This window comes from Mesocricetus auratus, unplaced genomic scaffold (assembly GCF_017639785.1).
Source record: "Mesocricetus auratus isolate SY011 unplaced genomic scaffold, BCM_Maur_2.0 Super-Scaffold_100006, whole genome shotgun sequence".
NCBI lineage: Eukaryota > Metazoa > Chordata > Mammalia > Rodentia > Cricetidae > Mesocricetus > Mesocricetus auratus.
Genome location: NW_024429190.1, coordinates 32,189,407 through 32,260,949, shown reverse-complemented (window position 1 = coordinate 32,260,949; position 71,543 = coordinate 32,189,407). Strand labels below are relative to the sequence as shown.

General features: G+C 47.0%; 1 protein-coding gene and 1 pseudogene across 1 annotated transcript; one reads left to right on the top strand and one right to left on the bottom strand.

The window, feature by feature from the left end:
- Nucleotides 1-13,502: 13,502 nt before the first annotated feature.
- On the bottom strand, nucleotides 13,503-13,983 carry LOC101844538 (annotated as a pseudogene).
- Nucleotides 13,984-23,980: 9,997 nt separating this feature from the next.
- Lgi2 (leucine rich repeat LGI family member 2) lies at nucleotides 23,981-54,282 on the top strand. Its single transcript, XM_005068777.3, has 8 exons — nucleotides 23,981-24,359; nucleotides 26,205-26,276; nucleotides 28,096-28,167; nucleotides 30,030-30,101; nucleotides 34,245-34,316; nucleotides 34,963-35,132; nucleotides 40,947-41,111; nucleotides 48,887-54,282. The coding sequence occupies exons 1-8, from the start codon at nucleotides 24,172-24,174 to the stop codon at nucleotides 49,702-49,704; spliced, it is 1,629 nt and encodes a 542-aa protein (XP_005068834.1). The 5' UTR covers nucleotides 23,981-24,171; the 3' UTR covers nucleotides 49,705-54,282.
- Nucleotides 54,283-71,543: the final 17,261 nt, after the last annotated feature.

Sequence of the window (71,543 nt, the reverse complement as noted above, 5' to 3'; positions counted from 1 at the left end):
CAGCATCAAGGCTTCCAGAGCTCTCACTCCAGCCTTTGCCTCATCTCCACATCTTTGTCTTCGCTGTGCCCTGTGTCCTCTTCTTCATGTGATTGCTGACCCACCCTGGATTTTCAGGATGCCTTCATCTCTACATTCTCAACTTATCATCAAACCTTCAAAGACCTTGACTGTCGGTTTGATGGGATTAGGATCACCATCGAGACAAACCCCTGGGCACGCCTGTGAAGGATTATCTTGATTCTGTTCACTGGTTCGGAAGACCCACTCTAATTGTGTGTGACCCCAGTCATGGAACGAGGTCCTCAAGTGAGTAAATAGAGAAATCAAGCTGAGTGCTGCAGTCATTTCTTTCTCCTTCCAGACTGTGGATGAGATGTGTCCGGCTGCCTCGCACTCCTATGACTGTGACTTCCCACTGTGATGAGTTGCAAGCCCAAACTGTGACCCAAAGCAAGCCATTCTTTTCTTAAGTTGCTTTTGCTAGGCACATTGTCCTGGCCATGCGTAAAGTAGTCAACACAGTCACACTGTGGGTGGATGTGAACTTATTTACCTCGAATTTCCCTTACCAAGACTTGGAAGTGAGCCCAGCAGCTTCTCAGCCACCATCTTTAAAAGTCTGTCACTCCAAGTCCCTTCCAGGTAGGATGCTGATCACCAGGGAGCATCGTGGAGAAAAGTACGAGAACTCCTTCAAAGACTTGGGAAGTCAGTCCAGAGCTCGGAGGCAGCAGCCGGGTGGGAGAGACTGAAGACGATGAGAGCCATCTCCACCCTGAATCAGTGAGTGGAGATGTCCTAGTCCACAATGGAAAGACATTCAAAACCTCTTACTCCTGAAATAGAACAACCGGCAAAGGAGCTGTACCACTCTCTGGTTCTAGAACATGAAAAAGCAATCCTGGAGCCTGTCCTGACAGGTGCTGATGACCCAGTGTAACACCCCTTTTCCTGACTCGGGTAGTGAACTTTCCTGCCGATGTGCCTTGCTGACTGGCTTGGCTGGTGTTATTTTTTTCTGCACAGTATCTGTTATTATATTTTCTAGGTTCCTTGCATGTTTGCAAATAGCCTTCTTAATTTTGTTTCTGTTTGGCCCAAGGTCTTCCTTCCACAGACCACAGCTCCTGGGATTTCACCAGTAGGGATGGTGATACTGACCAGAGGGGAGCTCCTCTCCTCTCCCCATTCTACTGGTTTCTGACTGTCCTTCCTGCTGCCCCTCTCTCCATCTCCACCCTGGCATCCGTATTCATCTGTTACCTCATCACAGCAACAATTCAAGCTCATAGTTGCTTCCCTTCCCTCAATCAACCCTTCTTTCCTTTCTTATTATTGTTTATTTTAATTCTTTTTTTTTTAGGTAAGATCTCTGCACGTCACTCAGACTTGAGCTCACTATGTAGTCCCATCTTCCTGCCTCAGCCTCCCAAGTGTTGGGCTCACACGTGTTTGCCATCAAGCCTGGATTTTGACAATCTGTATTTTCTACATGGAGGGAAGCCATCTTAGTCAACTTTCTATTGCTATGAAGACACCATGACCAAGGCAACTTATAGAAGAAAGGGTTTATGGTGAGCTTGCGTTTTGCAGGGTGAGTCCATCACCATAATGGTGAGGAACATGGCGGCAGGCAGGTAGGCAAGGTGCTGGAGCAGCAGCCCAGAGCTTTGCATCTGATCCACAAGAACCTGGTGGTGGAGAGAGCTACCTGGGAATTGCATGGGCTTTTGAGACCTCAAAGCCCACCCCCAGTGACACACCTCCTCCAATAAGGCCACACCTCCTAATCCTCCTCAAACAGTTCCACCAACTGGAGACCAAGTATTCAGGCATGAACCTATGTGAGTCATTGTCATTCAAAACACCACAGCAAAGTGCTCTTTTTAGAGCCTGTTCCCAATGATGTTACCTTCTTGCTGGTGAGCTTCTCTGTCTCCCTGTTTCCTTAGGATAACAGCAAAAGTATGCATAGCACCGTGTAAGATACTGTCCAAAAAGTCCTAGCCACAGGGAAAGACAGGCTCATTCACACATCCCCATGGGGCACTCTGTTTTGTTTCATTTTTCTCAGACAGTATCTCATGTAGCACAGGTCAGTCTTGAATTCACTATGTAGCTGAGGTTGGCTCTTCAGGCTTAGGCTGTGCTCTGAAAGCACTCGGGTTGGTTTCTCTCCTCCACTTCAAGAGTTTGTACAGATGTTCTATGTCGGATCTTGTTTATCTCCTACGTAAAAAAAAAATGATAGAGAATTTGACTCATCTTCGAAGCACATTATTTCCATTTTTTTAAAGCTCAGGGCAATTACTTGTTCTATTTCTGCTCTGAATGATCTCTCCAGTTTATTCTTGGTGAGCATTAGTCAGTGTAACGATATTTCAGTCCAAACTTTTGTTTGCTCTGAACCCGTAGCTGGGGTCTAATCTCAGAGAAGCCATCTGAAGCCTTCATTTTCGTCACCATTTGATCTTTTGTCAAGTAGAGTCAGGCATAGGCACCAGTGTGTGTGTGAGCCATCATGCAACTCTGTGAGGGACTTTGCACCGATGGCTAACCTCTGGCTTGGCAGTCTAATGTTTACTAAGAATAAACTAGGAAACATACATTTAGATTACAAAGAGGAAAAGCTGTTGCTGAGGTGTGCAAGAAGGGTAAAATGGAACCATGACACCTTCAACAGAGAGGCCATAGTCCCTTTTCTACTGATTGACATTGGCCTTTCTCCCATATGAGTCAGGGTCTGAACTGACGTAGCCTTCTTAAGAGTGTTTCCGGACTATCATGACCAGTGTGTGTGAAAACGAGCAACTGCAGCATTCTCTTCCCAGACTCTTACAGCCTGAGACTGCTTGATTCTAGAGGCTAGGCTTCCTAACAAGACTGGCTGACCCCTCACCTGTAATAACCATGCTGAAGTTCTGGGTGATTGCTGTAGTAGGTGCTGCTCCAACCGAGTGTGCACAGCCCACAGGACCTCAGCTTTGTTCCCTTGAAGTCCCTAGTTAGGGTTCCAGGACCCAAGAAGCATACATGAGGCAGGTGAAGGGAATAAGCCTTGTTGACACCTTGGTTTTAGACATCTAGCCTCCAGATCTGAGAATGTGTTTCTGCAATCGTAAGTGCCCACATTGTGGTCATTTGGGACATGTCGAGAAAGCTGGCAGACTGGTTGGGAACCTTTTTGTCTGGCTTGAAAACCTGCTGCCCAGACAAATCCCAGAGAGAGAGGAGAATTTCAGAAATTAATTCGAGTGGTGAGAGTATCATGAAATAAGTGTCTATTTTATCTGAAACTTATTTAATTTCTTACCAACTTAATCACTCAGAATCCAGCCAGGAAAACAAACCACTTCACGTTTGTTTAGAGAGGGAATTTAATGAAGCAATTGGTCATGCCATGATCGGGGGCTGAGAAGTCAAAGGCCACAGAGAGCTAGTCTAGAAGTTAGCAGTAGCAGGAAAACATGACAGTCCCCAGGAGAGGTGACCTTACCAGAGTCCAGGGGTCAGGGCTCCCTCCAGGAGGCTGGGCATCGGTGGGTGTGACTTGGTGGTGTGCTGGAGTTCGGGGAACAGTGGGCCACAACCTGAGGTGAGAGGAGAATAGAAATGCCAGTTCTCTCTTTGTCATCCTTGTCCTCTTACTGGCTAACCACACATCACAGTTCCTTGACAGGGCAGTTCAAGAGACCGCTACTTTGGACAGAGCTAAACGAAACAATAGAACGACAACAAAGCAAGTACGGGATGAGCCGAGGACATAGCCACCAGGACCTGGAGCCTTCACTAAGATATCCTTCAGGAAAAGCTGTTGTAGAGGCAGGAGGCATTCTGGCCATTGCCCTGACACCTTTCCCCACTAACCTCTTTCTATTTCCCATTCTGAGGCAAACAGGCCAATATGCCCATACCCTAAACCCTAGGATGGGTTACCTTATATAAGTGGCCTGTGGCACTTTCTATATGAGAGCAAATGAAGGCTTCTGGGATGGAGACATGAATCTGAATCACTTGGTGGACTGAGGGGGTCACTGGTGTCTTGGAAACAGGAACACAGATTGTGGAGTAATGGTACAATATCAACAGGGGAGGTAGTGACAGTGATGGGCTTTGAAGACAGAGAAAGGACCCCTAGCCATGGGATGCAGAAGCCTATGAGATACGCAAAGGAGGAGACACAGATTCTCCTATGGTGTCTACAGAAGCCTCGGGGAAAGGAGAAGAGGAGGACTGATCATTGCCTGGGGCAGCAAGATAACATGGCAAAGTTGAGCCAACACTCTGGGTTGGTGAGTTGTCATAGCAGCAAGAAAACACAGGAATGCCTCTCCTACTTCAAACACGAGGGCCCAACATTAGCATGACTTTTTCCAGATAATCTGGCCTGTTTTTCCCTTCTCATCCATTCCTATTCCATGCAGTGGACGAGGGTCATGTCTCAGTATCGGGTGCTTGCCTAGCACACGTGAGTCCTGGGTGTTTTATTCTCTAGCATGGAACTGGGGAAGCAGCTGTACTTAATGATGTTACACCAATCTTGTGTGGAAGCTTGCTTTTTACTCACAGAGCCATGCTCTGACTAATGCCCTTTCTAACCTGTAGGCACTCGCTTTGCTTTCGTATTGCTTTGGCATCACTGGGGTGGCGTTTGTTAGTGATGAGAAATGTCTTACCGGATTACTCGAGTGTCCTCATGAAAGACAGCCAACTTGATTCCCCTAAATGAACTGAGAAGGGAAAGGGCATTTCCCATCATAATAACTCATGTTTGCGCAAGCGTTTCTTCAGCCCAATTAATGGCAGAGTCCCATGGTTCCAACATCCCATTCCTGTCTTCTTCCTCCATTCTGGAGAAAAGGAAATCAAAAGAAGAAAGGAAATCAGAGGGAGCCAAAATCCTTAACTCCCAGGGCTAATGGTCTAACTACAGTGACAGTCATGATACAATAAAGAACTTCTGTTGGGAGAGTGGCTTTGTGTGGCCTTTATTTGGTTCACATGGCCTTTTCATTTGGTTCTTAAATCCTATTAAAGAAGTCTGGCTAGCCAGATTTGAAGCTGAAGCAGCCAAATCTTTGCAGGTCAAATTCATTCAGGTTGGTATGGTTTGAGCCAAACTCTTGAATCAAGTATTTGAAGTGTTACTTTTGTCGTTGTTTCAACAAACAACAGTTTGGCCCACTGTCATCTGGAGAACACCTCAACTTGATGATAATTTACTCAAAGCGTGCTGTGGTTTACTATTTATCTCATTCATTATGAGCTAATGAGAACTGTTGCCTGGGCCCCACAGTCCCAGGCCAGGCACCCACTTGCAATGTGTTGTGGACAAAGAGAAAAAGCAGTTTCTGGGTGGGAAGAGGCTGAATGGCCCAGGCAGCTTCCTTCCTTCCTCCTTCCCCCACTTCCTTCTTTTTGTCCTTCACTGGACAGATGTCACTAAAGCTTACCATGAGTGAGTGCTGGCCTCCCGTGGGAGTCACAGGAAGGGAAAAGGCTTCCCTGTCTTGGAGGCATTGTCTCCTCAGTAGATCCTGAAACCCAGATTGTGCAGATATCATGGAGGGCATCTGTCTGATGTCAGGTGAGAGCCATATAGGTCTGGGTTCACATCCTGGTCCATTACTTCCTAGCTAGATTTCATTGGCTACATATGCTCAGATGGGGGCATTAGAACATACCCTAGAGAGTTGATCTGAAGTCCAATAGGATGGCATAACCTGGTTAGTTCAGGGTCAGTCCTTGATAAGAACTCAGTGACTATGTAAACCCTGAGCTACAGTTGCTACCATGCTTGCATCTGTCTTCTAGCAGTCCTTAGCTTAATGTTTGTGTGTTGTGGCTACTTATCCCTATGTTAGGTACCTCCAGGATTAGTGTCTACTAAATGATGAGGCTAAGTGTGGTTTGAAACTCTTGAAAGTACAGATGGCAGCCTACACTGTGACTACCCTGAGTCTGTGTGACATTTTCCCTAGGATCCTTCTAGAACCTGACCTTCCTGCTTCCCCTTGCTTGCCTTGGTCTGTCTTCTGCACAGCATGCCCTTTGGCAGTTGCTTGTCCTGGCTTGTCATCTTTTTGCCTTCCTTCAGTTACTCCCACTGGACTGCAAACTGTTCTCTGTGCCCTGCAAGCTCCCTGTGACTGCTCTGACGTCACCCTGCCGATTTCCACAGTACAGTCAGGGCTGGCTACCCCGGCCTTCTATCTGTCCTTGTACACACCAAGTCTTGTCTGCCCCAAGGCCTTTCTGCCTTCTGTCCCCTCTGTTCAGAATGACTTTTCCAACCTTCCCTGCATGTACACAGATTCTTAAATTCCACCCATCACCTCATATGCCCTTTGGGACACTTCTTACCATGTGTATACCAGTCAGTCTCCAAAACTGGAAGAGGGGGTGTCTCCATGAACACCAACTTCCTCACCCCTTCTACAGCCCCAGGATCTGGTACAGAGCCTGGGGTAAGCTAGGTGTTCAGCCAATGCCTGTTGAATGAGTGAATCCCCACCAGTGGTTTCTCCAGCCTGGAGTTTGAAGAGGCTTACTGCACATTTCCATATGGTTATCACCTCCTAATTTAAAATTATACATGCTTGAATTCCAACCATCGAGTAACAGCACCAGAAAATCGCTGATATTGTCCCCCTCCCTTGGGGGCAATGGGCTGTGCAGGGTCACCCAGCTGTAAGGTACAGAGCAGGAATTAGACACTCCAAAGCTTCAGGCTGGTTCAGAACAGGGTTTCTCAGGACCCTAGAAGGTGCTTACGTTCACCCTGTGAACTGAGAAGAAAGCTAAACTGGAAGCTAGTATCCTTCTACATCAGAAAGTCATTAAAATACTAGGGTTCAAACTAGGTGTGAAGTCATCACCTGAGAGCCTGTATCCACTGTATTATCTTTGCTTCCTGTGAGATATGAGCCATCGGGGAATTAGAATGACAGAACAAAGCTCATGGGGAGATAGAAAGAAACACAAGGAGTCACTGCAAAGAGCAGAGCTGCCACCAGCATTCCTAAAGCAGGCTAGTGCGCTGTGTGACCTGGGTAAGCTGTTGAATCTCTCTGAGACAGCTTCCTTATCACTGAGAAGGGAGTGGAAGCCAGTGAGCTCGTCTATGAGAATAGGCCTCCCAGGTTCTGCTAGGGAAGGTGTCAGTGTCTCTAGGGCTGCTGCTCCACGCTCTAAGATGTCAGTTTCTCACTCCTAAAAGTCTGCTTTACACTACTAGTTGCCACAACAGAATCCCTGAGACCAGGTATGTAATAAAGAGCAGCAGTTGATCTAGCGTGCGCTTCTTGAAGTTCAAGGGCCAATGGTAGCAGCCTGTGTGGGTAAAGTACACGTGTGCTCTCGTGTAGAATAGTGGAGGAGGAGAGTTTATTAGGCACTTGGTTCAATTACTGGACAACTTTAAGGCATGTTTTGTAAACTTTGGGCATCTGCATCTTTTTCAGCTAGAAATGTGTTAAATAGCAAACACAAATAAAATGTAGCTGAGGAAAATTTGGTACTGTGAGTGTAAACTGTCATTAACTGCAAAACACCACTAAAGATGACAACTCGGTATAAAATTCAACTCTGTGTTTCAAAGACTAATATGAAAAACGAAATAGTTCAATATTTTTATATTAATCAGGAGATGAGATGAAAACATCTCGTAAATATCTGCATTAACTTGTTTCCCCTCAAAATTCACATGTCAAAAGTCTAATGCACAGTGTCTGGCTATGACTGGGAGGGAAACAGAGCCACCATTGGTGTAACTCATTAATATGATAGTGGATCATAGGATAGAGGATTTCTAATTCCCTGGGTTGGGTGCAAGGAATGCCTGACCTTGAAGAGACCTGTCACGAAAAACATGTTTACAATCTCTTATGTATGCATGATGGAGTTTCACATGCTTAAAATTACGGGATTACAGCCTGCACATGCACAGATTGTTCCAAGTCTTATAACAACTGTGGTAGTTAATCTCAATTGTCAACTTGGTAGATGAGATCTGGAATCTATGGGGTAAATGATTCCTTGCAACCCCCCCCCCACTGATGCTGTAGTAAAGAACCAGAATCACAGAATTGTACACAAGAACCCAAAGAAAACCATCAATTTATGGGAAATATGTACAACTGCAAGTTCAGAGTCAGTCTGACTTAATGATTCAGACTTAGGCAGCTCAGGACCACTTAGAGATAAACCTGTAACATCTGTACAGTGTCTCCTTTCTTTCCCATTCCCTCACTTCCTCCTTCTTCCCACCCCTTCCTTCCTCCTTCTTTCTTAGACCAGATTTCCAAATGACCCCAGGGGTCTAGAAAGCCTATGGTTCTCCCTGGCTTTTTACTGTGTGGCCCTTCCTCTTTGGTCCACCGTCCCAGTGCTGTTTAGGAAAACTTCCTTGGTCACATTGGGGATTGCTGGGATGAGTATGAGTCCTGACCTTGCTCTTTCACTTATTCATGCAGTAAATATTGGAGGAAGTGACACACCATGGGCTGTGCCGGGCGATGGGGCAGTGACGGGGCTCCACCTTGAACCTCTGCAGGAACAACCTCAGTGCCATTCACACATCCTTTCACTCTCCAGCATGGGCTATCCTGGGCCTACAGGTCTGAGCAGAGAGTGAGACAGCAAGGACTCTGCTTCCAAGAAGGTCATGTTCTTATGAGGAAAAAAAACATCATGCAAACGAATGTGCAAACAAATATGCCAAGTACGGGAACCACTTAGGAACAAAAAGCTGTGTGCATGGATGGACGTGAGGGCAGGAACATTTCAGAAGGCAGCAGGGACAGGATAGGCCCGTTTAAAACCAGGAGAATCTTCTGACAGATGATATGAATAAGGTGTGACGTGGCCACGTGTGCAGCACCGGGAACCATGTGGGGCCACAGTCCTCGGCAACTGAGTGGGAACAAGCTTTGTCAGCATGGTGGGCTCTTACCAGAGTCTCCACCCACCCACCCCTGAATCTTCGGTGCCCTCTCTATCTGGAGACTATAGTGACATTCTGGGGACAAATGACAGGAAGGAAGCTCACCACATACACGCTCTCATTCCTCCCGTGTCCTGAGAGTCCTTCACCTGTCAGGGGAGGGGTGAGTCATTTCCTAAAACTGCTGGATCACAAACTAATTATCTCTGGGGCCACAGGGTTCCTGTCACCTGGCTCTGGAAAGCATGTCAATAGGCAGGACAGAATGTGCTGTCTTGGAGAAGCCGGAAGCCATGCCAAACATGTACCCACTCCAGCATGGCCCACTTGACTTGGGTACGGAAATGTTTGTGCCCAGATCAGAACACACCTGTGCTCAGTGCTTCACTGGAAAGGAAGGGTAGGGCTGAGGCTTGTGGTCGGGAGAACCAGGTCTGGTCTTGTGCTTATTCTCCCAACAAGCACCTTGCCCTAGTGCCAGCCAGCTCATGGTTTCACGTTTCCAACCTTCTCGGGCTCAGCTCTCAGAGGCCCTAGAAACTGCCCTATGTCACAATCCTCCCGCAGGCAGGCCCTCCAGCTCTTCTTTCTGCTATCCCTAATCATCCAGAATCCCAGGTATGGTTAACAGCTATGGGATCACTTGGGTTGGGGATCCATCATGGGTACCCAAGACTCTGAGGCTTTCGGTTGATTTACCAAAAGGCCAGCAGCTGCTTCAGTCTTCTTGGCTAAGACTCACCTGGTCATGGCCTCCATGACTGGGCTTTGCCTCCTTGACTCAGCATAGTCTCCTTCACTGGGCATGGTATCCTCTGCAGTGTCTTTAAATGGTGGCCTTAACCAGGTCTCAGTTTATCTATGTTACATGGTGATGACAGTAGATCAAGTTTGAGTCTCTGGCCTGTGGCCAGCCAGGACTGGGTTCCTACATTTTCTGCAACTGCTTGGATGTGGGTCTCCATTACCCTTCCACCTGGAAAACACTCTATCACTGAGCTACACCCCAGGCCGTCTTTATTAACCCATGCTGTCAAATTCTATGGAACAGCCAGCAGAAATTGACAACAAATAGTCTTTAAGAGTGATCATCACTGAGTCCTATAGAGTGTGCCGTTCCCGTGAAGTCATGGCTAATGGCTCTGTAAGTTAGAAAGGCCTAGAGATGCAGCCATGTTCATTGAAGTCCCATCTGTATGTCCCCTGACCCAACCCGGATGCCTCTTGCCCTTTCCAGCAGAAGCACGGAATAGTACTTGAGATGGCCCCTCACGAAGGGACCAGCTGTGGGCTTAGCTGACAGTCTCCAGCTGCTTGCTTCGTGGGATCCTCCTTAGCTTGCAAGCTAAGGTCCTTCTTCATCCAGGGAACCCAGGCTGTGACTGAGCAAGGTGGTGCTATGAGGCCCAGCCGTTTCCACCTGACCCACGTGGGACTCTCCCCTGCGACAACTCTGTCTCCAGCTCTCTGAAGGACTAGCAGAGACTTTGTCTTCATGTCTGTCCTGCCCGAGATGGCTCCCCTGTCCAGATAGCTCCTGCCTTTCCTTCTGTATCTTCTACTCCCCAGTGGGCCTTTCCCTCTCACTCCAGATCAGGCTGTGCCTCCAAGTCATGTCCAACAGCACCCACTGAATGCCAGAGGACCCAGAGCGCAAGGGCAGGCAGAACTCCTGTGCCGCTGCACACTGTAGCAGGGGAAGACACGACATATCTGGCAGGATGGCTCAGTGGCTGAAGATGCTTGCTGCCAAGTCACATGACCTGAATTTGATCCCTGGAACCCACTTGGTGGAAGGAGAGAACTGATTCCTGCAAGAAGTTGACCTCTGTCTCTCTCTGTCTCTCTCTCTCTCACCTCTCTCTCTCAATATACACAATATACACAATGTTTTATACACCCCCAAACATATATAGAAAAAAAGAAAGAAAAAGCAAGAGTACCCCACTGATCCATCATCATCATCATCATCAATTTTTGGCCATCAGATGCTTTTCCAGTGGCTTGTCGATAACCCAGAAAGGACACTGAGACTTTCTGGGGAAGCCAGCTGTAATTACATTGTTCAAAATATTATAGTAAAATCAATCGGAGTATGCTACTCTCCTGGCACATTTTTGAATTTCCCAAATGAGCCTAAAACCAAGACATTATTGATGAATCCTATTATTTCTTTCAGAGGATAAAAAATAAAAATAAATAGCGCTGCCTGGGATGGCACCCCTTGGGAGCTGCCGAGGCCTGCACCAGAGCAGGAGAGCTGTACAGGGCAGCTGGGGCTCTTTCCAGCTGACCTCTTTCTGGTGTGGAGCCTCAAGAATGATCTCCAAGGGTGACCATGGTTCTCCTTTCTGCTCTTTTCAACCTTCAGCAGCCCTCTCTTGCTTCCTGGGATTTTTGTTTTGCTTTGATCCCGATCTTAGTTATGTGGAGAGAGTTTATCAAGAGCATTCATTCGTTCTGCCATTTCCTCAACAGTTAGCTGGGACCTCCTGGGAAAACTGGTCATGGTCATCTTGTAGTTCCCAAGTGTCTGAGTCGTCAGGACTTACTCTCTGAGGGGCTTAAAGAATGCTCATATTTCATCTTGCTCTTGGACAAATATTAACATCAAAGGCGAAGAGGAAGGAACAGCCAGGGATTCTGCCCTCTCTGAAGTATGGACAGCATTAGAACATCTCTCCCTCGCCTAGACATCCCCCAGCAGTACTATTGACAGAGGAGAACTCCATCTAGTGCAGTGTTTGACACAGGGACACTAGTTGTCTGCTCCCTGTCTAGGTTGCTTCCTCTGTCCCAAGGTCATCATGAGCTGCTGTTGAGATAAGAGAGGTAAAAGGTGTTGTAAACTGTGAACACCCTGTGTGACTGTCAGATACTGTCATTGTGCCCTTAAGGGTCATATTTCTTCTTCAAAGTGCGTGCATAGATAAGGTAAACATCTCAACAGTGCTGCATGCTTTGAACAGACACTCTCAAAACTTTCTGTGTAACAGAAGGCAAGCCTCAATGTGACGTGAGCTAAGATGACCTGCTGAGGACAAACGTGGGATTTATAACTGTCTGCTCCTTGAAGTGACTGCCAGGTATGGGTTCAATAGAAACAACCCTTTGCCCTTCCATAAATGATGGAGCATCAGCCATCCTGCCAAATTATGTCTTTAGTAGCCTCGTAAATTCTGAGCTCCAAGGTCATTGAAAGACAGAGAACGAAAAGGATGAGGCCCGTTTAATGGGTGGAATGTACCTCTGTGCAGTGGTAGGTCTGGTGTTGCCCAGCATAAGGACAATGGTGGGATGAGGGGAGATCAGCACCCCTACCATCTTGCCCTCTGCCTGAACTCCTTGAGTGCCTTTGCCAGAGACTGGGGTAGCTGTTAACTGAAGAGTTCAAGGTGCCCACTAGATTCAGGATACACAAGGCAGTCTGGAGGCAGCAGACATCACCTCATCTATGGGTGGGGTTTCAGAGTCCAGCATAGGGCCAGGCCCATAGGAACCACTCAGAAAAGAGCTGATGAAAATTTTTAGTCTTTAGCTGGACGCACAGATTCGCTCTCTTGTAGAAATAAAGTGCTGAGGAAGAACTAAGATACCTCTGACACAAGGGAATCTTATTTCCTTGGGGATATTTAAGCTTCTAGAGGAAAATTATCTGTATCTAGATTTGTATCATCCAATACCTATACTTATTTATCCATTGTCTTAGGGTTACAGTTGCTGTGATGAAACACCATGACCAAAAACAAGCTGGGGAGTAAAGAGTTTATGCTTCCACATCTCTGTTCATAATTGAAGGAAGTCGGGACAGGAACTCAAGCAGGGCAGGAAGCTGGAGGCAGGAGCAGATGCAGAGGCCTTGGAGGAATGCTTTTTACTGCCTTGCTCTTCACGGCTTGCTCAGCCTGCTTTCGTATAGAATCAAGACCACCAACCTGGAAATAACACCACCCGCAATGGACTAGGTTATCCTACATCAATCCTGAATTAAGAAGATGCCCTACACACTTACCTGCAGCCTAATTTTATAGAGATAATCTCTTAATTGAGGTTCCCTACACTGAGAAGACTCTAGCTAGGTCAAGGGGACATAAAACTATCCAGCATACCCATCATGGTATCTGTATCTGTGATCAACTATGGCCTTTAATAAACAAGTAGAGACCAACTCACTAACTGCTTAGTTACCTTGAAGTACATGTAAGGAGTTTACTTATTCTCTTAGCAACAAGGTGCCATGCACTGTCCTCTCATACCTACAGAACAGAAAGTCAAGATATTGAAGAGAAACAGTGGAACTGGGGTTCAAATTATGAACTCTAAAGCCATATTCCATGCTCTATGGTATGTGAGATTATGGCACTACATTCTGAAGTGCTCTGAAAAGGAAGATTGGGGGCAGGTACCAGAAATGAGTTTTGCCTATCTTTTCTGACGAATTCTTCCTATAAGACGTAAGTGAAGTCAACAGGAATCACCCATAGCTGGGCCTACAGAGAGCAATGGAAAACTGGGTCCATTTTCTTTTTTTTTTAAATATAGCTTTGATTCAATCTTTTTTTTTTTGGAGCAAAGACTTTTTAATTAATATATTTTACAAATACACTGGAGAGTCATGCAATGCTGCCTGCATTGGATGCAATCCTGGGCCAAAAGTCTGCACATTCCTTTGCAACTGGACCTGTGATAGCAGAACCTTTCATTTCACCTTTATTGTTTACTATGACCCCTGCATTGTCTTCAAAATGAAGAAACACCCCATCTTTTCTTCGATACGACTTTCGTTGTCGAATTACCACTGCTGGATGGACCTTTTTCCTTAGTTCTGGTTTGCCTTTCTTAACCGCGGCCATCACCATGTCGCCCACGCCAGCAGCAGGAAGTCTGTTCAGCCGTCCCTTGATGCCCTTCACAGAGATGATATACACATTTTTGGTGCCTGTATTGTCAGCACAGTTGATCACAGCTCCTACCGGAAGACCCAGGGAAATCCGGAATTTCGCTCTGGAGGACCCACCACGTCCTCACTTCGACATCTTGGCCTCCCGAAAAGGGTCAGAAAGACTCAATCTTTTTTTTAATTTTTAAATTTAAATTAGAAACAAGGTTGCTTCACAGGTAATCCCAGGTCCCTCTCCCTCTCCCTCCGTCCTCCCATGCTCTCCCACCAACCCCCCCCACACCCCCTTCCCTAATCCCCACTCCTTTCCCCAGGGAAGATAAGGCCCTCCATGGGGGATCTCCATAGTCTGTCATTTCATCCAGGGCAGGGCCCAAGAGTCCAAGCTGAGAGTGCATCTCTCAATGTGGGATGGGCACCCAAAGTCTACTTGTATGCCAGGGATAAATACTACCCAAGACCCCATAGATTGCCTAGGCCTCCTCACTAACACCCACATTCAGGGGGGTCTTGATCAGTCCCATGCTGGATTCTCAGCCGTCAGTCTGGGGTTCAAGAGCTCCCCTTGTTCAGGTCAGCTGTTTCTGTGGGTTAAACAAGCCCAGTCTTGACCCCTATGCTCATCAGTCTTCCCACTCTGTCTCTGTGTTCCTTGAGTTCAGCTCAGTGTTTAGCTGTGTCTGCCTCTGCTTCCATCAGTCATTGGCTGAAGGTTCTGTTTCCCTATTCCCTCTGTCAGTGGAATTGTAGGCTGACACTCCCCTGATCCATGTCTAAAATCCATATATGAGTGAGTACATTCCATGTTTGTCTTTTTGTGATTGGGTTACCTCACTCAGGATGGTTTCTTCTAGTGCCATCCATTTGCCTGCAAATTTCAAGATTCCATTGTTTTTTTTATTCCCACTGAACAGTACTCCATCGCGCAGATGTCCACATTTTCTCTATCCACCCTTCAGTTGAGGGGCATCTAGGTTGCTTCCAGGTTCTGACTATTACAAATAATGCTGCTATGACTGGCTCCATTTTCTGATCAGGAGTGTCTTTCTGCCATCCTTACCATGGCTCTTGACTGAAGTCTGAGAGCTCTGTTTTTTTCCCTGCCAATCAATTTTTGTCTTTTGAACACTAACCACATATTACCTATTAAGTTCTGCTCATAGCATTCCAGAGTTTCTCTAGTCTCCTTTTCCAACTACCCCCACATTTGTGAAGACCACTAGCCACATAGTCAGACTTACCACAGCAATTACCCTACTCCTGGTACCATTTGTGTGTGTGGTGTGTGTCTGTGTGTGAGTGTTAGCTACTTTTCTTGCACCTGTGACAGAATCCCTGCTGGAAGCAGATCAAAGGAGGACAAGTTTATTATATTCCACGGTTTCAGAGGGATTTCAAGTTGCCAGTGTAGGAAAGGGGTGACAATGAAGCAGATTGGTCTGTGGTGGGGTCTGTGGCAGCTGCATCTGTGCTGGGGATCGGAGGAGCTGCATCTAGGCAGGCTGTAGGGTATGCGGCTGGGCTCCTCACATTTTGACAGACCAGGAAAGCAGAGAGGAAGGATGAAAGCAGAACAGTTTACAGCCTTTAAAGGCCCATCCCTCGTGATCCGCTTCTGCCGCCTCCTAAAGGTGCCACAGCTTTCTAAAAAGCTCCACTAACTGGAGACTCAATTGTCACAATGGGAGCCTTAGGGGACGTTTCAGATTTGAACGATGACATGAGGTAGCCCAATAAACAGGCAGTCTTTGGGTTCATGTGGGAGCCCTTAAGATGAATCCCTCAGAATACGTTTTGTTGGTGGGCTGGACCAGCTGATCAAAAGCACATGATCACAGAATAACTCAGATGCTATGCAATAGAAACATCATTACGTTTCACATCTGATTTAGCATAGGTTAAAAATAAGTAGGGACCAAAGGCTACTCCAAAAATATGAGTCTTGAGAAGATAAAAGACCAGAATGCAAAGCATGGGATTCCATTTTGATTTAGGATAAGAGAACAGCTTAGAGGATATTTGAAGGCCCATTGTTATAAATTCACGTTAAATCTCCACTTCACAACTCATTCTAATAAAATAAAATTTCTTCTGATAATGTTCACTAAGAAGAGTAGCAATATCCCATAAAGCTGTCATGGGAATCTGAGACTGAAGGCTTTTCATGCCAAATACTCTGCTCGTTTTACGGGGCGTGGTCATATACCCACTGTCTATGACCTCCCAGGTGGACTCCTATCCCATTTAACCCAGCTAGACTTAGCACAGTCTCCTAGAAGTAGAGACATAATAAAGGACATCTGGCTTGTAAATAGAAAGTAAGTCAAACACAAAGTGACTTGTGTGGTAAAGTGACTAACTGGTGGAGTAGTTTTCAAAAGTGCAGAATTCCAGAATATGTAGAAGAAAACAGGTAAGTGTAAAAATATAGCAATCCCTGACAGAATAGAGAGGTAATGTAGGGTCAAAGCACGGGAAACTAAGGCAGAGAAGAAAAAACCAGCAAAGGCTCCCTGAGGAAACCAACAGAACAGATAAAACTCCAGCAATGCTGTTCAAGAGAAGGGAGAGGGCTAAGTGTACACATTTCTTTTTTCTAAGTTAAATTTAAAAATATTAGCATATATTGATTGTAGAGGTGATGGGCATCCTTATGATATTTTAGGATATGCACACCATACACTTTGCTGATATTCACCACCCACTATTCTATTTAACCCCTCCATCCTACTAGTCTTCATTTTCTTAAACACACACACACTATATGTCTGCAAGTATATAAATATTCCACATATAAGAAAGACGTGGTATTTGTCTTTCTGAGTCAGACTTATTGAATTTAATATGATGATCTGTTTCCTTTGATTTTCCTGAAAGTAAAGATTTTGTTTTATGTGTATGAGTGTTTTTCCTGCATACCATATACATGCAGTACCTGTCAAGGCCAGAAGAAGACAACAAATCCCCTGGAACTGGAGCCACAGCTGGTTGTGAACTGCCTTGTGGGTCCTGGAAACTGAGCCTGGGTCCTTTGCAAGAGTAACCAGTGCTCTTAGCCACGGAGCCATCTTTCCAGCCCCAAATTTGTTCTTCTTTATACTGAATACAGCTCCAATATATATGAACCCCATTTTCTTTACCCATTCATCTATTGATGAACATGTAGCTTGGTCCTATATATAATTTAGCAATTGTGAATAGTTCTACAATAAACACAAATGCGAAGGCTTGGTAAAAAAGAACTAACATATGATCAAAATTTCTTTGATAAAGGGGGACATCACAAAGGACGTCACAGAACTGGGCACAGAGGGCTGGTGGGATGGCTTAGTAAAACAGTGATTGCTGTGAAAGCATAAGGAGTTGGATTTAAGGCCAGAGAAACACTGTGAAAATCTGGGCACGATGTACTTATTATCCCAGTCCTGGGGACATGGAGGCAGCAGGGTTCCTGGTGGCTTCCCGGCAAGCTAGTCCAGCTAAACTGGTGAGCTGCAGTTCAATGAAAGATGATACTGTCTCCAAATATAAGGTGGAGAATTATTTATTTATTTATTTATTTATTGTTTTTGTTTTTTTTTTCGAGACAGGGTTTCTCTGTGACTCTGGAGGCTGTCCTGGAACTCGCTCTGTCGACCAGGCTGGCCTCGAACTCACAGAGATCCGCCTGCCTCTGCCTCCCGAGTGCTGGGATTAAAGGCATGTGCCACCAACGCCCGGCTGGAGAATTATTTATGAAGACATTCAAGGTTGGCCTCTGACTCCACCTCACCCTCACACACATACATGTATATACACTCACACCTACACACACTGTGTACATGCATGTACCAAATAGCCAACTCCAAACAACAATGACAAAATGGGAAAGCCACACAGAAGAGGAAGCGGCACTGGCTTTTGTTTTTGGCCACTTCTGGGTTTCCTCTCACTGGCCCTGCATATTGTCCTCTGCTGTTGGTGACGGCCAAAGTGAAGAGTTGGAGCCATTTGGTTGCTGTAGAACAAAACCCACATTCATGCTACTCAAAAAAGGGGGCATGTCTATCGCCTCATGTTACTGAGCAGTTGAATGGGTTGCTTGATTTGCGATCCCTAAAATGCCTCAGCAGCTCTCTTGCAGGTGGGTTTTGCTCTGGAATTGTGAAGCCTCAGGCTCCCGGTAACAAAACTCCTTCACCTGTAGAAAAGAGAGTGCTCCCTAATGCTTCACGAATGTGCTCAATCAACGGTTTTGTGAGACCCTTGTTTGGCTTTTTCTGTTGCTGTGCCGAAACACCCTGGCAAAGCAACTCAAAGGAGAAATGGTTTGTTTCAGCTCACAGTTCCAGGCCTAGTCCTTCATGGTGGGGAGTCAAAGGGCAGGAACTTGAGCTCCTAAACAAGATCTCCATTGTAAGAAGAGTGCTTGGCTCACTAGCTTCGCTGTTTCTTTGAAGCTGTTGTTGTTGTTTTTGAGGCAGAGTCTTACTATGCAGTCTGGATGTCCTTGACCTCACAGAGATCTGCCTGCCTCCCTTCACCTCTGAGTGCTGGGATCTGCTGCCCACAGAATGGTCCTGCTCAGGGTGAGTGTGTCTTTCCACTACAGTTAGTGTATCAAAACAATTCCTTTTAGAAGTTCTCAGAAACTAACCTTATCCAAACAAACGTTTATGGATGTGCCTGGACACCAGACTCCTCGGTGTGGAGTTGACATTTAATACTAACCACCACAGTCCAATTACTTGGTCTGTATGGCTGAGAGAATGGACTGTTCTGGAACAACCTAGCTAAGATGACATCTGCATTGGAAGATGAAGATGCTTCTCAGTTGAGCCTCCTTGTCAAGGAGGTGTGATTCTTTATGACACAAAATGTGTTGTTTTGAGAGCCAGTGACTGCTGGTACAGGCTGATAAAAATCCATAATAAAGTGATGTTTCTCAGCTCGGGACGCCCCAAGACCAAGTTCTCAGCACAAAGGAGATTAATTTGCTCCAGAGGCACAGAGAGCTGGGGGTGGGGGGATAAGGGACAAAGACAGGAGATACAGAAAAAGAGAGAAGGGGAAGGGAACAAGGGAGAGAGGAGAAAGGGGCCAAGGGAGAGGGGGAGGGGTGGGGACGGGCATGGGACGCTGGCTGTGGCACATGAGACAGATGTGGCACATAAGAAAACGACAGTTTATAAAGGTACAAGGGGAATCCCATGTGAGGATGGGGTGTTTAATTTTGATTGAGCATGTTAATTAGGTGAGCCAAAGGGGGCTCTTGATTGCTGGACTTCAGTACTTAGATGGCTGCAACTTGGTTGTCAGTCTCAGGAGGAGGAAGTGGCCAAATAAAGGACTGGACCTTGGTGGCTAGCTTTCAGAACGTAATCCAGTGGCTTTTAGCAAGACAGAGGGAATGCAGGATAAGGACAAAGCCTGCCAGAGCGTGTGTGCCTTTCTCAGGCTGGCCAGGGTCCCTTCACATAGTATTTCATTTCATGGGTGGTGAGGAGGAGGTGACAAAGGTCATCAAAAGCTCTTGTCCATGTCCTAGGGTCCTTTGAATAGGGATAAGACAGACGAGCACAGGTAGCCCTCTGAGACTTGATTGAAATCAAGAGGCAGCTCAGAGTGACTTCCAGCCTGGGAGGTCTACTGAGTTTCTAGACAAAAGCGGTGGAGGGAAGCTAGAAATAGCTTCTGTGTTTGATCAGCAGCCAAACACAGGAGTGGCAGATTGGGGTGATGTGGTCAAACTGGGATTGGCAAAGTCTGTGTGTGCGGCAGGGAAGGTCAGTCCTGGGGAATCATCGCGGTGCAGTCATTCAAACCAAGTGTCTCTGAGGTTTGAATAGGCAATCGCTCTCTCCAACTTCTTTTTCAGAAGGTCCGGGAGCCAGGAGCATTAGGTGCTGGGGCAGCTTCCTAAGGCTTGTAGTTTTGTAGGGAAGTTCAGGTGGGGCTATGGGCAGAGTTTGGGCAAGTTGGAGAGGGAAAGTGACAATATGAGGAGGTCTCTGAGATTTTCACAAGACTTATTATAGTCGGTTTAGGATTTGAAGATTTACTCGTGATCTAAAAATACACCCCCAAGTGCAGTATTCTTAGATCCACAGTTCTCTGTAATATGCATTGTTCCTGGCTGAATTACATCTGAGAGAAGTCTTCTCTCTGATGTACATTTGAAATGAGTCTCATTTATGCAATGAACCAACAGTACAGTGAGAACTTAGACAGAACCGAGCCTTCGCTGGGGGTGTGAAGACCACATCTCCTCCCAACTATTATGATCCAGTATCTAAAGACCCAGTCAGCATGTGAGTTGCTTGGATGCCTCTCGGACATTTAAACAAACTTCAGTGTTCCTGAAACCAAACCATTGTCCCCACTCTCCCACCAAAGCCCTCTTCTTTTTCAGATGTTGTCATCTTAGGAAGTAGCACCATCATCCACCACCCGCAGGCTCTGGCCAGATCCTGAGAGGCAACCCTGACGTTTCATTTGACTTCCCACCCAAGCTGAACCCTACAGTGCTTGCTGCTGACCCTTCCTTTAGGATGACTCTCCATCCTCCCTGTCACAGGTTGAGCCTAGTTGCCACCATCACTTTCCAGGGCTGACTTGTTAGTCAGAATCAACTATTTGGAAGTATATGACATCATGTCAACCCTCTGATTCAAGTCCTTCGTGGCTCCCTCTGGCGTTTAGAATGACAGTCGACCTTCTTGCTTTGGCCTGTGGAGTCCTGCATGATATATCTGCTCCTACTTTCCAGACCTCACTCCAGCGCTACTCTCTGTGCTTCAGACATGCGGAGTGTGGTTTGCACAAGCACTCAGCTATTCTCAGCCCTGGGCCTCTGCTCGCTGTGCTGGCTGCCCGCACCGCCCCTTCCTTGGCCTCTGCTTTCCCCCTTGTCCCCTTCACCCATGAGCTTGATCTCCCCAATCTCTTCCTCTATCTGTAATTGCATATTCATTTGTACGTTCTTTTATTTAATATCTGCCTCCAACAGAGGTAGGAAGTGTGTCTCTCTTGGCATGGTTTTATCATTGACTGCCACCAGCTTCTAAAGAGTTCCCCGTGCATGCTGACTGGTGGTTGAAAGGACTGTGGTTGAATGGAGGGGCATGAACGGGCACAGTTCTGAGCTTGAAGCATGTTTGGTAATGAAAGGTACCTAAGAGGTGGACCCAGGAGTCACACCGTTTCATACGCTGCAGGACTGGGCATTCGTATCACCCAGGCCTCTCTAGGACAAATGTCCATCTGAATGGGGACATTTACATTTTCGCAAACTCTTACTAGTTCCTGGAAACAGATTGTCTCTCTCTGATAGTCTATTACGTTCTTTTTCTTCCAAACTGCTGAAGATCTTGGAACCAAACCAAAGTAATCTGCATTTCCATTTTTATGACTTAATTTATAAACTGTGCCTTATAATTTACAAGCACTCACTTAGTGTCTCTACCAGAGCCTAAACAAATAGCGGCTCTGCCAGCCCTACTCCCCTAGTCTTCCCCTGCACTCTCCTGCTGCAGCTGACTCTAGCATGGTGTGGTGGTTTCAATGAGAGTGGCCCCCATGGGCTTGTATATTTGAATGCTTGGTCCCCCAGTTAGCGGAAATGTTTGGGAAGAATTAGGAGGCATGGCCATGTTGGAGGAGAAGTGGCTTTGAGATTTCAGGACTCAAGCCATTGCCCAGTTAGCACTCTCTCTCTGCAAATGAGGATGTAAGCTCTTGCTACTGCTCCAGCACCATGCCTGCCTGCCTGCCTGCCTGCCTCCACACTCCCTGCCATGATCATGATGCTCTCACCTTCTGAAATTGTTAGGTACCCAATAAACTCTTTCTTCTATAAGCTGCCTAAGGTGTCTCTGCACCGTAATAGAATAGGAATTCTATTACTATTACTCCAAGATACTTGGAGGCATCAATGACAGTGATAATGATGATTAGCTTTGTGCTACAGGTGAGGAAAAGAAATCATCCTCTGATGGAGTGGTGTGACAGAGAAGGCTGTCTGTAAGAGAAGTGGCCAGGCCTAGACACGTGCCTCTGCATTTGCTCATGCCTGGGGCCCTTGTAGGAACAGGGACAGTGCTATTGGGGGCTGGATCACTTTTTGTGCAATCCCTCCTCAGACCCCAGCATCTAATTCTGGCATATAACCTTTCTGGCCGGGTCCTTGGTGAGCTTGGGTAAGTGGAAAATGCCTCTGAGCTCAACTTTCCCACCCAGAAAATGGAAAGATCCATTCCCCAAGGTGTGTGTGTGTGTGTGTGTGTGTGTGTGTGTGTGTGTGTGTGTATGCAATTGATGAGTACTTCACAGCACTGCTAGCTGTTGGATACATGGAGACGTCAGTGACATCTTGGACTATTACCATTGAGAGTTAACGTAATAGATCTGATATCACTTAGGAGACTCGCTTTCAGGCACACCTTTGAGGGATTATTTGGATTAGATTAGCCTCTCAGTATGCCTCTGCAGGATAATCTTTGATTAGGTGAACTGAAGCAGGCAGATCTGCCAAGATATAAAGTGGTGCCATTTCCTAGGCTTGGGTCCTGGGCTTCGTGAGAAAAGAGGAAGCTAGTATGAATGAGCATCCATCGTTTTCCACTTCTTAGCGTCAGATGCAACTTCCTACCACCAGAACTCTCTTGACATGATGGACTACCCTTGGATGTGAGCCCAAATAAATGCTTTCTCCCTTAAGCTGTTTTTGCCAGGGTATTTTACTATAGCAACAAGAAAAGTAACTAAGACAGTGTCTAACTCCTCTGACCAAGTCCCCGACTAGCAGCCCACTTTCCATTCCTGAACCCTTTGGCCAGTCTATATAACCTTATAACCCTAGGAAAGTCCTCCCATTGGCTATCTGCCCCGCTTGACTGAAGTTCCCTGCTCACAGGAACTGTCTCCCTCTTCTTTCCCATAGAGGACAAGTAGATAGTTCCCTTGTGAATGGGGCTAAAATGACTCCGGAGTAAGTGACAGTATTGATGAGTCCCCTCTTCTGCATTTCCTGTGCTTGTTTCAGGTGCCCTAACACCAGAGTGGTTTGCCTGGGTGCCTAGCCTGATGGACAGGTTCCCAGCTCTGAGCAGTTGCGTGGTGGGGGTGGGTCTACAACGTTTTGTTCTGCTTTGGCATTATTCTCCATTTCCCCAGTTTCAGAGTAGAAAAGGGGTTCCCTGGGACCAGTTCAAACTCCTATCTCAGGCTCCGGTCTTTCTTTTTGGCGCTGTTACACCAGACCGGACCGTTACCGAGGCCTTCTGGGCTTCATTTATCTCCTGGGTAAATTCTGGAGGGTGGAAGCAATCTGCTGAGGGTTAGAAGATGAAAGACGCAGGGCTTGATGCATCAAATTCGATCTTTCTTTACAATCTGTGTCCCTATCCCTTACTCAGGGAGTGGAGCATAGGCCACTGTGCTGAGCCAGGGGAAACTTTTTGCAGGATCTTTTTTCTTTCGCAAGGCCCAGCGTGGCAGGAGATGCCTGCTGTAACTCTTTTGCGATTCTGCTTTCCCCAGGCAATGGAAAGTAGAGGAGACTTCAGTGAGCTCAGGTGCAGTGGAGACTCAGACCCTACAGTTGCATGGTCGGTCTGCCAAGGAGGCCAGTCGAGTCCTTTGCCACATTCACTTAGGTCCTATTAAGTATGCTCAAAGGTCTGGCCTCTTCGGAGCACTCAGGGCAGAGACCCCTCTCCCAGGTCAAGCTAGTTCTCCACACCCCTACTTTTCGGGGGTGTGTGTGAGTATGGGGCCTCCAGTTCTTACTGCTCCTACTTTTTTTCTTTTGTTCTTTTATTATTATTTTTTTTTTTCGGGGAAGGAAGCTCACATTTTGACCCCGCAGAAAAGAGTCCAGTATCCCTGGAATTCTTTGCAGCCCGCAAAAGGATTGCGGGTCCGTGCTCCTGCTAGGCTCAGACGGGATCCCAGGGGGTCTGAGCTTCGGCCGGCCCCTCCCCCAAGGTCATCCAACTTTTCCCTCCCCTTCCCCCGCGGGGCGGGCCCCCGCGTGCATTATTCATTGGTCCCGGCCCGCGGCGAGCGCGGGTGCTGATGTCAGGCCAGCGCGGGTGAGGCGGGTGCGGCGGCCGCCCAGCAGCCCGGGCGCGGGTGGAGGGGCGCCGAGTGGGGGTGGCGGCCAGCATGCTGCTCGGCTGCGGTTCGGCCTCCCACACCCGCGGCGCCCGCGTCCTCGCCAGCAGCGCCGGCGGCCGATCGGGAAGCGGCACCCGCGTCTGCAGCGGTGCGGGGTCCGAGCGCGCGGCGCGGGGCGGTGGCGGCAGCGGGGGTCCGGGCCCGGGTGGGGACTGGGGGACTCGGCATGGCGCTGTGGAGAGGCGGTGGGGCGCTGGGGCTGCTGCTGCTGAGCTCCGCGTGCCTCATCCCGCCGAGCGCGCAGGTGAGGCGGTTGGCGCGCTGCCCCGCCACTTGCAGCTGTACCAAGGAGTCCATCATCTGCGTGGGCTCCTCCTGGGTGCCCAGGATCGTGCCTGGCGACATCAGCTCCCTGTGAGTGGGACCCCTCCACCCCCGCCCCGCCCTGCCCTGTGCCGGCCGCCACCAGGGAGTTGCGGCTGGTGCTGGGGCAGCACCACCTGACCCTGCTCCCTAAGCCCTTTCTTTGCGTTTGGGTTGGGGGCGCACCACGGGACGTGGGTGGAGTCTGTGCCGCGGGAAGGATAGGGGGACTCAGAGTGCGGGAATCCAGATAGGTCCGCGTGACAGTTTCTCACTGTGGCCCGCGGCCACCTGCCTCAGATCTACCTGGGGGAGCTGATGCTACTGCAGACCCAGGGCCCACAGTGGGGTAGGGTCTCTGCGCCCGAGTCCACAGCCTGTATTTCGCGCCCCGGGACGATCGTTGGGGTGCCTTAAAGTTTTGAGTGTTCTGTTGTGTTGTTGGGTGGGTGGGTGTGTGATTGGAGGACGGCTGAATGTGCCCGGATTGAGCGGACTAACTAGGAACGGGTGAGGCCTCATGGCAGTCAGCCTCCAATGTGTTGTGAGGCTGGCCCCCTCCGGACTTCTCCACACTGCAAGCTGGGAAGAAGCTAGCCTGGGCTAAGGCACGCAGCCTCTGGAAGTGGAGGGGCGGCTCCACGTAGTTTCAAAGAAGGGGGACCCAGAGGGTTTCCAAGTGCTTTGCAGTAATGAGGTGTCCAGCCCCTAGGGTAGGACGCCACTTCTTGCCTCCAGTTCAAGAGGGCCTCTCCACAGTGGGTTGTATTACCAGCACCGGCAAAACTAATAGCAAGGTCCTTTGTCCACTTGCGAAGTGCTTTCAACCAGGTCTACGCAGTCACTCTGACAAAATGTTGCTATGGAAGGGACCTTCGAGCATCATCTTTATTGCTGGGGCAGTTCCTTCCAGGATAGTCCATTGTTCCGGGGTAAGGTGCTGGGGCACCCCCCCCCCCGCCTCTCCCCCAGATTTAGAGGGAATCCTGAGGAGGGTAAGGGAGTCCTGGGGATAACGTTGCTTGTGCTTTTTCCTTTGATTCATCATTCCTGTGCCTCTTCTCCAAGGCAAAATAGCATCATGGTCCAGGGATAGAGAGGATCTAGGGTCCTGTTTACATTTGTAAAAAAGTTGGAAGAGTATAGCTGTGGGGAACAGCAGGCCTGTTTGCCTCATATTATTGCTACATTAGATCACATGGAGGATTCTAGAATTTCTCTTGTTAAGCCCTTCAGATACGATCAAAGCTAAAGTGTTCTGCATGTTAAACTCCAATAACGTATGGAAGTCCTGCTGTGGCCAGAAAGGGTAGGAAACCCCGAGGCAGAAAGAACCAAGCTTCTTTGCCGAGTTGACCGTTTATCTGGCAGATGGCATTGCCTCTTCCTTCGTGGGCAAGTTCAGATGTCTCTCTGATTTCCCCCCAAGGCTTTCATGGTGCATTTAATCAGAAGTGCTCTGAGTAGCTTTCAGAGAGCAGCTTCCGAGGGGAATGTATAATCCTACCCCAGAGTTTTGTGGGCCAGCGTTAACTTTGTGTCTGCACAAACAGAAAGGTGCAGTAATTATCCATCTTCGGCAGGGGCCTCCTGCCGTGAAGTGAAGGAAGCTGGGGGATTATTTTAAGCCGACAGAACTAACATTGTGCAAGGAGCCAGACTGATGGTCCAGCATTCTGTTAGCCAGATGAGTCTCCCTATTGATCAAGTGCATTGGAACCAGCCCTCTTCTCATCTTTCTCCCTGGGAAGACGAAGGCCAAACACATGAAGCCCCGCCCCCCCAGAGAGGAAGAGTGTGAAGCTCAGTTGGAGGCAGAGGGAGGGCAATGGCCCACTTGGCTTGGCCTTTCGTGAAAGCAACCTGGGCCTCCCTCTGTTCCCCTCTTGCCTGTAGGAGCCTAGTCAATGGAACCTTTTTGGAAATCAAGGACCGAATGTTTTCCCATCTGCCTTCTCTGCAGCTGCTGTGAGTATGGGACATTCTGTGCAAAAATGGGGTCCCCGGAGTGGTCCTTGAAGGATGGTTTCTGCCTCGTTGCTGTTAGTCTTCCTGTAATACAACAGCTACCCAAGTCACCCCTGCTGGCTCTTAGCTTTAGCTTGTCCTTTGGTGACCACACTGAACCACTGTCCTGCTACAGGTCCTCACCTGACCTTCCACTGACTTCTCTCGTGGGGCTTTGTGGTAGATCCCACTCACAGATCAGGCAACTGGGAGATGGCTGCATTGATCATAACCAGAGTTTCACCTCAGTGAATAGTTCCCCCAAACTTCTCATCTCAAAAGAAACCTGTCTTGATGTTACTCTTCAAATAGGGGCATGTCCAGTTTGCCTCACGTGCAGGCAGGCAGGCAGGCAGGCAGCATACTTGGCATTGTAGAGGTGCATGCTTTTATCTCATGGGCATGGCGTCTCTTTAGAAAAGGTACTTTTGCTCTCCCATCTGAGAGATGAAGAGGCTGATGGCTCAGAAAATGTAAATACCTTGCCTTGACCCGTGGACTGAGGACCCAAGCCCAAAGCCCATAGCTACGTTTTCCCCAGCTCGTCTTAGTGAACCATGCCCAAGTCACCTTGGTGAGTGCCTGCATAAGGTCCTGAAACCCAAGTCAGCTATCAGCTGACAATAAATGCCCCAAAGTCACTTTTTGAAAGTAATTCCCTAGGCTGGTGTATGTGTATGGAGGGCATGTAGCTCAGCGGTAGAGCATTTACCTATCGTGCAGGAAGCCCTGGGTCTCATCCTTAGCATCACATAAACAAAACAGAAAATCAGCAGGCAGTTGCGAGCATGTAGTACAGACTCTCGTATTTCTTGGACTTAAGGAGACTATAATTACAGCAAGCAATGCACCATAGAAAAAAGACAGAGACACAAATCACTATCCATCCTCAATAAGTTGCCATTGATAGCTCTGTTCTTGACATGTTTTATACCTACTGTAACAATAAACTTGCCACTTAAAATCTCAGTTCATATGCCAGCAAGAAGCCACCATGCCTAATGACTTGAGTTTGATTCCAATATGGTGGAAGGAAAGGACTGACTCCCGTAAATTATCCTTTGGCCTTATATGTGTTGTGGCACACTTGTGCCTAAAGACATGTCATACACCTATACAATAAATAAATAAGGAAGCAAAATACAACTTTAAATCCCAATCCTTTTAGAATAGAGATATAGCTTAGATGTTATTTGGCTAAATAAACTTAGGTGGTTTCTATAAATATAAAAAAATTTACTACTCAAATAGAAAATTACGTAGTGATAATTTTCTAGACATTTCTTAACCTTTTAAAAAGGATTATTTCTCATGGGAATGCCTAGCATGGTAGAATGGATTTTTGCTTTTTTGTCTCCACTGTGTGACTTTAGTCAACTTTTATCTTCTTTGGACTCAGATATCTCTAGAATACAGCTGTAAGTCTGTGAGTCCATGGTTTCTTCAGGGAATCATGAAATATTCATTGGCTATCCAGTTGTGTCTAGCAGAAAATTGTTTTTGAATAATATCCATCAGTTCATATTCCCCAAGATCCATATTTTCCAAGATGAGGGAAGAGATGTAGTAGTATTGGAGATAGCAGAAAATTCAGCCAGCAAGGGATCCCTTCCTCACTGTCTCCTTCATAGTGGGGGGACAGTTGGGAAGCTAAGGGGATGTCCTTAGCCTGAGAAGAGCCTTCATTTGCCCATGGGTCAGCACCCAACAAAAGAAAAAGAGATGGCCTCACCACATGGCTTGACCTTTCTGTCTCTACTAAAACCTTTCTTGTTTTCAGGTTGCTGAATTCTAACTCATTCACGGTGATCCGCGACGATGCTTTTGCTGGCCTTTTCCATCTTGAATACCTGTAAGTGTTGCTGAAAGTTTGGTACCTCTGGGGCTTCCTGAGTTGTGTCCTGGGAGTGGATAGGACTACAGAAAGCCCCATTTTCATGCCAGCACTGGCCTGTGAGTTGACTTACTTCCCAGCATGCTCAGGCAGGAGGAGGAGGCTGGGGACAAAGCTCAGGAGGGGAGACACTCACTCATTCATTCTCTGATGACATTTAATTTGGCATGTAGTAAGTAAGACTGGAAATGGAGTTGGATATTTTTACCTCCATAACTAGGCATGGATTTGCTGATGGGCCAGAAATAGAGCTGGATGGTTCTCAGGGCTACTTATTTTTAAACAAAGTTTCCCTGTTAGAGGGTGAATTGCCTGGTTTGTAGCCAGCTGTCCCATATCCCATGTGCTCTGTCTCCTGTGAGTTCTTCCGAGGGTCAGATTAGATTTTTCCTTTTCCCAACTGAAACCAAAACAACAACAATAAAGCAGGAAGAGGGGCTTATTCCGCCTCTTCAGACGCACCATTTCCCTCTCTAGCAGCGAGCTTGGCCATGGTTCTTTTTCAGCCTTTATTACATTCAAATCTTCCTCTCCCCCGTTAAGTTGTCCCAGCCTTGTATTTGGTGAGTCTGTAATATGCTAATCCTGCTATCAGTTGGGATTTCCTTGCTTAGCATTCAGAGGATTCGCAAAGCCTTGCTCCTGCTGTCTTATCTGAGGTGAACAGGTAGGTGTTGGAATTCTAGACACATACCAGGTAGAAACTGCTCTCTGCTGATGTGAGGACTCAGGAAACAGTGTCTCCCCAGGAATTCTTTCTCCAAAGAACCCTCTCATAATCCGGTATTTTGGCTTGTATTTGATGTGGAAGGAATGTCACAGCTGCAAGGTTGAAGCTACCTGGGTCTGCCAAAAGCCCACGAATATCTGTGGGGTACCCTGGATTTTCTCTGATGGGCAGTTCAAGTGTGGCCCAGGGCATCAGGGAAAAAGTTTAGCTTGTCAGAGTATGCCAAAGTCTAGTACTAAACAAACACCAGAGTTTTAAAATCAGGCATCAAAGAGTTCTCCCTGTAAGAACTAATTCATCAATTGTGCCACAGATGTAGTACAGTCTTTCCTTTGGACCGTCTCATCAAAACCTGCTAGCATTTGACTTCTCTCTTTTGCCCTTGGGAACAGTTACAGTATATTCCTGCCGAGAGTTGATAGCATGGCGAGTGCCATTGCTACAGGGTCTCTGTGCAAGTCCTGAACCATTTCAGGGCAAAGAAAGTCATCTCTGCTCCCCTCACTGTCCTCTCTGCTTTCTAGCTTCGTTCAGAGCTTGAGAACATCCCTTCTTGTCACCATTTGCCCAGAGATGAGGCTCTGTAGGACAGGATGAACTCAAGGTTGCTGGAAGCCATGTTTAGTGGAACTCTTCCTACACAAACTAAAATGCAAAGATGTAAAACAACAGACTCCTCTCTAGGGACTATGGTATTAACGGAAGTATATGGATAGCCGGGCGCAGGGCAATGTAAGAGGATACAGGGAAAACGTCTGGAAGTGTTCCCGTCTTACAGAGATGGGAGAATTTCTGGCGTCTGTGTAGTACATTCTTCTCCCTTCCCCAAACCCAAGATGCTATCGCCCATGTTGGCAGCTCTGAATTTGGAGACATCCATGCTGATCTGAAAGGAGCAAAGGGGTTGGTGTGCGTGTGTTCTTGCTCACGTGACCGGCTCCCTCATGGAGTTTAGTGTAGCTTGCTGCTAACTTGGGAGTTTTGATACTTCATGAGTGTTTTCCGATGTTACTGCCAAAACACATTATGTCATCTGTTAGCGATATTAAGGAGAGGGAATTTGGTTATATTATACTGCTTCTTTCCTTAGGTTCATTGAAGGGAACAAAATAGAAACCATTTCAAGAAATGCCTTTCGGGGCCTCCGTGACCTGACTCACCTGTAAGTCCTCTGAGATCTGTTGTACATGCTGGGGAGATGATTCAGTTTGTACTATGCTGGCCATGCAAACATGCGGCTCTTGGTTAGATCTCCTAAACCCATGTAAAAAGACAGGCATAGTGGTGTGTACTTCTGACCTCAGTTCTGGGAAAGCAAAGAGTGGAAGGTCCCCGGAGCTCGCTGGCCAGCCAGCCTCTCCTAAGTAGTGAGTCCCAGGTCTCAGGGAGAAACTTTATCTCAAAAACATAAGGTGGATGACTCCTGTTGTCATATGTGCACACACATGTGCATACATGAACACACACACAGGTACACACAAGCACACATACAGGATTGTTTTTCCTTGATGTTTCTGTATCACAACATCTATCAAAGAAAACTCATTTCTAGATAGCCCAAGATGTTCCTATGCTGTCAGACAACACTCTGCCCATTGGTCCCCACCATCCTCTGTCACCATGGGGACCCATATGATTCTATGTAAGTGGGAAACCCTCAGTGCTGTGAGGCCCTTGTGCTCATGGAGGAAGTGTGGTTCTTATACCCGCTTGGTGCCAGGTGCCAGGCCTGGTACCCAAAGACCTTCTCCGTGTTTTATGATAATCTGTGAGTTCCCATTCTACAGAATTGGGACTCAGTGAAGGACATCAGGGAGAGGGTAAAGTGGCATAGTGACATCCGTGTCCTCCCTTTAGGATGAAAGTTGCTTTTTCTGTTATGTTAGGTTAATCTGTAGTTTCAGCTTAACTCTCCAGTTCCTTACCGGCTTGTCAGAGACCAAAGCGGGGGAGGATTGGTCTGAATTGATTGCATGTCAGATTGGAACAAGCACACACACTTAGAAAAGTTAGTAAGATTGGAAAAAAATGGCTGTATTTGTGAAAATGCAAAACCAGACATGGTCATGGTTGGAGTCATTTATTAGCCGAGACTTGGGCTTCATTTGCATAATAGATCATTTTGTCTGAGGAAGATGATGGGTCCTATATCCATTGTCACCTTGTCTGTGATAAAAAAGAGAATTGAAGAAATTGGAGGGCACTGACTGTGGACGCTGGGCAGGGGTGGTGGTACCTTTGGGTATAGCCCTGATGGCAGTGGAGGGACATAGTCATTTAAAAGAGTCTACTCAGAAAGATCCTGCTGAAGGCACCTGCCACTGGGCACAGTGAGCCTGCCTTCTGGGGCCGTCAAGCAGAAGCCCTGCCTGAGCTGAGTGAGGGCTGCAGCGTAAGGAGAGAGGGAGCGACTGTGCGAGACTGAAGCATTATTTGTTAGCCCAGTGCATCGAGTAGAATGTGTGTCTTGTTGTCATTATTGTTCCAGGGTTTCTTGTCTTTCTATGGACATGCAGACTTCTCTGAGTCAACCTGTAGGCCAGAGCCCTCACTTCCCATGGACTGAGGTTTCAGGCTTGGGTTCAAAACTCCAGGTCATAACTTATTATGCTACTTAACTTTTCTGACACTTACTTTCCTCATTCTCAAGATAATGATGATTACACTGACTGTGGACGGTTGATGTACTTAATAGGTTTATGATGTTTGGCTGCAAAGACCAAAGCCCTGTTACCCACAGTAAATGCCAAGGATATGACTGGCATCATCATCATCTTCCTCCTCCTCCTCAATGACAATGCCATCCCATCCTTCCAGTCATTAAAAAGCCTTGGCTTTCTCTCTGGATTGATACATTTTCTTGGCCATTTGAGATTCCAGACAGAGACTTCTTAAAGGATAGATATGGCTGTGTAGAGAGCAGTAGCTGAGGCAGGTAAGTGTGGATCTTAAAGTTGGGAAGGAGGGCCGTTGTTATTAGGCACAGGCTACAGGCACAACCTACATAATGTTTATAGATGGAACTGCCCTTATCTCCCCTTTAAACTCACACAGAGAAAGCATGAACTCCAAAATTCACCCACTTCCTTAGGGAAGTCACTGCCCAAAACCTTCTCATTTAAATGAAATGTTTGATGTTGGCCTTTTGTGAACTTTCCCAACATTTAGATATCCACGTTCATATTAAAACACGAGTTGGGTTCCAAAGCATGGAGGGATCAGTGCCAATCTGTAACTAAAATCTAGGACATTTGTTTTCCAGCGGTCTTATGGAACCCGGGGGACAGGAAGCTATTAAATAGTTTGAGAAATGAAGTAAGTGCTGTGGGTTTGTAGACAATAGAAATAGAAAGGAAGATGTTAATGTTAAGCACTCAGCATGGGTAGAGTAGATAGCTCATGAAAACAGGGCTGGCTTCTGAAGCCTAAATTGCAGTCGTGGAGCAATTACTAAATACTCTTGTTTGTTTGTTTGCTTGCTTGCATTGGTCATTCCATACCTAATTATATTATTACCATTTCAATGCAACAGCCTTCAGGTAGCCAAATAGTTCTAGTTGAATAATTAACTGATAGTTAGCTAAAGTTTTTTAAACTTGCTTTCTAAATCAAAACAAACACCCCCCTTTTTTTAAATTTCCAAAAGTTACCCCAGTGTTTGTTCAGTGTGATTATACAATCAGCTTATTTCCCAACACATCGAAAAAATGTGTAAGTACCTCACTAAGAAAAGCAAGGTGAAATAGCACATGAAATGGTATTCTAATCCATTTATGGTTGCCTGAGTGGGAAGGGAATAATTAGAAGTTGTTGGCCTCTCATTCTCTGTTGGTTTTCAAGGAAGAATGTTCAGAGTAAAAAGGAGCTTAAACTTTCTACTACACCCCACTGACCGTAAAAAGAAATACTCATTTATTCAGCTATCATTCTGGGATGGGTTATGACCATGCTATGACCATGTATGACTCACTTCATACATGTTTTATAAACTACCTACATGTTTATCATTTATACATGTTGCCGTTTATACTCACAAGTAAAAGAAAACTCTAGAAGAAGGTATCCATTTCTTGACCAATTTACATTAGTGTATCTGGGAAAAGCACAGACTTGATGTACATTGTGTTTCCACACTCAATATCTTCCCACAAGGACCCTGCACTGTGGGCATCTGTCCTCAGCCGACTGGCAACAGGGCACTGCAGAGTCCTGAATCAATGGTAGCTTGAGGTGGGTGTGGACTAGCATCTCAGAAACCTCTCCAATACTAAGAAGAAACAGGGAGATGATTTCTCAGCAATCAGCTATTCACTAAGCATGCCACTTCATTGAGATTTCATTATGTTATCCTAGTGTGTCAGAGTGGAGTGTCTTCATGTAAAAGAGTGTTCACTGAGTCTTTTTCAGAAACATAGATAATCACATGTACTTGTATGGACTGTAACAGAACTTATTGGGGAAAAGTTATTCATCTTTCATTGTTTGTCTCATATTGTTGCTCCATCCATCCATCCATTCATCCATCCATCCATCTTCTAAAGTAGCATATCCATCTTTTTTATCAGCAAAGGTTTCCCAACTTTTTGAGTGTTTGTATTGCTCAAGGGGTAGGGTAAAACCATGGACAGACCACAGTCTCTATTGCTTTTGTGTCAGGAAGGTACCCAGTCAAGAAACAAACAAGTAATTAAAACATAGTTTGCAAATGACCATCTTCCAATGAAGTTCAAAGAGCTATTAATATGTGACTCGGTTAGAGTTGTTAGCGTTGAAGTCTCACCTATTGGGGGAGGTTCCTAGACTATGGAGAGTCCTACATACCATGAAATGGGATCTTGGCTTGTTTTCTTTTCTTTTTTTTTTTTTTTTCTAGACATGATCTCACTGTCAAGGACTGGCTGACCTGAAACTCACTACATACACTAAGCTTCCCTAAAGCTCATAGAGATCCACCTGTCTCTGCCTCCCAAGGGCTGGAATTAAAGGTGTTACTCCATGAGACCTGGCCTAGAAACTTGGTTTTTATTCCAAGATCCAGAGAAGCCATCTGTAATTTAATAGCTGTGTGTAAAGAGCTTAATGAAGTGCTTATTTTCCAAACAAAGAAGCTTACATTGGAATCCAGTTGTCTTGTGTAATGGAACGTGCATCTTTCTCTTGGTGTTGATGATCAAAGCTATGATTGAGCCATGTTTTGATGCAGGGCCTCAGAGCTCTCCTTGAATCATTAGAGGTACTCAAATGAACTTCAGAATGACTGGCAGGAAGGTAGTAACCACATTAAAATGTGACTTTCTTTTTCTAGTTCTTTGGCCAACAACCACATTAAAGCACTTCCAAGGGATGTCTTTAGTGATCTCGATTCTCTGATTGAACTGTAAGTAGTGCAAATTAAGTTTGTGTGACTAGTTGCAGGCCCTAGACAATTATCTTTCAAATCCCTTTGTTCTTGTCTAAGTAGTACGCTCACAGAGTCATACACACTGAGACATAGCATGTGTATTGTCTTATGTTGAATTCAACTGTCAGATACTGTACTCTGTGTCCAATAGTGAATTAGGCTTGCTGGATGGGTGGTCCCCGAGTAGTCTGTCCCTCTGCTTTGCCTTCTCAAGTTTCACTAGAAGCAGTGTGACTGGAGCACATTGTACTGGACGCAATTTAGTAAGACCTGGAATGTTTAAGTTGTGTTTGTGAATACTGTCTTCCTATTACACCCTGTTTTATCTATGGGAACCTATATTGGGATGTTCACCCATCTCTTCCCACCTCCACCATTTCCCTGAGACAATTTTCATCTTTGAGAATCAATCAAAATTGCTGCATCAAGGAATACTCACTAAAGATAAAGATAGTAAGTACAGAAAATAAGGTGCACAAAACACAGTCATTTTAAAGTAATTCCATAATTGGATTATTTTAGATGTATCAGGCTAGGAATAACCCCAGTATTTCATATTACTACCAAAAACACATCAAACATGCCTGCTTCCCTGTGTGTGTATTTGCGTTTTGTATTTCAGAGATTTAAGGGGTAATAAATTTGAATGTGACTGCAAAGCCAAATGGTTGTATCTGTGGCTGAAGATGACAAATTCCACTGTGTCTGATGTGCTATGTATCGGGCCACCAGAATACCAGGAGAAGAAGCTCAATGAAGTGAACAGCTTTGACTATGAGTGTACCACCACAGGTGAGCAGCTCTGACTATGAGTGTCCTGCCACATGTAGGCAGAACCTCTGTCCTCAGACATGGACACGGAGAATAATCCATTCTTTTCCTTGCAGATTGCCAGCTGCATATGAGGGAAAGTGAATGTAGACATTTTCTATCAAAGTTGTTTTAGAGAAAGTGTAAGATTTTTAAGAGAAATGAATCAGGGCTGGTAAGGTGGCTCATTGAGTAAAAGTGTTTGGTGACCTGAGTTCAATGCCTGGGACCTGTGTGGTTGAAGGAGAGAACTGATTGCTACCAATTATTTTCTGACCTACACACACACACACACACACACACACACACACACACACACACACACACACACACACGCGCGCGCACGCATGCACTAAATCATATAAAATGTTTAAGAAATGAATCAATTTGGTTAGGAAAGCATCTCAATAGTTAGAAAGGGTTTTGTTAGCTGCACTGGCTCTAATTTTAATTTATTTTTCTTCACTTTCCTCCCCCCTCCCTTTGAGACAGGATATTTCTATATAGCTCAGGCTGGCCCAATTCTTGTTATTTTGAACAGGCTGGCCTTGGATTTGAGGCAATTGTTCTGTTTCAGCCTCCCAAGGGCTAGGTATTACAGGTCGGTTTTTTTTGTTGTTGTTGTTGTTGATTTTTCCACCAAGCCTGTTTTAATTTTGATTCTTTGCACAATTCAAGTACGCCATCATTATTTCTTTCCTCTAGTTGTGTGTACGTATGTTCATGTGTGTGCATGCATGGGTAGTGGATGCCAGAGGTGACGCTTGAGTGCTATTCCTCAGGACTACTTTTTGAGGCAGCATCTCTCATGGTCTGAAACCTGCTGATTCAGCTGGACTGCATAGATGGCGATCTCCATGGTCTGCCTGGCTCTGCCTCCTCAGCACTTAGCTCACACGAGCACCTCACCACGTCCAGGTGCTGAGGTGCTGGGGAAGGACGATTGAGTCTTCATATGCAGAAAGTACTTTTCTGCCTGAGCTAGCTCGCCAGCTTGCCGGGCGGACTGTCTGTCTGTCTGTCTGTCTTTGAAATTGATATACAGACTTAAGAATGTGGCATGAGACCTGCTACAAATTGGCCTGCCTTTTATGAAGAGCCAGCACAGAGAAGTCAGGAGAGAATAGTTTTGCTGTCACTGGCCCTTTTTTTTTCTCCAGTAAGATGATACTTATTATAAGTTTAATACCAGATTTTTATATCTGTAAGTTATTTTCCATTTCAAGTAGGAAGAGATAACTAGGGAAATTATAGCCTGTGGCAAAGTAGAACATTTAAGGTGACAAGTGGCTGCTGAAGGAAAACATTCAGGTTGAGGGAAAACTGTAAAGGTAGTTTGACTTTGTTTTTTCAGAGCCCACCTCAGGGTTTCCATTTCCACAGTTTTGAGGTTATAGAATAAAATTAAAATGCCGACTACCTCCAGGTCCCCACAGGTAGAGGGCAGGGGGGTACCTCCGTTTGAAAGGCTCAAGCAGGTTTCCGCTGGTTTTGAAGCCGGATTTTCAAGGAGAGAGGATCAATCCACAGTGTGCAGTCGGCTTTCTAGATGTTTGTGGAAATAAACGGCAGGGCCAGGAGTTGCTATCTACACAGCCTGAAGGCATGTCAAGAAGAGTGGGAATGAGAACTCAGAAAACAGTTAAAGAAACACTGAAGACATAAAAATCCCAAGAACAAGGTATCATATTTAGGCCAAATCTACTACTATTCCCTTCCAAACAAGCCAAAACTCACCAAGTAGAAATGAATTCCAGGTGTTCGTGTGCATGTCCAGAGAAAATCACAAGTTCTGCTCTTTTACGGGAAACTGGATATTTCAAGGAAGTAGCCTTGTCTTATACCACAGAGCTGTGTGATTGGCAGGTGCCCTTTACTCGGCCTAGCCACTAAGAGGTTATTTATTGTGCTCTTAGACCAGGGCAGTGAATCAAAGGTCATGGTCAATGACATTTGTATAGAAAGGTGTTATTCAAGACCATTTGGCATTAAGTGCTATCCTACAGCTTTCTGAGGCTCCGCTTGGCCTTTCCTCCAATTCTTTTCTGGAGAATTCTCTAGACCCCACAGTGAGATTGGCATTTCCATCATTCTGTTCACACTAGTCACAGTGTCCATCTCTGAGAAGATGACACAGGGTTATAGAAAGCTCAGGCAACAGAGCGTCATTTATACGAGAAAACAGGATTTATGACTCAGGGCCTTCTGGTTCTATCTGTGTTCCGGGACTGAGAATTGTCATTGAAAAGGAGATGGCTTGGAACTGGAGCAGCCAGGACCTGAGTCCCAGAATCTGTTGGGACAGCATGAGTCCTCTAACACATTTGGGCCATCTCTTGGGTTTATTTGTCTTTGCTAACAACATTCCTAAGGCCACATGGAGCTTTCAGGTAAGCAGTGACAGACTGTTCCCTCTCTGTTGCCTTAAGGTTCACAGACACAAAAGCTCTGCTCCAAGAGTTTTCTACGTGGGGTGATGACACAACAAGATGACCTGTTCCCAGACACTGTTCCTGCCACATAAGTGTGTGGTCAATAAATTGTGAGGGCATTGACATTCCTGTTTTCTGCTCATATCAAGTCCTGGCCTCTGGTGCTCTACCAAAGGCTAGGGAAAGTATGTGTGAGAGGATGCCTGGAGAATGGAGAGCCAGACTCAATGAGAGAGATTAGAACTCGTGCAATGAGCTCGGGGTCACTTTATGGCTTCCTTACTTTGGAGGAAGCCGTCTTTTTCTTCGCTCAGATCTCTCCCTGTGTGGCCCAAGTGAGGAAGGCATTTTTACCATGCTGTTCCTCCACAGAGGGGAGTAATGAGCTTGTAGCCACTACCAGGCTGCCTCAGCTCTTCAGATTAATCACAATTCTTCCACACCCTCCCCTTCAAGTCTATTTTTAACCAGGCAGAGATTCCTGTTACCCACCGATGATCCCATGTTAGATGGATAATTCACTAAATTCCTTAGAGGGAGTGAGTTTTGCATCCTAATTGTCCTGTTAGCTTCCCTTGTTCGGGCTGATGAAAATGCAAAGAGAAATAATGCATTAATGTGCACTCTCTCTCCCCATAGGCTCAGCATCATGTATAATTTATTTTCTGCAAGTTCTATAAATAGCTATGTAAAAATGTGTGGATTCTAGTGGGAGAAAGGCCGAAATTGTAGGAGACCCACTGACATCATGAACTTGATCTGATGTGAATGGAAGTGGCGGCTCTCATGGCAGAATGTACCATTAATATTTTAACGCTAGTAAATTGATGTCACTTCAGTATGTGTGTCCTTTGAGGTCTCTCTACAATGACCATGCCTTTGGCTTTGTGAAAGTCGGGTTCAGATGTGGGTAGAAAGAGGTATTTAAATTTGTCTAGTGCCTTTCTCCAGAACGTATAGATGCCTGTCTTAGTCACTGTCCCTTAGCCCTTCCTTCCTTTTCCTTTGAAGATGGGAGTAGGGCTGTCTCCTGTGAAGGATTAGTCATTTATGTGATTAGCAGTCTGTGTCATGCCAGATAGTCAGTGTATAGGAAATATTATGAAACGATGAATTTAATTTGGAAAAATAAATTAAAACAGGGCCATGGAAGCTTGATTTGTATAACACACTCTGTATTCTGGTAGAACTACTTTTTAAACAAAATTGTTCTTGTTATTTTTAATTGAGTATTTGCCTATGAATTTGTATATACTTAGCGCCTGTGGAGGCCGGAAGAGGGTATGCTATCTCTTGGAGCTGGAGTTACAGGCACTTGTGAACTACTCAGGTCCTCTGCTAGAGCAGCACCGAGACATCTCTCTCGCCCCTATTCTGGTAGATCTTTTATATTGCAGGATCCCTCAGGAAAGGCAGAAGGCTTTTATGCTACTGTAAAGCCCACACATTCTAACGCAGAGGCTTATGTGTCTGAGACTTGAGAGCACAGTCAGGAGAGGAATGGGACCTGAAGATGTCAGGGGTTTTTTAGAACCTGTGGCCCCCATGATGAAAGGGGGGCAGCCCAATGCAGAGGAGTTTATCACTGTTTCAGCCGAAATGAAAAGAGCTGCATTCTTTGATGTCTTAGACCCCTAGAAACGGAGCCTGCAGGAGCTGCCTCCTTCCTTCCTGCTCACCTGCCTTGAACACGTGCTGGTTGCCTTCTGCACTGCCTTGGCAGTTATTTCCTGGTGGTGGAGGTTGAACAGGATGGTGTCAGGAGCAGGCTAGCAGCTACTAGGCATCTTCCCCAAGTCCTCAGCAGGTAGGACTTGCCTAAGTACAATCCTTGCTGAGTGGCATGGGCTGGGTGCTGTGCCTCACACACAACTTTGGAAATGGAGGCTCCATCTCCTACCTTCAGTCTCAGGGAAGTTTGATCTGCCTGATCTCTAGGGCTGGTCTCCCCAGACTCTGCTCTCTGCTGGGATGTGGGGGGGGCACCCTGTTCACTAGAACCATGTATCCACCCACCAGCCACTTCTACCTGTTGGGCTACAGAAGCAGCCTTCTCTTAGCTCCCAGTGTGTGTACAGATGTACACACACACACACACACACACACACACACACACACACACACACACACACACAGATGCATAGGAAGGCAGAGAGAGGTTATGTCATTTACCCCAAGGTTAGGACATCAAGAATCAACTCAGCAAAACTGTTTTTAAAATAGACACCCTCGCTGTAAAGATGGCCAGTACATAAACAGCTTGAGGTGGGACAAGCTGTGTCTGAGTCTGATGCTTATACTTCATTCGCTGAGCTCTGAGGTAGGCATTTTCACCCCTGCCCCCGCCCCTCATGATCTGAACTGTCCCTGCCACAGAGTTGAGAGGCACATCTTCCTTACCTCATCTTAGGACAAATAAACTGAGACCTGGAAGTGACCAGCCCTGGGTCTCAAGGGCAGGAAGTAGCTTCAGGCTATTTACCTCCAGGCACAATGCTCTTCCGAGTCTCACACACTCCTTGTCCCCTGAGCCCTGCTTTTCTCCTGCCTCCTGCCTTTCCTACCCCCCTCATCCCTTCCTCATACTTGCCACCTCAACTCTTGCCTAGCTGCTGCCTTTCCTGTCTCTTCTATTGAACGGGCTCCCTTAATGCCTGGCTCGTGTGACATCCCTGGTAGGGCAATGTTTCCAAATTGGACTCTGATGCTACTGTTTGGATTCATGTGACTAAGACTTAAACACACCATTGCTGGTGACATGAGCTTTCAATGAGGATGGTTAAGGATTGAGTGAGCAAAGCCCAGGATCTCCTCCTGGATGCGTAACCCAGGGGCTGTGCATGTTGGAGCATTTCTGGCCAGAAGAACTACTTAATCTCTGTTTTTTTAATCATTTGTTGTGGGAGTTTTGTTTTTTGAGACAGGGTCTCAGTGTGTGCCCCTAGCTGGCCTGGAGCTTGCTATGTGGACCAGCCTGGCCTTGAACCCACAGAAATCTGCCTGCCTATGCGTCCTGAGCACTGGAATTAGACACATGTGCTATATACCCTTCTCTCTCTCTCTCTCTCTCTCTCTCTCTCTCTCTCTCTCTCTCTTTCTCTCTCTCTCTGTGTCTGTCTGTCTGTCTCTGTGTGTGTGTGTATGTGTTGAAGAAATTCTTTCTTCCCTACATTTCTACTTCCCTTGCATACCTTCTATGCCAGCTCCGCAGGCATGCCCCCTCTCTCCCTTGACAATTCTGGGCCCACCCTACCCATTCCTCCTCAGGTACCTCCACTGATGATGCAAAGCAAAGAGAATGGCAGTTGGAATTCTCACAGGGGTTTTTATGAGCTAATATTTGTTTTTCAACGCCCACTCTCAGATTTCGTCGTTCATCAGACGCTGCCGTTCCAATCGGTGTCAGTAGACACGTTCAACTCCAAGAACGACGTGTACGTGGCCATCGCTCAGCCCAGCATGGAGAACTGCATGGTGTTGGAGTGGGACCACATAGAAATGAACTTCCGGAGCTATGACAACATCACAGGTGTGTTGTGAAAAGAAACACCCCGTTATAATCAAGGGAAGGCTTGATGCCCTACCTTGAGAGGCGGGGACCACATTCCAGCCCACACTGATGGTCACTCTAAGGTGTTCTCCATATGGTCAGATATTGGTGATAACAGAACTTCAGGTGATAATGTCTCCCTGGTGGTGATCTCTCTGGGAAAGGAGGAGGTGGGGACTCCACGAGTAAAGTGAAAAGACATCTCGCTTCCTGGTAAGAAGTCACATGGGACTCCCATGATCCTGCATAGCTAAGGCAGCCTGTCTACCAGAGCTAAGCCACAGCTTTGGTTTTGTTAAGCTGATTATTTAACTAATGTGTATACACACACACACACTCACACACTCACATAACACTCCCACACCACGCACTCACACACACACACACACACTCACACACTCACATAACACTCCCACACCACGCACTCACACACACACACACACTCACACACTCACATAACACTCCCACACCACGCACTCACACACACACACACACACTCACACACACACACCGCCCCTCCTCCTATTGTGTGTTCCCTTGCTGGGTCTTGATCAGGATGCACACTTAGTGAAAATATAGCAATGAGAATGGACCAAACATAAATTCAGGTCTTTGGCTTCTTTCGGTGCTGCAGCTGTGGGTTCCCAGGGTTTTAGTGATACTAAAAATGAACTATCTGCTTGCTGTTTAAGTAAATGGATAAAATTAAGATCAAAACAATTCTTCAATCTTCTCAGCTTTCCCAGTATAACTGATAGTGGCTGTAGAAATAGCACTCTGGGAGCCTGGTCATTGTCCTCTGAGAGACTTTCTGCCCAGGTTCCAGGAGGCATTGAACTGTTTCTCCCGAGGGTACCATGGTAGAAATTCTGGGCTGGGAAGATTCTAGGAATTTCTCAGACATAAGTGGCTACACAGCAAATGGAGGGGCATAGGTAGTCAGGGACATAGGTAGTCAGAGACAGACATAGGTAGTCAGGGACATAGGTAGTCAGGGACAGACATAGGTAGTCAGAGAAATAGGTAGTCAGAGACATAGGTAGTCAGGGACATAGGTAGTCAGGGACATAGGTAGTCAGAGACAGACATAGGTAGTCAGAGACATAGGTAGTCAGAAACAGGTAGTCAGGGACATAGGTAGTCAGTGGCATTTCACTCATGAGGGACGGGCTACTAATGAGTCTAATCATGAGTCCTGATGCTTGGGAGATGCCAGCTCAGATGAGCTAGCTGCTGCTGCCACAGCCACCTGGCCTTCTAGTGTGGAGCTACTGTCGGGGAGCAGGGCCTGGAAGCACAGACTCAGCATAGAGCTGCCTGGAGAACCTTGGATGTGAGAAGAACCTAATATCCTGGTGGGAGTTTGCTGCATGGTTTGGGCTTGCGGCTTGGTGGAGGATGTGTGGGCTGGTTCTGCCTGTGCATCCGTGCAGTCAGTACGGCTTTACAAGGGACCTCCTGCATTCATTCAGGGACAGAATGTGTCTCTATGTGTGTCCCCGTCCCAGATTGATAGAAAGGGCGTGGCACTGCTGTCTACCTGCCCTTGCCACTCACTGCAGCTGGCGATAGAGGGGAAACTGGGGACCTGGTTTAGGGTTCTCACTAATAAAAGGTTTTCAGAATGAACTCAAATGTAAGCTCAAAGGCAACCTTATTAGTATTAAGAGGAAAAGCACAGCGCACACAAGCACTAAATCTCAGCAGCTGCCTGGAGGGGGTGAATGGAAGAGAGATGGAAAAAGTCGTGCTATTTAATCTGGTACAGACACAGGTGAACAAGTAGCCGTGCGGTGGGGAGGGGAGCTTTGGAGAGAGTAAGGAAGCAGGGAGAAGCCCAAAGTGTTAAGGGAAGCAGGCTTAGAAAAGAGGTAGAAAAGGAAAAGTTGGACACTTATCTGAATCGTTCAGAAAATCAGGCAGACTTATGAACCTACTCGGCTGTAGGTCTGCTAGCCTCTGCCTAAAGGTGAGGGTTCTGGGGAGGGAAAATCTCATTGAAGGACTAATTAGTCCACCTAACTCTTTAGAAGGTGAACCTTCCTCCCTGGAGGTGCCCTTTGCCAAGGTGATTGAGGCAGCTGGAATGGTAGGTCTCCATTTCTCCCAGAGATTCTGATCACTTGGTCGGGGATTTTCTCTTTTAACTCTACCACTGGTGGTGACTTCAAATCCATCCTCCTCCATGCATTCGTTCATTGATAAAGATTACTTGGGCACTTCCTCTGAGCCAGCTGTGTTCTAGTGGTCAGGGATATTTGGGCAAGTTCGTTAATGTTCACATGCTTCTATCATCTGTAGAGTGGGAATCTTATGGCTTCTGCTTTAGATGGGATTACTGTAGCATTAGATTTGGCAGGAAGTCATGCGTATTAAAAGGGCAGAGCCTGAAGCCAATGGTAACCTTGTCCACTATGGATGAAATGGGGCCCACTCTCTTCCATCAGAGACCCCAACTTTCTGACGTCAGGTAAGACTTCTAAGACTTGTATAGCTATAGGGAACCCCAGAACTGGCAGAGACTGCCTGAAAGTGAATTGTTCACGCAGGGGAGTGATTGTCTGTTTCTTGGTAGCTGAAGTTTAGTTTGGTGTGAAAGTCTTCTGGCTTGGGTGTGCCAGCCACTAGCCTTGAACAGGAGTAAGGGAGGGAGTGTGGCTGGTTCTCTCCCCCTTGGGCTGGCCTTCCTCATTCATCATAGGGAGCTGCTCAGTGTGTCTCAATCTGTGCCTGTTAGATGGAGTCTACTCGTGCCCTGGTTAGGTATCTCTGGGTAAGAACTAAGTGGCCATGTCCACATCGATGTCTACCATTTACTTTCCATTGTCTTCTCTTCATCACCCTTCAGTTTTATTGATTTTTGTATTTTTATTGATTTGTGACTTCTGCATGTTCTAACCTATAATTTTTGCAGACAGACAGATGAGTGCGTGTGCACACACATACACAATTTCACTTGCTACTGACACACCCACAGGCTGGTCACCTGGACAGTGGGCTTGAGGTCCTTCTCTAGGACAGACAGACTTTTAAGCAGCCCCCATCAAGAGACATAGGGACCTCTACAGTGCTCCCCCCCAAGATGGAAAGGAAGCATGAATTAGAAATCTCTGTCTGTAGGGTGGGAGTTCTTGAGTACTTTGGAAGTTCATGCCCTAAAGCCTCACAAAAGACACCCGGCATTTATCCTAGCAGATTCTTACAGTTGAGAACACTGCCAGATGGTTTCAAAGCCTGTTTATTTAACAATATGTGAAAGGAAATATGTCATTTATCAAAAATGAAAAAGTAGAAAGACCTGCTATGCCCAACAATAGAGTATTTGTTAAGTAGGTTTTGGTGCATTTGTGCCATATAATATAGTATAGTATTGTGGATTTTTTTAGTTTATTAAACTTTATTTGTGTGGTTGTTTTGTCTCCCTGTGTATGTGTGCACCACTTGCATTCCTGGTGACCACAAATCCCAGAAGATGGCACAAGGTCCCTTGGAACTGGTTACAGATGGCTGCCATGTGGGAGCTTGGAACCAAACATGGGTCTTCTGGAAAAACACCAAATGCTCTTAAACTCCCAGCCATCTCTCCAGCACCATTGTATAGTTTTTTTTAAATACAGAAGATGACTGATAGCACAGGGTTTGGTCCTCAGAACCCACATAAAAAAGGACAAAATGTGGTGCCTCCTGATTTTAATGTCACACTGAGGAGGCAGAGACAGGTAGACTTGCTGTGAGAAATGATGCCCTGGCTTGTCTTCTGGACCCTGAATGTGCATGCACACAGGTGCACACACAGATATACATGTATATACATATAAAAGTGGCTTTTAAAAAGCATTATAAAAAGCATGTATATACTATAAGCCCTGATGTTTTTAAAGAAGCACATTTGATATAGCTATATATAGACTTTGATATGTAGATTAAAGATGAAAAAATATATTAAGGTTTTTTTTGTTGCATCATAAACAGATTTTATTTGTGTCTTTTGGTACTTTGGTGATGGAAAATAGGTAATCTAGATTTAAAACCCAGGTACTACTTCATACAGGCTGTGTGACTTTATAAATTGCTGAGCCCTTCCTTCTCTGCCTCATTGTAAAAGTGAACATGATGGTAAGAGTCATGCCTGTCTCCAGTGGTGATTGGAAGGGGGAGTGGATATGCAGAAGGGCTTAGCGTAGTGCCTGGTTACAATCACCCACTTCCTAAGTTTTACCGTTATTATCCCCAACTTTTGCTGTGGTGAACAAGCACTCAGGAAAACAACACAAGGGTTTGTTTTAAGCAAAGGCAAGGGGTCAGGTTCCAGGAAGTCCAATGAAAGAGAAAAGTAAATTCCTCCCCTAAAGCCTCGGATTCCCTTTGCCCCCAAAGCTAATCTGCAGGACAGAAATTGCATCATTATCCTTGTAATTTACAGACCAAATTCACTTCGGTCAAATTACCGAGAAGATTAAAAGACAAAACTAGTAATGATCTAGAGGTAGGGACAGTGAGTGATCTTTGAGATATGAGTGGTCCTTTAGCTTGCTGGGTGGCCTTCTTCAGTGGGGGATGGGAGTCCAGTGTAGAGAACATGCCAGTGTGAGCAGGGTTCCTTGTGTCACCTGAGCTGGGTCTCAGACCACTGTAAATTCCACCAGCATTTCTGCACTGTGGGCCAGCATTAAGGGAGTGGGGAATGTCCCGTGATTGTCAGGACAGTTACTTGGCTCGTCCTGTAATGACATCCTGTGTTCCGGCACCACACACTAAGAGTTCTGCTCTGAATATTTTTTGCACACTCTTTGGCTTCTCCAGAGACCCCGAGGATCCCACCATAGAGACACACATTGCAAAACTCACCATCCTGGCTGCTTCTTATGTACTGTACGGTGGTGTTGGGTACACTGGTATTGTGTGTGACCGATCTTCTCATCTTTCTCACAGTGTACCGGCTAAAAGCAGCTCATCCCCCTCTGCAGACCTTTATGTCCAGTCTTTATGTCTGTGATCCCTCCTGCAGGTAGACCGACAGCTTTGTCCTTTCAGGGGCTGGCTGCATTCACTTAGCAGGATGTCCTCTAGGCTAGTTCATGCTGTAGTATGCAGCAGGCTTTCCTGCCTTTTGGAGATTGAATACTATTCCTGGTGTTCATGGATCACAGCTGGTTTATCTCTTCATCTGTCTGTGAGAGCGTGGATTGCATCCGCTTTCCAGCTGTTGTGTGTAATGATACTTTCAATATGACTGTCTCGGTACATTTTAGTGCTGCTATTTAACAGGAAGGCTTATAAACAACAGAAATTTTCTTTTCAAGTTCTGGAGTCTGAGATATCTGGTGCAACATCGCCCTTCATGGCACTGTGTGTATGGTGTGTATGATGTGGTGTGTGTGTGTGTGTGTGTGTGTTATGTGTTTGTGTGTGTATGGTGTGTATGTATGTGTTTGTGTGTAGTATGTGTGTATGGTGTGGTATGTGTGTGTGATGTGTGTGTGTGGTGTGTGTGTGTAGTATGTGTTTGTGTGTGGTATGTGTGTATGATGTGGTGTGTGTGTTATGTGTTTGTGTGTGTATGGTGTGTATATATGTATGTGCGGTGTGGTATGTATTTGAGTGTGTGTGTTACATGTTTGTTTGATGTGTGTGTGGTGTGATGTGGTGTGTGTGTGTGTGTGTGTGTGTGTGTGTGTGTGTGTGTGTGTGTGTAGGCATATTGCCTCATCACATCTGTAGGAGTCAGAAGACAACCTTGGCTATCAGTTCTTACCTTCCATCTTGTCTAAGATGGATTCTCTTTTGTTGTTTGTCTACACCAGGCTAGCTTCTCCTGTCTCCACCCCCCATCTTACTATAGGGGCACAGAGATTCTAGGACTTAGGGATTTGACCACAGGTCTTTGTATTCACACCCAGAGCCGTTTCCCTAGTCCCTCAGGTCCAGTCACACCCTTCCCCAGCCTCTTCAAGGTGAAGGACAGAAGGAAATCCCTAGGGTTCCTTTTGTAAGCTTAATTCTAGTCATGAGTGACCTAGTCACCTCCCCAAACCCTTACCTCATGGTCCCATCCCTCAAGGTTGTTAGAGATGGAGAAACCCTATTCCTGAATGGCCTCCGGCCCTGGCCATGACAGCAGTCTCAATTCCTGTGCTTCTGAGGGAGAAGAACTCACACTGGGGCACAGCACAAGTGAGCAGTCTGTTTTAACAGGAGGATAAGTGAAAGTTAAGTATTCCCTCTAGAATGGAGGACAGACCCAGCCGAGCCATGGCAACCGGCCACCTCCACATCTGGGCTTCCAATCCTTGACCTACTACTTCTCCAGTTATCCACCTCTGGGGTGGCTTGGAGTGATTTCTTTTCCAGAATAGCTGGATATTTTCTTGGAATCATTTTTACCCATAACTCAGTCATTAAATGTCTTCGGTGCAAGAATCCATATAAAGCTGTAACTACTAATACAGTCAACAAGTTTAATAGAGGAAAGGGCAATGGTGCATGCTCCCCGTCTTAGGGTTTCTATTGCTGTGAAGAAACACCATGACCAAAGCAATTTGGGGAGGAAAGGGTTTATTCAGCTTGTGCTTCCAAATCACAGTTCATTATCAAAGGAAGTCAGGGCAGGAACTCTAGCAGGGCAGGAACCTGGAGGCAGGTCTGCTGCAGAGGTTGAGGGGGAGTGCTAGTCACTGGCTTGCTCAGCCTGCTTTCTCATACAAACCAGGACCACCAGCCGGGGCCGGCACCACCCACAATGGGTTGGACCCTCCCACATAGATCTCTAATTAAGAAAATGCCCTGCAGGCTTGAGTATAGCTTGATCTTATGGAGGCATTTTCTTAATTGAGGCTTCCTCCTTTCTGACGACTCTAGCTTGTACCAAGTTGACATAAAACCAGCAAGTCCCCAAAGAGGGCCTCTGTGGGATCTGGCCAAGGCTGGCTGTGTTGGTTTTCCCAGAGCCCTGGCTTTCCTCTTACATGCTCTGTTTGGCTGCCTCAGACCCCACCTGAAAGCCCTCTTCTTTATCTCCCCCAATGTTCCGGATGACTGTCCTGACTGGTTTTTGTCAACTTGACACAAACCTAAACATATCTCGGAAGAAGAGGGAATCTTTAATTGGAAATGGAATCCATAAGATTGTCCTGTACGCATGTCTATACGTCTATCTGTACAGCATTTTCCTGACTGATGATTGATGTGGGAGGGCTCAACTCACTGTGTGTGGTGCCACCCCCAGGTAGGTGGCTCTGCATGCTGTAAGACAGCAGGCTGAGTAAGCTGCCCTCCTCCATGGTTTCTGCTCCAGTTCCTGCCTTCAGGGTCCTGCTCTGATTAAGTTCCTGCCCTGACTTCCTTCAGTGACGGATTGTGATTGGAACTCTGGAATAAAGCCTTCCCCCCACAAGTTGCTTTTGCTCATGATGTCTTTATCACAGCAGTAGAAACCATAACTAAGACACCAACCTCTCTGTGTCAGCCCTAACCTTTGTTTGAAACCTAGCCAGGTCAGGTTTCTATGTGTGACTCTGAGGACTACATGAACATGTGATCTCTCAATTTGTTATCCAGGCTTCTACTCCAGCTTCTGCTTTGAGTTCTTTTTGGTTTGTATCAAGAAGTAAAAGTGTCCTCTGGCTAATCTAGGTTTTAAGTTTCCATGGCACTACAATCCCTTTGGGCAAGCAGCACCAGGCCCAGGGTCTGGGGGGGGGGGGGTTAGCACTCACTTTAGGCACACTAATGTCTTCTCTTTCTCTTGGCCACAGGCCAGTCCATTGTGGGCTGCAAAGCCATCCTCATCGATGATCAGGTCTTTGTGGTGGTGGCCCAGCTCTTCGGTGGCTCTCACATTTACAAATACGATGAGAGCTGGACCAAGTTTGTCAAATTCCAAGACATAGAAGTGTCTCGAATTTCCAAGCCCAATGACATCGAGCTGTTTGAGATTGACGACGAGACCTTCTTCATCATCGCTGACAGCTCGAAAGCAGGCCTGTCCACAGTCTACAAGTGGAACAGCAAAGGCTTCTACTCATACCAGTCTCTGCATGAGTGGTTCAGGGACACGGACGCAGAGTTTGTTGACATTGATGGGAAATCACACCTCATCCTGTCTAGCCGCTCCCAGGTCCCCATCATCCTGCAGTGGAACAAAAGCTCGAAGAAGTTTGTCCCCCACGGTGACATCCCCAACATGGAGGATGTGCTGGCTGTGAAGAGCTTCCGAATGCAGAACTCCCTCTACCTTTCGCTCACCCGTTTCATCGGGGACTCTCGGGTCATGCGGTGGAACAGTAAGCAGTTTGTGGAGGTCCAGGCTCTTCCATCCCGGGGGGCCATGACCTTACAACCCTTTTCCTTCAAAGATAACCACTACCTGGCCCTGGGGAGTGACTACACATTCTCACAGATATACCAGTGGGATAAGGAGAAACAGCAGTTTAAAAAGTTTAAAGAAATCTATGTGCAAGCTCCCCGGTCTTTCACAGCCGTCTCCACCGACAGGAGAGATTTCTTTTTTGCATCCAGTTTCAAAGGAAAGACAAAGATTTTTGAACATATCATTGTTGATTTAAGTTTGTGAAAGGTGTGATGGGGGGAGGGATTTCAAAGATCTGTAGTGTTAGCTCTCACAAGAGAGAGAGGACCAAGAAGAAATGAAATTTAAAAAGAAAAAAAAAACATAAAATAAGCCAGGCTCAGAGCTCTGAAATTAAAATTCCACAATGCACTGGAGAAATAGTTAGACATTTTCAGACTTTTAGGATTCACATTTTAACCAGGGATTGCAATTGCATTCTTTTTCTTTTTTCTTTTTCTTTTCTTTTTTCTTTTTCCTTTTTTTTTCTCTTTTTTTTGGCTGACTGCATGACAGGCCAATGCTGCTATTTAAACATGGCATCTTAAAGCCTGTAATTCTTGAGAAAAGAGTACAGCATTTTACCATCTAGCAAGTGACATGTTGCTACTTTATTTTCAATAAGAAAGAAGAACACAGAGCAAGACGGGCCAGCCCTTTTAGTGAAATTAAGAAGCGCAGGCAAAAAGCCCCCACCCAGCTAAACCCACAGACCTCCTTATCCCATCTGAGCCATCTTTCAGCTAAGAACTCTTAAAGCCAAAGTGAACTGGAAATATTTGCTGGTCATTCATTTGAACGTCTCACAACACTGTCTACAGTGCTATTTTGAGCTATCCTAGCTTCCTGAAAGTCGTGTCCAGTCCTTCCAGAATCTTCCTTGGAGCAGAACCTTGGCTCTGCCCTCGTTTGGATTGATCCCCCTCATGAGTGTGTTCACAGGTTAATATTTGACATCGCTTCCTCTGCCACAGAGAAAATATTCTAGTGACACATGTCTAGGCCAGCATGGGCTGTGGGCCCAGCAGCAAGATAAAGGGATTTCCCCCTTTTTAATTTTTTTTTTTGGTTCAAAGGTGACCCTCAAGGTAGCTGGAGCAATCATGTGTGTCTGATGTGCTCTGTTGCTCACTTGCGTCTCTGAACCCATCCTTTTAGTTGGTGGGTAACTGGCAGACAGGCCAAAGGCTGAATGGTGCTTTTCATCTGTCCTTTAGAGGGATGGAACAGGTGTTTCCATCTAATGCTCATGGGGTAGGGCTTTTGAAGTGAGATTTGTACGGAGTCAGAGGGGACTTCACACAGATCTTGATGCACTTTGAGACTCAGAGGGGCCCCTTTGATTGATGAATGTCTCTGCCCTCTGGACAACTTAATATTTCAAGTAATTGATTGAATAGAAACCTGCCCACCTGCCCACCTGCCTCCCTTGCTGCCAGAACAGTGCTTTGTGGAGTTGCAGCTATTACAGTGGCTGGCTTGGGCAACCCCGCTGAAGTTTCTGCACACACAAGTCAGAATCCCAGCTTGGATGCTGTCGACAGGGGCGCGCCTCCCTCTTCCAGCACACTAGGAAAAGGAAGCGTGGCCATGTTCTAGTGGTGGGGTATCTGGTACAACATCAGGAGAGACCAGCTGGAGCCCAGTAGACTTAATCTCATAGAGCACGTCTGTGCTTGGGATCAGGTGGCCTATTTCAGAATAGGCCTCCAGTGGGGACAGCAGGGAAGCTCATGGGGTCTGCTTTTGTAGATGGTTCCACGGTGGATATTCTAAGTAGCTGGTTCTCTTTGAGAATATGAAGCAGATGCCTTTTCGGGGCACACTTTGCAGAATAGCCCACTGTATCTCTTCTAGCCATGAAGGTAGCACAATCCCCCTGCAGTGTGGTGTGGAGTTTTAATGGCCATCACCACACTGTATATAGGTAGAAGGTTTGTCAGAAATGCGAGTGTCTGTTCTTTTCTGTAAGCAGCATGGACTGATCGATACACCACACCAGAGAGCTATGCGTTGATGATAATCAGCACTCCCGGCTGATGTTTCCAGCCTAGGGGACCAAGGACTTTAATGAACCCTGTCACTCACATTCTGTAGCGTGGTTGCTTGGAACTTTGGTGCTAAATGCCAAGCAAATAGAGAGAGTGGTCTGTTTTCGTTTTCTAGGCATAAATCACTCTTTCTTTGCATTCTTTTGTCTTCTTGGTTCATTTGAATTGACGATGAGTTCTCAGCTCTCCGTGTTGGAGGCTGGAAGTATGATGTTTTTGCTGTTCCTTCCCCTGGAGAACAAGCAAGCCATGCCTCATTCCCACCCCCATGCACGGGTTCCCCCAGGTAGATGTAGCACTCTTGTTTTCTGTTGCTCATAGAGGAACCCACAGGGGCATCTCTCAGAGTGCCACCTACACAGAGCCTCCTGCCAGCTGTTCTGTGCTCCCTTAAGAGGGAAGTTAGGGACTCGACATAGCCATTGCTTAGAGTTTGGAAAGTCCAGATACACAGGGTCTGAGCTTGGGATGGGGGCTTCCTTACACCCAGATGAAGCATTTGAGTAGCAAAAGAGGTTCCTAGTAGGTGATGGGGCTGGGGTAGGAGAGGACTGGCCGTCTTCTCTGCTGCAGTCAAGTTTCCCTTTTCTTTTAAAGCAAGTTTACACAAGACTGGAGTCTGCAGTCTTCTGTGTCCTGTGCTGTGTGAGTGGATGTTTGTTCTGGCCAACACAGCGAAGGAGCAGAGATGTTCTTGGCATAAGGTGGGGGAGCTTTGCTTCATTAATCTTACTGCTCTCTCCCAAGGATCCCTGAAGTTTTAAGCAATCTCTGCAAAAGGCTTTCTTCCAGTAATGATGTAGAATAACAAAACCCACCCACACAACCATGACAAAAGCCCAAGGCAGAGAAATGCGTAGGACTGTCCCGCTGAGGGGGATTGCTGGCTTCTTCCCCCCCTCCCTCCCTCCCTCCTTCCCTCCTTCCCTCCCTCCCTCCCTCCCTCCCTCTCTCTCTCCCTCTCTCCCTCCTCCCTGCCTCCTCCTCCCCCCTCTTCTCTCCTTCTTATCACCCATACACTGTCATCAGCTCAGCTTGTCCTTGTTCACCTGGGTTCCTAGGCTGACCCCTCCAGTCAGTAGCCGTGTGGCTTTTAGGCCCTAACCTGAAACTGAGGGTTAGTCTTCAGACTCTAAGATCAGTTGTAGAGCTCTATAAAGACTAAAAATAAACCCCAGGGTTGACAAGCACTTTGTTCTTGGGCTGTTGGTAAGGTCAGCATCATGGAAGCTTTATGTCCCCATTCTGTACATCTGTGTTCCTCTCATGTGTCGTACGTAGCTCTTTGGTTTACAGAGGGCAGGTGTTATTCTGATTTCAGAAAGAAGGAAATAGATACAGAGCCCAAGTGGATGGCCTGCCTGCAATTATGCCGTGCTAAGCAGCAACTTTCCCTTGGACAGCAGGTGCTGCACTGTCTCTCTCTAATGCTCTGCTGTGCCCACCCAAACGCAGACACTGTTGCCATGACAGTGAAGACAGCAACTCTTTTAGATTAAGCAGAAGTACATGCAGGATGAAGAGCCAAGAGGAAAGTCATACCTGACAGACACCATTCAATCATCAGTGCCATTGAGCAATCAACAAACACCCCAGAATTGTTGTGACATGTCCAGCCAGGCTTGAGAAGGCCTTCCAGAAATGCTGGCTAGCTTCAATTGTCTAGAGCATTTTTAGCAGGCATGACTGTATCTCTTCTCACACAGCCATGGGAGGAATGCCGAGGCTGGACACATCTGGTTCTTGCCACGATGTCCACCACATAAGATGAGTTCTGTGAGAGAGAAATTAAAAACCCAAATGCAGGAGTGATGATGAATTGCTCTGGGACCCTCTCCAGCCTTCGGGGAGCTGACAGAGATTGACAGTGTTGTGTTCTTCTTCCGGTGGGGTGAGGCTGTGTGTTTTTAGGAAAGAAATCAGTGTGAGAGCCAGGAGTGCTCCTGATGGAAATGTCTCTGTCTGGGGGAGCTCCATGCGAGCCAGATGAATGTTGGTGGGAGGGGCTCCTGTTTGCATGCCACCTAAAGGAAACCTCTAGCCAGCTTCCCCAGTCTGGGAGTTATCTCATTAGGCAGTGCCGGGGTGGGGGGAGGGGTTGTTCGACAACCTCCATAGAGCGGAATCAGCAGTCTAGCAGCAGGTGCAATAAACAAGGTGGTTCAGGGCTGGGGCACCATGGGAAAATGGGGAGAAATGCAGGACAGATGGCCATGGAGCCAGTGTGCTGGGGAAAGAGGGAATAATCTGGAAAGCAAAGAAAGGAGTAACCATAATTCCTGTTGCCTTCGCAGAGGGTGGAATGACCAGGCAAATCAACAGCATGCCCGGTAATTGACCAGCATCCATTGTGATGCCGATTCAGATAACAATGGCATCACCAGATCACTGGGCTGTCAGCTGAGGCACTCTGCCCCTTACCCTGTCTCATTGCTTGTGCCAGCAGCCACCTCTTTCCAGTGGGAAACTATGCATTCCCTATCCAGCCCCTTGACGATCAGGAATGTATGAGAACTGTGATAAACTAGGCCAACATGCCATTTGGTACTGTTTTTATGTATTTTAAATGTACAACTTAGGTGACACCATACTTTATATGTATATGGAAGTTTTACAGTAGGCAGACAATGATGGGTGTGTTTTAAAGCTGTAGATCTACTTAGCTCTTTTTGGAAAATAGATTCAACACATGATATGCCTCTTAATTCTATATATTCTGTAATTCCGTGAATAAAAAGTAGCAAATGCCTAACACAGTTTTAATCTCTGGTCTGCTTCAAAATGGATGTATCCACTTGAGTCACAGAGAGCTGAGGAGGTTGGGGAGGATGGAAACATCTTTGTGACTTCCCTGCTGTTTAAATGGAAGATGGGTGCCATGGGTGAGGGGCTTTGTCCCCCTCCTTGGAAACTAAGAACTCATTTAAAAACCACTAAATTTTCCAAAGAACTTTCCAGTATATGTCTATCTGATGTATGTACTCAGAAACCTGGTGGATGGGCTAGGAGTTCTAGGAATCTTTGAGGAACTTGTAGTAATAGAAGGTGTTGTTTTGCTCAGTTGTGAGCAATGAAACATGAACCACAATACTCAACAGAATCCATGTGGAGTTTATTGGGGAAAAGGAACAAAGGGAGAGGTAGGTGTTGGCCAGCCAGGAACAGAGTTGGAAAGGGTAGAAGGGAAGACGAAAGGGATAAGGGGATAGGGGGCCAAGGGGCGAACAGGTGGGAGATGCTCACTTAAAAGGGAAAGCTTGCACAAGCGTACAGAGTCCTTATGCCGCCTCGTAACGCATGACATAGCCATACAACACAGGGCTCTTTGAGCTTTCTAAGTATCTGCCTGAATGTCAGTGTGTGTACCCTGCCAGTTGTCAGGGGGCAGGTCAGCATAATGCCAGGATACCAACAGAAGGGAGGATATCTAAATCTTGCTGAATTCCCCAAGGGAGGGACCTTGGTCCTCTGCATGGCTAAAACCTAACTGGCACATAGTAGGTCTACAGCACATGCTTGCCACATGTACCTTAACCTAAGACCCATTGGCTTAGTTGGACAAGGGAAGGGTTAAGATCCTAATTCACATAAAGCTGGCAATACCTACTGTGTGCAAAGCATTCTGAAGTGCTATGTGCTCCTTATGAATTACTCAGGTGTAGGTACAATTATCCGTCATAGAGAGCTGTGTGACTAGTTGAGCAACAAAAGCATTCATTAGGGTCATAATTAGACAACTAATGACTGCCAAGGCATGGCACAACACTGGCTTTCTGTTTTTATATCTGTATTCCATTCCCAGGGACAGGAGCCCAGCATGGCATAGCTGGTACCTTTGCTCAAGGTCTCCCAAGACTGTGCATGGATCTCCTGGAGGGTCAGCATGTTCACATTGTAGAATTTATTTTTTCTTGTTGACTGTGATGGGCGAGTTCCCATCTCCTTGCTGGCCATTGGTTGGAGGCCTCTTTTAGCATCTAGAGTTCACGCTCAGGTCATCCCTTCTCCATTGGCCCCTCAACCCTACTGCTGCTGGCTTCTTCAGGTCATCTGGAGCCCCAGAAGAAAAAAATCATCACTTTGACCTGGTTCTCTTGCTTTGAGCCGTGTGTATACAGAGATTTAGTTCTTAGGGGAAAGACCACTGTGGGCCACAGGAAATACCAGTAGACACAGAAGAAGAAGGACTCACCGTTTCCAGTCTGGTTTTGCTCTTAAATCATTGTTTCTTGTTTGTGAAGTGACAGAAAGGAGTAAAAATCTCCAAGCCTGCAATCCTGAAAGTCATTAAGGCATCGGTCCCCTCTCTGCCGCCCCCCCCACTCCCCGCCATGACATCCTGGTGTTGATGGTCTTGGTATCAAGAGCTTTCAAGGAGGTTCTGCAACAGATAGAGGCAAGGACACTTCATTCCTCCATTTCTCAGAGCACTAACTGAAGCCAAAATGTCTGGGAAGACTTGGAGCCTCAAGTAACATGTCACCTTCACTGATCAACTGGATTGTACTTGTACTGCCTACCAGCCAGGACACCCCTTTACTAACCAGGGTCTAATTGGTGCAGATGGCTTTTCTTTTAATGACAAATTGGTAGCAGAGGTAATACTCAAGGCCTCCGATGAACCCAACCTCCTGGCCTCTGCTGCAGGCAGTCAGTCTCCTTAAGTGTGAACTTCTGGTCCTTCCTGGAGTCAGACGGCAAACCAAGCAGGGAGGCTGCTGAGGATGAGAGGCTTCCTCAGGCAGTGGCCTAGCAACTGCTGCCTTTTATAGATGCTCCAAAACTTCCTGAACAGACTTCTGGGTGTCCAGTCCAGGAGCCTTCCAACAGACATGAGGGCAAGGACAGCTTGGGTTTCCCTCGGGACAGCTGGGAAAGTTTAGCTCATTGCAGCAAGACTGTCATTGTCCCTACCCTTCAAGATAGCACAGAGCTCAGAGCCTTGTCTCCAGCTCCAGGTTGGGTGAGGGGTAGGCACTTCAGCCAACTGTTTGCTCAGAGAGGGTATTGTAGCCTCTGACTCCAATGAAAACAGAGGAGGGGTTTCAGGTAAAGTGGCACTCTGGATGCTCGTCCTGGCCAAGACTCCCTCATTTGTTTCCTTTCAATCTTCCATGAATTCTGGACACATGGCCATTCCATAAGATTTGTATTTAAATGTCAACTCTACTTCCTTTTCCTGTCCCCTTATATTATACAGCACCTTGGATCCTAAGTCCAAATTCTCTTGTTCATTGGATTCTTTGCAATGATTTCCAAGTTCCTACTGTGTGCCCAGTGCTATGTTTGTGAATACAAAAGTCTTAGAATGACAAATAAGGGCACTGTGGCACAAGCCTTTAATTCCACCCACAAGAGGCAGAGGCAGGCAGATCTCTGAGTTTGAGGCCAGACAGAGAGACCTAGTTCAGCCGATGGGGATGGGGGGGCGATGATGATGATGATGACTAAACAGAGTATAACTCTTAATGAAACAGCCCACAAAACACACAGTTAGGGCAAGCTGTTTTGATCCTTTTCCTCACATCTCCAACAGAAGAGGAAGGCCTCACACCCCCAAGCCTACTGCTGTCTCATGTTTCTGTCCTCTTCAAACTCTCCAGACATCAACACTGGTCATGCCCAATGCCTTCTCCTTTCTCCACATCTGTTTCCCTCAGCAGATGAAAACGGGAAGGGGGTGCCCTAAGCCAGCTAACACTCATGTATCTCATTCCTGCTGTTGTCAATTCAGTCACCCGCTAAATCCTGTTGCCTTTGCTTCCCTCCCTCCTCTCTGCCATTCTACTTAGCATTTCCCCAGATTTCTCCACGCCTCTTCCACCAAGAGGCGGGGCCTGAATTTTCACCCTGGGGTGTGGGCTGTGCTTGGAGACTTGCTTCTAGGGTAAAAATGTAACAGAATGGTTAACGGTTTATAAGAATAGGCATTTTTGTCTGTTTGTCTTTGAGACAAGGTCCCATGTTGCAGCACTGACTGGTTTGGAGCGTGCTATGTAGATCAGGCTGATCTGGAACTCACCAATGATCCACCTGCCTCTACCTTTCAAGAGAACAGGTCTTAAAATGCACTGGGTGTCTTTTCATCTCCTGGATCACTCTCTGAGGAAGGCCTGCTATGTGAGCCACTCCAGTAGTCTGCTGAGGAGCCTATGGGAGAAACAGGCTTCACATCCGACAGCTAGTACAGTTCTGGCAGTCCCAGCCAAGCCTTTGGATGACCATAGATTTGGCTGCTCTCTTGAATGTCACCTCCCTGTGTCATGAAGCCACTGCATGATTCTTAGCTCAAGAAATGATATGAGATTTGGGTGCTTTGTTTGTTTGTTTGAGATGGTTTCTCTGTGTAGCCCTGGCTGTCCTGGAACTCACTTTGTAGATCAGACTGATCTCCAACTCACAGAGATCTGCCTGCCTCTGCCTTAGAGTGCTGGGATTAAAGGCATGTGCCACCACACCTGGTGAGTGCTTATTGTTTTAAACTGTTGAGTTTGGGGAAAGTTTGGTACGAATCAAAGGGTAATATATTCCCTTTTTTATTGTCTTATAGGATGAAGTCACTGTTCGATAGACTCATTACTTTGAGAAGGCTTAGGAACTAACACATACCTGCCCCACCACTGAGAGGTGCATTTTCCATAAATAACTTAAACTCTGTTTGCTCTCTCTTTATCAGACAAGTCCAGTCATCTCTACTGGATGTTGTAAGCACTTGATATGATGATGTTTGTCCATTTCTTGGCTACTGCTATGTTGCCTGCTTAAATTCACTCATTTTAAATGGAAGGTATGGCTACCATACAGCATTCTCTAGACCTTATAGAACAATGACCCTGTCAGCTCCTGCAGTTTGAGATTACCTTATTCAAGCCATATACTCATCTGAGTGCTGCACCCCTTAAAAACCATGGAAATTCCTGAACAGCACCTCATTTTGCAGTAAGAGCTGTACTGTGTAGCTTGTAAGGCTCCTTCCAGTGCAGAGTTGCTGATGGGTTAACAGAGTGTGTGTGTCTGGGAAATTCTTATTTTCTACAGGAGGATCAGAGAGGCCAGGCTGAGGCAAGCGTCTCCATGTCCAGTTTCCTGCTCCTAAGTCACTCAGCTCACAGTGTAGGAACTGGAGAGAGCAAGGCCCCGAGGGCGCTGCCAGGGCTTCATGGCAGGACTCCCATCACAGGGAAGTGATCCCATGAAGTAGGAGAAAAGCCTTTTCCACAAGGTCAGTTGTCAGTCGTGTCCCCTTCTGAGGACAAGACAACACTCTGGTGTCGCTGAGAAGCTTGGGAGGCGGGCTTCCCATCTCCTGATTCCATTTGCAAGCTCTGCCCAGCGACCAGACAATCTATTTTTACCCTGTTGGAAAAGATCTTTTTTCTCTGAAGCAGGTTAGGGGAGGAGAATTGTTTGCCAAGAAGGAAGGATGCGTCTGCAGTCCAGGTGACAAGGACCATGATGGGATCCAGGGAACCAAAGAGGGGGGCACCAATCTCCTCACCACCCCTCCCTTCTCACCAATTTTCTCCTCTCAGACTTTCACATTGCAACATCCCAAAGAACTACATTGTCAGTGTAGTGTGAACTACAGTGTCATCCGAGGTCCTGAGAGAAGCTGGCCAGTTCTCACGCAGAAAGTCAGGTGTTTCTGGTGGCTTGTATGTCTGGTCAAGTAGAGTACCTGCTCTAATTACTAAAACCCCAGCTCCCACAGCCCCCACATCTGCAGGTAGGGTGGCACATACTGTTGAAATGGCTTTCCCTCCCTCTGTTGACTGCCAGCCATTTGCATCTTCTGTCACAATAAATAACCCCAGCAGAGCCTCCGATATGTAGGTTCTAGCCCAGGCTCCTTCTAGCCCAGGCGTCCCAGACAATGATTTATAGTCATGACAGCTCAGAGGAAGAGAAAAGCGGGCAGTTGGGAAGGGAAAGCAAGTGAGAGCAAATTCCAGCAAAGCTGTTGCAGTGGTGGTGGGGTGTGTGTGTGTGTGTGTGTGGCGGGGGGGGGCAGGAGGGACTGCTGGTTGCAGAGTTGGGTCTGGTAGGCTCGTACTGTGCCTCTAGCATGCCTCTGGTCATGGGGGTACAAAGAGGGGTGGGCACCAAGCAGAGTGGACATGACCTGCACTCATTAGTTCTCAGGAGTCTTCTGGGAGGCAGACGACACTCCCCATCTGCCCATTTACAGTAGAGGCACAGAGAGGTTGAGGGCTTCCCTAAGGTCACACAGTGAAAGGGTGGCAAAATTCGGGCAATGTGGTCTGGAGTGGTTAGGGAACTTATTCAGCTCTGTACCCAGAACACAACACAGCCAATTTATCCCTAGAATAGAGGCGCCAGATACAATGTGGATTGCTCAGTAAAATTTAAATTTCAGACAAACAACAGCTCGCTAATGTGCAGCTCATTAGTGAGGCTGGACTTGCTGGTCCCCGAGCCTCAGGGATTCTTCTGTCTCTGCTTTCCAGCGTCGCCATGCCCCACTTTTTACCTGGGTGCTGGGAATTAAAGCTGGGAGAGGGGGTGTGCTTACAAGACACTCCCTTTGCCGAGCCGTCTTCCCACCACCCTGAAGCATAAGTTAAGTTTTTCCATGTCTCTTCTTCCTTTTTCTCTCTCCCTCACTCATCTAAATCGTGTGTCCCTCCTCCAGAGCATCCTTCAACAAGCCACGAGGGCGTGCTGGCCGAACAGTGCTGGCCTTGGTTTAGCTTGTGTGTGTGGACAGTGTATACTTTATGTAAAGTTTCGCAGGAACAACTTCAATGTGATTGAGGAAGTTGAGACACGTGCCCAGGAAAACGGTCCTACCTGACCTTGATGTGGCGGTTGCCTAGTGATAGGCAGGAGCGATGCTTTCTGAGGCCAGTCATTTCTCCATCCACAGCACTCACTCTCTTGCCCCTCTAGCTAGGCATTCCCTCTGATGCCAGGACATGGGAGAGACAAAGCCTGATCAAAAGTCATAGGCCATATGGGCTTGGCATCTTTTTGAGCCCTTGGCTGGTCTGGGGAGGAAGCCGAGATCCTGACCTGGTCACTTCCTGCTTGTGCCTTGTCTTTGTCATCCAAGATAAAGTGCATGACACCCACTGGAATTCCTCTGCAGCTTCACCCACCTCCATGCTGAAGAAGCAGGACCATGAAGGCTCATGGCCTTGCCATTTCCTCAGGAGTCCCAGGAGGCGGGGCTCCTCAAGGTGGAGTGGACTAGCCCGTGGACAAACCTTGGAACTCGTTTCTTTACCGATAGGACTCTACAGGGAGAGGTCTACATATTAAAGAGAGTAACACATGGTTTGCTTTACGGCTGACTGTGGGGATTGCTGCACAATGTACTTCCATAATTCTTATATTTGTGGAAAGGAATTCCTGTCTTAACCCCTCCTATCTCTGCAAATGTTTGTCACCCCATGTGTCAGATACTGTGCTAAGCAGTATCCTTCGGTGCCTAATAGAGGACAAACTGTGTGTGTGTGTGTGTGTGTGTGTGTGTGTGTGTGTGTGTGTGTGTGTGTGTGTGTGTGTGTGGCTCTTTGTACAATGGCACTCAGAGAGGAAGTGTTTCTAGAGGGTTTTGGTCACATCCTAAATGTGACTGCCTAGTCATTTGTGATTTTTTTTTTGATAAGCTGAGCAAAATCACGAACCTTCTCAGCAGAAAAAGAAAAAGCATTTAGAAATCTGTCCTGAATCTGCCTGCTTCTTCCCATCCAGTTGCTGCTGTCTTTCCCGTATCTCTGCTCTGGCTGGCGTGGGGTCCCAGTGCCCGCCTGACTCCACCCTCACGGTCTGTTCTCCACTCGGGCTGGAGGGGGCCTGTGAAAAGGCAAGTCCAGGTGGCTCAGGGCAAAGCTACACCATTTCCCATCGGTCACAGATGCTAAACCCCCACAGTGGCCTTCAAGCACGAACTCCTATGTCACTTCTGGTATCTCATTCTGGAACCATCACCCTGCAAACTTGCTGTCTCTGTCTTCTACTGCAAACCTCCATTTGCCCAGTTGCCCTCTCAGTGGCCTCAGCCTTGCTGCTGTCGGAATATTCCTCAGGATTCTGAGAGCAAGCCTGGTCCCTGAGGGACAGTGGGAGCAGAGCTGCCCTGCCTTCATGGTCTTTTCTAGACTGTCACAGGGGAGTGACACTTTTGCCTTGGCTGAGGGGTGATGTTTCAGAGGGTCTCTACCACAATCAGAGGCTGGCGAACCACTCCTCTTGAAGCAAATTTGGCTTTCTGTCTGCCTGCCTTTGTAAATAAAGTTTTATTGGCATGTAGGGCCTGCTGCTATCTCCTGTCTGATAGAGGAGTGGAGCAACTGCAAGGGGGGCCCTGCGAACTTCAACTCCAATATTTACTCTTTGGCCCATTGTAAAAGATGCTTGCTGGTCCCTGCTACACGTGAAATACACAGGTTTTGCCAACGCTAATGTGAAGAAAATAAAGCACTGACGATTAAGTGAGTGGATCTAGGAGCAAACAGCTCGGCCACATTCCAACCTGGAACTGTCTGACTTTCAAGTTCAAACCAAGACGTGCCTCAGGTAGACCGGGTCTATCAGGGCATTAGTCAACTCAAGTGTGCTAGAGGCTAAGTTTCTTCATTTTCCCTCCGATTGGCCTGACTGCTTGCTTGCTTGCTTGAGACAGCATTTTGCTAAGCAGCCCAGGCTGCCCAGGAACTTGCTATGGAGCTCAGGCTGCCCCAGTCTCTTATGTTCTGCAATTACTGGTATGCCGAGTCCAGCCTGTGCTGATATCTCTTTATGGATCCCACAACACTAAGTAGCAAGTAAACCATACTTAGGCCAATCCAGTAATCTCAGACTAACCCAATAACCCCAAGATAAGCCGATATTTTAATGAACCTTACCAGCTCATTGTCTTCAGATTGCCACCCTCTTCAGCTTTTCCAGGACTCCTTCAGGGTCCTTGGAGCAGTAGGGAAGGGTCCTCATACACACATAGAACTTTCTGGATACTTAGTATCCTTTGCCCTATCTTGATTTTACCTCTGACTCAAGACCCCTGAAGTCAAGTTGGTTCTGTCTAACCTCTTTGGGTGAGCTTGTGCAGGTGTCTCAGTTTCCTCTTGTGCAAAATGAGCATCATCATTGTTCTTAATCTAAACATCCAGTTCCAAGATTTACCTGAGAGAATGGATGGATGGCACTGCAGTGATGCTGCCCGTTTCAGTGATGCTGGATGCTGCCCGTTTCAGTGATGCTGCCCGTTTCAGTGATGCTGCCCGTTTCAGTGATGCTGCCCGTTTCAGTGATGCTGCCCGTTTCAGTGATGCTGCCCGTTTCAGTGATGCTGCCCGTTTCAGTGATGCTGCCCGTTTCAGTGATGCTGCCCGTTTCAGTGATGCTGCCTGTTTGGGAAGGGGGTGCAAAGCATTTGATGCTGTTGCAGTTGGACAGGAACTTCTCTGGATACCAGCCACTTGACTCATCACAAGAGCTTCCCTGTAGCAGCCTTTTACGCCAGGCAGGCCCATCCCCCACCCTCTCAGTCCCTGCAGGTCGCCTCACCTCACAAGGGTGCATGAATACATTCTGAGCTCCATGGAGCCAGAACTTCTATATCTGACAGTGAGGCTCCTTATCATGCTGCCATATTGAAAGAGCACACTAGAATTTTCTCCTGGATGCTGAGGGCATGTGTGTGTGGGGGGATGGGGGTGCAGACTGAGTGGGGGGGTGAAGCTTCTCTTGGGATGTGTAAGACGGTGTGTCCCAGGCTCTGGATCCCCGTTGGTCCTTCCCCTGACCTCCAAGTACACTTCCAGTAGTCAGAACCTCAGTCAGCTGCTCTCTGCTCCCCCTGCCTCCTACCCTGTTCACCCCCAATCTCCTGATCAGAAGGCATGGTGGTCCCACTTCCTCTTCCCCACCCCATAACTGCACGCTCCTCTGTGTTTTCGTAAAAGCTCCATGATTCAGCCAGTCAAGCTTCCATGTGGTAATGAAACAGGGTATCTAGAACACACACCTCAATTGACAGGGCCTGCTGTCAAGTCTAAACTTTTGCTAAAGAGGTCAAGGAAGGCGGCTTGTAGACTCCAGCTGCCCAATGGCCTCTTTCTTTGACTAGAACTTTTCCTTTCCTTCCCTGGGGCAACTGGGAATCATTATCCCCTTTGGAGAAGCTTTCCAGCAGATCCACTAGGTGGGGGTATTGCAGAAGACAACTGAACCCCAGCTCAGTCTGCTTGGCCCAAGAGCCGGTGTTACAGCTAATGGGTTTTTCTGTTGGGTCTCTGCAACAGTGCAGAACCGGAAGGGACTTCTTAGAGCAGGTGTAGCCCTGAGAACTGGCTGAATGCACTTATGCCAAAAGCCACTACACAAGAGGCAGAGACACACACTCGCCAGTGCCCAGGCTTTCCTGTTTGCCCAATGAAACCAGGTGGCCTCCGGAAGGGAAAGGAAAGAAGGGAATTCATAGACATGCAGAACTGCTTCTGCAGCAAGTAAGAAGACTGGAGTGGGGGGAGCAGCAATAGTAACATTAAAGAAGTCAGTGGGCAAAAAGACTGGAAACCCTTCCCCATCTGGGCTACACACAACAACCTGAGCATGCTCAAGAAAATCCCCAGGTGTACAGATGTGGAAGGTGTGTTATGTAAATGCCGTGTAAGGAGTGTGAGCCTGGTGGCTCAGTGCTCTTGGAGCCAATGCTCTTTCCCTGCTCACTCACCCACTCAGGTCCTCAGAGTACTTCCTTTCTCAATAGATGGTCTTCAGCTCTACTCCTAACTATGCGTCCCTGGTACAGTTCATATTCCTGGGACTCAAGAATCTAGAAGCTTCAGTAGGTGTCCTCCAGGCTCAGATCTGAGCCTATCACATTCCTGTCTGTGAATACATTGTGCAGTACAGGAGGCACACTTGGAACGACCTGCTTCACAGCTGATCCTGCCACTGTGACTTGGGGGCTCCACCAAGGGACAGGCAAGACAGTCTTGAGACGTGCTCACGTGGTTTTCCTGTGAGGCTCCATGTGAAGAATGGGAGAGCTGCAGTGCAACTTAAGGTGATGTGGCCAAAGAGAGCCAGCTACACTTTTAATTACGGGCCACAAATTTAAATTCAATTCTGCAGATGTCACAGGCTGGGTGCTTCTGTCTAGCCATGGTAGTATGTCATTTTTCAATACTGAAGTGTGGGTGGGCCTACGGCTCACTTGTCACCAGTACAGTGCCACAGAAGTGGCTCTCTGACATCCAAAGTTGCATCACTAAAGGCATGTTAGGTTGGAATGTGGTGTGACAAATGGCCACACTGTGGTGACTAAGCATCACACTCTCTCATGCTTTCTGTGTAGACACTAGAGGATTACATGCCATGTAGACATTAGAGATCATGTGTAATATATACTCTGGGGGTTGTATACAGTGTAGACTTTATAGAAATATATGCATCACAGACATCAAAACATTATACACATTGTAGAGACTAGGAAAGTAAGATTCCTGGGGCATTTCTAAGACGGTCCACCATAAAAGATATGGCAACTCCTTTTTTGGTCTGCTTTCTCCTGGAGGTCTCAAGTAGGGATATATCCTGAGAAACCCTACTCCTCTGTGAGATAAGAGATGTCACAGTCTGGCCACTTCAGTCTCCCACTCTTGTAAATCCATCTACTCCTGGGCACCTAGCTGAGTACCTCCTGAAATTATGGGCCAACAGAAACATGGGAAGAAAATCAGATGATTATGATTTTAAATTCCATGCTTTTAGGGCTATTCTTTGTACATCTGTGGTAACAGGAGCAGTAGGCATCCCAAATGGGGGGCAGTTAGAAAGCAGCTGCTCAGACGGGCCCCCTCTGCGGGATGACACTCATAGGGAATCTGTTCAGCTGCCTCTCCTGTCCTCAGCTGTTCCCTGACCCATCCATCTCATCCTCCTCCATTGTTCCAGGTAGTCGTCTACTCCCAGGACCATGGTGTCTCTCAGTGAGAGTGTCACATCAGTGCCTGACAGGTGTACACGCTCAGGAAAAGCTATTGGCTGATCTACCAGTGGGAGGGAGGTCAGAACAAGACAATAAGCAACCTACAAAAGCTGGAAGATTGGAAGAGTGTGTCAGCAGAGATCTGGAATGTTTCTTAGACAGCACAAGCACAGGGCCATGCTCCAGCCTTGAGGAAATGGATGCTCAATGCAAAGGAGTGAAATAACCCATAAGGTTAAAGGGTAGAGCCAGCCTGTGACCCTCCTTTGGGTCAGCTCTTGTCAGAATGAGTCGACAGGAAGGTTCCTGGACTTCACAGCCATCTTGGGTACTTAGGATACTTTGGCTGGGATAGATGCAAACAGAAAGATGTTCATTTCATTTTCATTTTGGAAATAGTTGATTTCCCTTTGTCCATTAGAACACAGTTAGAACACGTTTAAGTAGCTTCACCGTGACTGAACGTTTGGTGAAAGTGGTGTAAGGGAGGGTGGACTTATTTTGCTCACAGTGTGAGGGTTCGGCCCATCACAGTAGGAAAGCATCCCATCTGCAGCTCCATGGTGCTGAAGCTTAGCTGGGAAACCTCATGACAGTACGTCTGAATGAGACAGAGTAGGGACAGGAAGCAGACCTGGGCTATAAACCTCTAACGGGCCATCCCAGGGATGGACTTCCTCCAGCCAGACCCCATCTTCCCAAGGCTCTACAACCTCCCAGAACATCACCACCAGCTGGGGACCAAACGCTGAAGAACATCAGCCTGCGGGAAATATTTTACACTGAAACCCTAACAGAATATCGATTTAATTAAGTATGTGCTGAGGTAGTTTGTATTATATAGCAAATGGATTTCCTTTCAGGGGAGACAGAGGGACTATCTGATCAGGCAGAGCCTGTGGTGGTCTGGAGGCTACATAGTAAGGTGATGGAAGAAGTGTTTTCTCATCAACTTTCATTCCCTAGTGGCTGGGGCGACCACACCCTATATTTAGCTACCCCACATCTGGGATGGGCAGACTCCCAGGGTGCCTTGCAAGGCAACCTCAGTGTGGGTTAGCAAGTCCTCCCAGTGTGGAAAATCAGGTATGAGCTGGTTCCCCACAATGCAGTTGGTCACCCCCCCCCAAATTAGTCAAATGCCGGCTGCATCTAGTAACTGTGGAAATGACCATCTGAAGGAAGCTGGGGGGGGCCTTCAGGAGCGTTTTAGACAGGTGTGTCTGTTCCCTAAACCTTCCTGTGCAGGCAAGAGTCTGCTCATGGGGGGGGTGGAGCAGATGGACACTGTAGCATTTCTGCTAGTCCCGTGACCATGGGCTGGATTCCTTAGCTCAGAGTCCTCTAGGAAAGGCCACCCACGGTGTCAAGTCACACAGGGGTGTGTTTGGGTACTACGGAATGAGGCCTCAACTTGGGGAAATCAAGGTTGCTTCTGGACTCCCATATACTCAGTGCTGCAGTGGGAGTCAGCCTCATCCCCACTTCCGTGACTATTTGGCCGTTGGGGTAGTGAGGTCAATGAAGAGTGGTGCTTGACTGCTGGGAAAGACACTGTGAGAGAATTAGCCCGGCTGGCAGGTAACAGCTGTCATTTCTAGAGAACATTCTATTCCCACTTAGTTGGCTAAGCACATAAAAGATGTTTTCTCACTTAATTCTCACTGTGCATCTTTGAGGTAAATAGCACTGCTATTTTATAGAGGAACAGGATTGCCTTCATTTACAGGGCCCGATGGAAACCAGAAAGGTGTGGCCTTTACTCAAAAATTCCTAAGGATGTTGAAGATCAGGACAGGGAGCTAAGAAGCAGGAGCTGGGGATGGAGACATAGCACACAGTTCTTGTATTGCTGACAATAGCCCAGGAGAGGAGGAAGCTCATAGAGGGTCCGTGACCAGCCTGAGATCGCAGGGCATGTAACGTTGGTTCCAGGATTTGAATCCAGTGTGTAACTCTTTATAAAGGTTCTTGGGCTGGAGGCAGAGGGTGAGCTGGAAAGAGTGCTTTATCAAGAGGCCAGAGGCTAAGGAGCCAAGCAGTTCCCCAAACCTCAAAAAGTGATTGAGTCTAAATGTCCTGTGTGTGCCTGGCAGGTGTGTGTGCCTCTGGACACAGGTAGGTGGATATCACTGGGGATACCTTGTATTTTACCCAAGTCACAGAGGCCTACTACAAGGAGGTACCTGACCCGGTCATTCTCTGCTGAGAATGGGTTATTCTATGTGAAACTGGATTATATTAATATATATATATATCCATCCATCCCTTGGTTCTGTTCTGCTGGAGAATGCTGGCTAGAACGCAAAGGCAGGCAACTGAGCAGACTGAGATGCCAAGCAGAAAGGGGTTTATTAAAAAGCCTTTGGGGTGCACAGACCAGTGCTCTTTCCTAGGCTTTTGAGCACTCTGCTTGGCAGAGCTTCCTGCTTGATGGTGGGGCTGGCCACTTAATGGAATGCCCCGAGTTAGCCTCCATAGGGGCCCACCTCAGAATTTTCCCATCAGAGCAAGGATGCTTGAAAGCTTGGGACAAATTGAAAATACCAATCACTCGATGCCTTGACTCCATACGAAATGAGGACATCAGCCAGGAATACAGTCAGTTCAAAACAGAAACCGAGCTGCTGTGACCCAACCCCAGGTGATGTTCCCACTGCTCACATGATACCGAGCCCCAGATGGGCACTGTTGGCCTGAGGATACTGCTCAAGAATCCAGTCTCCTTCCTGCATTCTCACCTTGTGACTGCTAGCCACATGATTCCAAGGAGGCTGCATTACCTCTACTCTGTTTTGTTTTGTTTGAGGCAGGCTTTCTCTGTGTAGCCCTGGCTGTCGTGGACCGTACTCTGTAGACCAGGCTGGTCTCGGAACTCACTAGGATCCATCTGCCTTTGCCACCTTGTGACTTTGTGTCTGCATTCTAAGCAAGAAAAGAAAGTAAGAATAAAGGGCAAAATGCACTCACAGTTAAGTCTCCTCCCCATTCCTTAACCACAGGACTCGAACACAGGCGCTTCTACATGTAGGCAAACTCTTTGTCACTGAGACACATGCCTAACCCTTTTTTTTTTTTTTTGACACAGGTTCTTGCTAGATAGCCCAGACTGGCCCCAGACCCAACATACTCCTCTCTTAGCATCCTGAGTGCTGGGGTTGTAGGTGCAACTCCATGACCACCTTCCTTTTTTTATGTTAATAACAACCCCACCAGATCCCATCCAGTTGATTCCCACTTAGACTTCGTTTTTTTTTTTGACAAAAATTACACAGTAATCTAAGTATAAGGTCTTTTAACACAAGCCCATCCAGCACACAGCCAAGACTGTCCGTACAGAAGAGCGCATGGATACTGGTGAGACTGAGCAGTGTGAGAGCCATAGCAGCTGGATGCTATTTTGGCTCAAAACCCCTTACCACATCCCACTGTCTAGACTAGCACGGTCCTATAAAAACAGAATGCAAACCCAAAAGCAAGCTCTGAGTGTACTTGAACATGTGCTCCAGTAGCTACATTAAAAAGGGCAAAGCTAGGCGTGGTGGCACATTCCTGTCCCCAGCACTTGGAAAGCTAAAACCAGTACAGAATTAAAGATTGGCTTGGGCTACAAGGTAAGACCCAACCCAGAATAACCAAATAAACAGACATATGCATTTGAACTCTCATTGTCAGTTGCTGGTGCTGGTTTTTTTAAGGGGGGGCGGCAGTGGGTGGAGGGGATATTTAGGAGGTGGATCCCAGCGAGAGGCAGTGTCAATGGAATAGTGGAAGGCTTATAGCTGGCCCTGTTTCTTGTCCCCCCTCTGCTCCCTTATCTACCAAGAAGCCTCCTGCTTCTGCCACCATAGAGCAAACTTCCCCTTGGTGCACACCGTGTTGAACTGTGGCTTCAGTAACTGAGACAAATAAATCTTTCTTTCCTCCTTGTCAGGTATTTGCACACAGCACCAAGAAAAGGAGCTAATACAGATGGGCTGGGACACAACTCCACTGGCAGAGTGTTCTCAGAGCATACCCAAGACGCTGGGTGGATCCCCCACAACTCAAACACTGAATGTGGTGGCCTATTCCTGTAATCTAATGCTGGAGCTGGGGCTTGGAGGGGGAAGGAATAGAGGTTCAAGGCTATCCTCAGCTACACAGCAAGTTTGTGGCTAGCCTGGACCAGAGATCCTGACTCACAAGAGGAAAGAAGAGTAACAAACACGGTACTTTTGCCCACACCCAGCAGCATCACTTACACCACAGCTCATCCTGATAAAACAGTGGCCTCAACCACAGCGCTCGATGGCATCTGTGGCCACAAAAGCTGCACCAGGCACTACACCTGTGCTCCGGAAACGTGATCTCAGACGGATGTTTTAATTCTGCACAGCACCCCCATGGGAATGCACATTTCTAAGCATATTTTTACTTTTTGCTGACACACTAATTGCATATTTTTGTGGAGTAGTGTGCCATTTCAATCTACCAGAGGCACATAGTCTCTGGTAGCCAGCCATCACTTCCTTCCAGTTCCCATCCTCCCTCCTAACAGGAAAGGGATTTAAAAAGGGTGGGGAGGTGAAGATTTCACATGACTTCAGTAGAACTATTGAAGGGACAGAAAGACCCATGGCAGTCACACAGCATCCAGGGCAAGGAAGGTCCTGAAGAGGAAGAATTGCCCTGTCCAGGGCTGTTACTACTCCTGTTGGGGCTCTTCTTTGGTACTGGAGAAGAGCCCAGAAGATGCTTGATCCTCAGGAAGAGTCCCAGTGATGCCAGTGGTCACTGTTACAGCCACAGATAGCTATGTCCTGAAACCACGCCCACATGGGCGCGCAAAGACATTCTTTACAATAAGATGCACAGGCGTTTCTTTGCTTGGTCTAAGTATTAGGGTATATACCTATGTGAAGGTGGATGCTCAAATGTTTAGGGGACGATATCTGCTCCTAGGGTGTTCGTATACTCATTTCACAGGTCCTCAAATCTACCTTGTGAGTAAGACATTAAATACTATGGTGGGTCCCTTTTTACAGATGAGTACACGAAGCCAGGGAAATTGAACTGCTCGCTCACGTTCCCACAGCTAGCCTGTTCTCAGAGACAATTGCCATCCTCATGGATAGAGATCGTGCATAAACAGCAATTCTGGGGCAACAGGTGTCCGGTTTGGGAGCCTGCTCTTAATTTCATTGCCAACACCTGCCACGCCCATCCCGCGGGAAGAACCAGTCTCCCCAGCTCCAGGCTCCTCCTGTCCTGGAAACCGGCTGCAGCCAGCCACAAAGAGAAACGTTGAGCGGCAATTGCCGCCTCAACAATGACAAGTGATGAGGCACAATAGGAGGATCGGGCCTGTAATCAGCTTCAAGCTATACTTAGCTATTTACGAGTCCTGCAGCTCGCTCCGGAGCTGCGAGAGAAGCGCACACCCTCGGCCCAGCGCTTGCTCATCACCGCTGCGCACCATGCGGAAAAGGACCCCTTTGTGACAGCGCCACAAATTACAGCCCCGGCAATCTGAGTTTCAGTTGGTGGATTCTTCTCTCTCCTAGAAGAAAAATCTGTGTTAAGCTTAATTACAGTCTGTCATTACCCGCAATCTTGTAATGATCCAAAGTCCCAGGCAAAATGATAATAATAAAAAAGGGAAAGTGAGCGAGGATCAATTCAAATATGAATAGAAAAGATCTAGACAAACGCGGGGGAAGGGAGGTGATGGGGCATTATTCAGAAACAATCGGGAATGAAGACCGGCATCTCGGATAGGTAAGCAGTTGTTCCGGCTCCATTGTCGTCGTGTACGAGGCGAGGGCTCAGCGCTAACTTTCCTCACTCTTGGCATCTTGAATCTTGTTGCTCTGACATTCACCTTGTAAAGTAGGGAGCAGCTCCCGGGATAGGGGGGTGTCCATCATCAAATGACCTAGATTTAACAGGACAGCACTTCTTGCATCCCGAGAAGGTGCTCGACAAGACTCAGATGTTCGCTGATTGCGTCCAGCTTATAGCAAGAAAGGGGGGGCAGGGTGTCGGGGGAGGTTGATCCGATGACACCTTTA

Bases quoted from the DNA above. Each gene is read 5' to 3' on its own strand.
- Lgi2 (XM_005068777.3), top strand. From the start codon at position 24,172: ATGGCGCTGTGGAGAGGCGGTGGGGCGCTGGGGCTGCTGCTGCTGAGC. The intron at 24,360-26,204 runs GTGAGTGGGACC...TCTTGCCTGTAG, and splicing joins CCTGGCGACATCAGCTCCCT to GAGCCTAGTCAATGGAACCT. The intron at 41,112-48,886 runs GTGTGTTGTGAA...TCTTGGCCACAG, and splicing joins GAGCTATGACAACATCACAG to GCCAGTCCATTGTGGGCTGC.